The sequence below is a fragment of the Pinus tabuliformis genome, chromosome 3_1, assembly GCF_031772625.1.
Source record: "Pinus tabuliformis cultivar Carrire ecotype Pingquan chromosome 3_1, CPIR1, whole genome shotgun sequence".
In the NCBI taxonomy this organism is placed as follows: Eukaryota; Viridiplantae; Streptophyta; class Pinopsida; order Pinales; family Pinaceae; genus Pinus; species Pinus tabuliformis.
The window spans coordinates 359,779,578-359,851,666 of record NC_142301.1 but is presented as its reverse complement, the minus strand read 5'-3'; positions in this window follow the sequence as shown (position 1 = coordinate 359,851,666).

Sequence of the window (72,089 nt, the reverse complement as noted above, 5' to 3'; positions counted from 1 at the left end):
CCCATAGAAGCCCACTATTGTTATTGTTGTTCCCTTATATTATTATTGTTATGTCGGCTTGGATTATATTGTGACCCCTTAAACTCCTATATAGAGAAAGGAGGTTTAGTCATTTGTATCATCCAAGAATTGTTCATTTGTGTAATGTAAAGGAGGTTTCCTCCTCAAAGAGGCTGATTTTGAAGTCATTGATCTATCTTTTCTATCTTTTTGGGAGCCGGTTTCATAACATTTGGTATCAGAGCTTTGGATTCTAGGGTTTCACTGCTCCAAAACAAACCATAGTGGAATTTTCACTATAACTTTATTTATACGATCTTTTAGAAGCTAAAACAGAAACCCATTTGAGCCGAAATCACAATGATCCTTGGGTCCTAATTTCATATCTCGTCTCTCTATATTTTCAGATATATGATCCAAGGAAGTTAGCGTTTTTGTAGGCTCCTGAATTACATCCCAAACATGTGATCTTGAGAAAATCGCCATAACTTTCTCTCTGAGTATCAGATTGTAATTTCATAAGAATTTATAGAAAGAGGATGGACTGTAGTTTTCTATGTAGCATTTTCAGGTCTAAATATTGAAACAGTAACACGTGGAACTTCTTAAAAGTTTGTTGTACTAAAAAAGTGTATAATCAGGTCATCTAGGGAGATTAGGCATAAAACTTTCTTGGAGAATACAATTATGACCATACTAGCGGAGTTGGAAAGAGGACTTAGAGGGCTACCAAATTTTGCAATTTCATACCTTGGAGATACGAAATTATAGAGATACATCAAATTCAATATCGAGCTCCTACACACTGAAAAATAGTGTGTAGTTTTTATTTTTATTTTGCATTAGTTTGGTTTGAAAAATTAGTTTGAAGGAATTCAAAGGGCATAGTGAAGAATAATTATCATTAATTGAGGCCATGAAGAAAGAAAATGGAAACACCTAGTAAGCAACCTGAAAACCCTAACATGACTCCTGAAGAAGAGGAAGAAATGCAACATTATATATCAAAATTACAAGACTAAGTGCAACAAATTTGACTCTTACAAAAAGTAACGGAAGATAAGATGGATGGTTTAAAGAAAGGCGTGGAATATAATATGGATGGTTTAAATAAAGGTGTGGAAGCTAAGATGGATGGTATGAAAGACAACATTGAATATTTGAAGAAGGACATGGAAGGTTTGAATGAAAGTTTGAGAACGTTGCTACAAGAAAGGTTCCTAATGACAAAAAGGTAATAGAGAAAACTCATGATGAGAAAAAAATAAATGTTAATCATGATTTCATAGACTCTAATGGTGGATTGAAGACCCACCATGTTCCAAAGATCAATATGAGGAAGTTTGATGGCAGGGATCCCGTAACATGGATACTACAGATGGAGCAATATTTTGATCTCCATAATGTGCAAAACACACATAATGTGAAAAACACACAAAATGTACGTATTGAAACTCTATATTTGGAACCAAATCAGTTTGTATGGTTTCGATGGCTTTGATCTCGTAAACAAATTGTCACTTGGGAAAATTTACGGAAGAAATGATAGCACATTATGAGGATAGAAAAAGCAACACTTTTTTTAACCAATTGATAAATCTCAAACAAAAGGGTTCAATGATGAAGCACATTGAAGGCTTCCAAAAATTGAATATAAGGGTAAAAGATATTCCAGAGGAGCATATGATTGATGTGTTCATAGGGAATTTAAAGGATAACATCCAACATGAGGTTGGCCTTTGGGAACCTGATTCATTAGAGAAGGCATTCAGGTTTGCAAGAAAAATGGAACGCAAAATTATGGCAACAAGGAAGCCTACCACTCAAAACTATAAAGATGGAAGTGTTGCTGCCCCTAGCCTTCCACAACCTACAAGGTTGACACCACAAGAATTGGAAGAAGAAAGAGAAAAAGGGCTTTGTTACAGTTGTGATAGCAAATACACTGAAGGTCATAATTGCACTAAGAAAAAATTATTTTACATAGACAGGGAAGAGGAGGAAGAAAAGGAAGAAACATCAAAAGAAGAGGATATACACCAGGAACAAACCCTAGAGAAAGAAGAAATGAATTTGACCATATCTTGTAATGCATTGGCTGGAATTACCACTCCTCAAACTATCAAGATAGAAGGACATATCATGAAGAAAAAGGTAATAGTGTTGATTGATTCATGAAGTACCCATAATTTTATTCATTGTAAGATAGCCAAGGAATTGAATTGCTTCCTATATCTAGCACCAAAGTGTCAAGTGATGGTGGCAAGTGGATGCTATGGGGTAAAATGAACGGTGTATGGAGAATGAAAATACCCTCAAAGGTCTTCCCGGGACCTTCGACAGACTGTAAGATTATCTGCAGATGTTATGAAGTTATACACATGTTCATAGACAATTATCAACTATCAAAGTATAGAAAGAGGATTACCTCAAGTCTCCTTCTAGATTTGTTTGGAGATCACAATGCAGCCAAGTGGAACTCCCTCAAAGCCGGCTCCAAATCAAGTCCTGCACAAAGGAAAGACAAGCAGAATCACAGTATACAACCTTGAAAACTAATATATGAATACATGAAGAACATATAATTGCATACAACTAAACTACTCATGCAAACAAGTATCAAATGAACAACTTAATGAACGATAGTATCGACACCATAGAGTAGGCAACACAACTGTAGTTCTGTATTAATAATGGAAGAGTGATTACAACCATCTGTTGCATCAGTCTTCCTTTTCCCCTTCAGCTTCTCTCTCTCTCCCTTCTTGCCAACTTCTTTAGATATGAGATAGTTCTCAACAGTTAAGTAGGCTATCCTTTCAAATGCTCTAACCCCTTTCACAATGACCCTCACTTTGCTTATATAGCAATTGAGTTAGGGTTGCCAAGTTCCTCATGGAGTTCACTAGGGAAAAAGCAATGAACTTGCCCTGCTTTTCAACTCTTTCCCATTTGCCTCCTTCGTTCAGATTAGAATTTCTCCAAATAGGTTGATTTTGGACGTTTCCTTGTTTTTCTTGAGTAATTTTAGGAACAAATATCTAGATATTTGTGAGTCAATTCGTTCCTTTGACCCTTGGAACTGCATCTAGTTTCACTAACATTGTCCCCTACCTAACAACATGAGTTAGCAGGGTCACTAACGCACCCTTAGGCTTGGTAGCAAGCTTTATAAAGTAGGTTTTCTGTGTGCAACCAGTGTTAGTGTGGAATTAAGGCCTGTAATTGTGGTCTTTGCTTCAATCATCATGTCTTTCGCCTCTGAGTTGATGAGGAGGTCAATTTGTTGTATAACAGATGCCCCTTAAAGTATGAGATCAGAGGCTGCGATGATGGCCGAAATACTTTACTATAACTGTAATTTTCCTTTCAAAAAGAGAGAGAGGAGTGAAGCTTCGAGCAGCAATGGAAACCTGATACAACACATATATATAAAACTGCTAAAATCATGTCCTGAGTTGGGCATTCCCATGATCAGTAGCTATGTCAGAGTGATTTTTTCCAAAGAGATATGACGATACTAGCTGCCGATAAGCACAATGCAGATCCGGTGTCATAATAGAATCATCCTAAAACAACTGTCTCCAAAAAACAATATCCGCAACTTGGGAGAGGAAACAAGGCTGAATGATGCAAGCCTCTACCCAAGGTCTTGATTTCCGCTTCACCGAACAACATAGATCGATACATGTGAATATATGCGTTGACGTCGAACATGCATGAAATCATCTGATTACCAGTCAATAATGGAGACCGTTAACAGACGTGAGGAAGGTCACTGATAATGGTGATGGTCTCCAAGATGCACAGTACAAACTAGTGAGTGTGAAATATGTCTTTATCGTCGAACACGTAGAATCGCTTAACCAGGAGCCAATAATTAGAAGCCCTGATCAAACACAAAGCAACCTGCCACTAATGTCTGCAAGTACCAAGGCACTGAATGTGTCTTTGGGTTTTCCCAGATAGAGTGTTGAAGTTGACAGGAAGAAACCTATTGAAAGGTAGGCAATAATGTGTCCTACATCAGTCGACATGAAACAAGAGAAGAATGATTTTGTTTTTAGAGGAACCTTTTGAGAATTTGGGTGTAAAAAACAGAGGACATGATGGAAGAATATGCTTGATGGGTTGATGGAGGAAACAAAAGGTTAACCCTTGAACAATAGAAGGCATGACAACGGTTTTAACCATGCAGCACTAGACTCATGAACACTACAAAGTGTTAGGATACAGAGATGCAATTACATCATGGTATTTAGGCTAACTTCATAGGATGGTAGGATTCATATTCGAGAGGCCGTCACAAGGAAGGTTTATCTGAGGGAGTGCCATGTTCAAGGGAATGACTGCTTCCAAACCACGCTTTCTAATATGGAATACAGTTGTATTGTCCACTTTCCCCGTCTGATTAGTTTAGTGAGTCCAGACGGGTAAACTCATTGATCTTCTCATATTTAAAGAGTCTGAAAAGGACTGCAAAAAGAGCAACTCTCTACCCTATTTGATTAGTTTAATGGGTCCAGATAGGCAAACTCATCGATTTTTTCATGTTTTAAGAGTTTGAAAAGTATCATAAAAAGAGTGACTCTAAATCTTTTCTGTGTAATTTAAAGAGTCCAGACTAGACAACTCAGTGGTCTTTTCATATTTAGAGAGTCTGAAAAGATCGTAAAGAGAAACTCCATGGTGGTCCCTTCGTCATAGTTGTTAACCAAGTGTGACAAAAGGTTAATAGTATACCCGGATCAGTTACTTTTCTGTAAGTTCATCTATTGAATCCGGATAAAGAGAGACCTATGTTAAATAGATGTCGACCTCATTTTGTTACAAGTACAAGGAGATGGACTAAACTCGTTTTTCGTCGTGAATTTTTAATGAGTCATGTGACGACAAACTCGATATCGTTATCAAATTTTACTGAGTCAAATGAAGGAAACTCAGGGTATCTTTTTTAGTTTAGTGGGTGAGAAAAAGAGGTAAAAGAACTGTTCTTTCCTTCTTCGTAGATTTAACGAGCCTGAAGGAGGGGAGAAACTCGGGGATTTTTCGATTTAAGAGCGAGAAATGGTCCCAAAAATAAGAAAGTGCTTTGTTGCTGCCATATATTTTTAAAGAGCCCGGTGACAAAAACTTGGGATTTTTCAGTTTAACGAGCGAGAAAAAGCGCCTAAAAAGAATGCTCAATTGTTCTTTTTCAGTTTAATGAGCTAGAAAAATATCAAAAAAGAGTTGCTCAGACCATCGTCGTATATGTTTAACGATCTCAACGATGAAAACTCGGAGATGTTTCTATTTTTTAAAGAGCAATAAAATATCTCGAAAAGTGCTCTATTGAGAACTGCATGCAGCTTTTACTGCTTTTCATTCCTGAAGGTACTTTCATCAAAAGTGGTAAAAGGTATAAAAAGGCAGCAATTCCTATCATATGGGTTCATGCATGATAAAAAATCATGGAGAATGGACTACTTCCTCTTTAATGATTCTAGAAAATTATGTCTCCAAAATAAATATAAGGAAATGTTTTGAGCTTTCACATGCATTATTTTCACTATTTGGAGATTTGTGAGAGCATTTTGGAGCTAAAGAGGAGCAGATTTTCTGCGGACCATTGTAAGAGATCCAGGCGACCATTCGACGTGTCGTCAGTCCTAGGTGAAGGCTAAAACCTTGCTCTATGCATTGCTTAACCTTTCTTGATAGTTTTATGTGTGGAATTTTGCAGATCTGAGGTGCCCTAAAGCCCTGTTTGCGCACTAACTGTTGGGTCCCTATAATGCTAGTGATTATCCCATTACTATTGTAGTTATACCCCTTATTTATATTGTTGTGCCCCTATTACCCCCATGTTTTTATTTCTGTGCCCCATGGAATCCCTCTATTGTTATTTTTGTGGCTTTATATTATTATTGTTAGGTCGGCTGGATTATATTGTGACTCCTTAGACTCCTATATATAGAAAGGAGGTTTTGTCATTTGAATCATCGAAGAATTGTTCATTTATGTAATGTAAAGGAGGTTTCCCCCTCGAAGAGGCTGAATTATAAGGCGTTGATCTATCTTTTCTATCTTTTCTTGAGCTGGTTACATAACATTTGGTATCAGAGCTTTGGATTCTAGGGTTTCGCTGCTCCAAACAGGTCATCGTGGCATTTTCGCTATAATTTTTTTTTTGTGACGTTTCAGAAGTCGCAAAAAAAACCCATTTGAGAAGAAATCGCGCTGAACCTTGGGTGCGAATTTCAGATCTTTTCGCGCGATATTTGCGGAGATATGATCTGAGGAAGTTGGTCTTTTTGCAGACTCTTGAATTACATTCAAAACAGGTGACCTGGGGAAAATCGTCATAACTTTCTCTCTGGGGATCAGATTGAAATTTCGTAAGAAGGTACAAAAAGAGGACAGACTGTAGTTTCTTGTATGCATGTTTCAGATCCAAAGGTCGAAACAGTGACTCGTGGCACGTCGTACAATTCGATCTACTGAACTAGTCTATAAGCAAGTCACTGTGGGAGATTTCACATAACTCTTCCTTGGAGAATCCAATTTGGGTCAGACTTGTGGCATTGGAAAGAGGACACAGAGGGCTACTACAGCTCACAAATTTAGAAGTAGATGATTGGAAAGTACAGAGATACATCAGAGGCAATATCGAGCTCCTACAAAGTGAAAAAAGGTGTGTAGATTTTCTTAAATTTTTGCTTAAGCTTGGTTTGAAAATTTATTTTGAAGGAATTCAAAGGGCATAGTAGAGCATTATTATCGGTAACTGATGCCCCGAGGAAAGAAAATGCAAACACCTAGTAAGGAACCTGAAAGCTCTAGCATGACTCATGAAGAAGAGGAAGAAATGTAACATGATATATCAAAATTACAAGACCAAGTGCAACAACTATCCCTTGCACAAAAAGGAACATAATCTAAGATGGATGGTTTAAAGAAAGATGTAGAAGCTAAGATGGATGGTTTAAAGAAAGGTGTAGAATCTAAGATGGACTGTTTAAAGAAAGGCGTAGAAGCTAAGATGATTGACGTGGAAGTTAAGATGGATGATTTGAAGATAGATTTGAAGACAGACATGGACGAATTGAAGATAAATATGAATAAGTTGCTACAAGAAATGGTCCCTAAGGGTGAAAGGGTACTAAAGGAAACTCATGATGAGAACAAAAGAAATGTTAATCATGATTCCATAGACGCTAATGTTGGATCGAAGACTCACCATATTCCAAAAATCGATATGAGGAAGTTTGATGGCAAGGATCCCGCCACATGGATATTACAGATGGAGCAATTCTTCGATCTCAATAATGTGCAAAACACACAAAAGGTACGTATGGCAACTTTATATTTGGAACCAAATCAGTTTGTATGGTATCAATGGCTTTGCTCTCGTAAACAATTTATCACTTGGGCAATTTTTACGGAAGAATTGATAGCACATTATGAGGATACAAAAAGCAACACTTTTTTTAGCCAATTGATAAGTCTCAAACAAAAGGGTTCAATAATGGAGCACATTGAGGAGTTCCAAAAATTGAACATAAGGGTAAAAGATATTCCAGAGGAGCATAGGATTGATGTGTTCATAGGGTCTTTAAAGGATAATATCCAACATGATGTTCGCCTTTGGGAACCTGATTCATTAGAGAAGGCATTCAGGTTAGCAAGAAAAATGGAAAGCAAAATTATGGCAACCAGGAAGCATACCACTCACAACTATAAAGACGGAAGTGTTGTTGCCCCTAGTCTTCCACAACCTAAAGGTTGACACCACAACAATTGGAAGAAAAAAGAGCAAAAGGGCTTTGTTACAGTTGTGATAGCAAATACACTAAAGGTCATAAGTGTGCTGAGAAGAAATTATTCTACATAGATTGTGAAGAGGAAGAAGAAAAGGAGCAAGAAAGGTCAAAAGAAGAAGATATACTCCAGGAACAAAGCCTAGATGAAGAACAAATAAATCCGACCATATCTTGTAATGCATTGGCGGGAATTACCACTCCTCAAACCATCAAGATAGAAGGACAAATCAAGAAGAAAAAGGTAATAGTGTTGATTGATTCAGGAAGCACCCACAATTTTATTCATTGTAGGGTAGCAAAAGAATTGAATTGCTTCCTATATCCAGCACCAGAGTGTCAAGTGATGATTGCAAATGGAGGAACAATAAATTGCTCTGGAAAGTGCCATAATATCAAGCTATCCATGGGAGAATATGTATTGACTAGCCCAATGCTTTCCATTCCAATGGGAGGTGCTGATGTTGTACTAGGAGTCCAATGGCTACAATCCTTGGGTACAATAGCTTTTAATTTTCAAGAACTTTTCATCAAATTTTCTACGGAAGGAAAGGAAGTTGAATTAAGGGGTATTGCAGGGAAACCAGGAAAGATAATCAGCTCTAATGGTATGACAAAGCTTCTAAAAAAGGAGCAAAGAGGTGTAATTGCACAATTATGTTCGCTAGATGTTTCCACATTGGAATCATCTATTTCTCCAGATCTCCAAAAAGTCCTGGACAATCATTCCAAGGTATTTGAGACTCCCAAAGGTCTCCCACCTATGCGTGATCATGATCATGCTATTCATCTGATTCCAGGAAGTGTTCCTCCAAACATCAGGCCGTACAGATATCCCTATGTCCAAAAAAGTGAAATTGAACGTATGGTTGCAGAAATGCTAGAGGCTGGTATAATTCAACCGAGTCAAAGTTCTTTCTCTGCTCCAGTAGTATTGGTGCACAAGAAGGATGGATCATGGCGCATGTGTCCGGATTATAGGGAGCTCAACAAGCTCACTATTAAAGATAAGTTCCCCATTCCTGTCATTGATGAATTACTGGATGAATTGCATGGATCAATTTACTTCACCAAGTTGGATCTTCGTTCGGGATATCATCAAATCAGAATGAAGATTGAAGACATTCCGAAAACGACATTTAGAACTCATGAGGGTCATTATGAATTTTTGGTCATGCCTTTTGGCCTTACCAATGCACCTTCAACATTTCAAGGTTTGATGAATTCAATTTTCAAACCATTCCTTAGAAAATTTGTGTTAGTATTTTTTGATGATATACTAATCTACAGCAAGTCTTGGAAGGATCATGTTGAACATGTTGACAAGGTGCTACAACTATTGGAGGAGAAACAATTATATGCAAAAAGATCCAAATGTTTCTTTGGAGTCCAGGAGGTGGAATATTTGGGTCATATTGTATCTCATGAAGGAGTTAAGGTAGACCCTAGCAAAATTAAAGCCATTAAGGAATGGAAAATCCCCACATCCATAAAGCATCTGCGAGGATTTCTTGGGTTGACAGGGTATTATCGCAAGTTTGTTAAGAATTATGGGAGAATAGCAGCACCTCTAACAACATTATTGAAGAAAGATGCATTTTCATGGACTCCGGAAGCAACAAAGGCCTTTGAACATCTTAAAGAGGCAATGTGCCAAGCACCGGTCTTAGCTACACCGGACTTCACAAAAACCTTTATTGTGGAATGTGATGCTTCAGGAAATGGAATTGGTGTTGTTCTAATGCAAGATGAAAGACCCATTGCTTTTGAAAGTCGTCCAATCAAGGGAAAGTTTTTAAGCAAAGCTATTTATGAGAAGGAAATGTTGGCAATACTCCATGCACTTAAGAAATGGCGACCCTACCTAATGGGAAGACACTTCAAGGTAAAAACGGATCATGATAGCCTTAAATACTTTTTAGAACAAAGATTATCCTCTGAAGAGCAACAAAAGTGGGTCACAAAGATGTTGGGTTATGACTTTGAAATCATCTACAAAAAAGGGAAGCAAAATGTGGTGGCAGATGCACTCTCAAGAAAGGATGAGGATGTGGAAGCATTGTTGTGCGCCATTTCTATTATCCAACCAGATTGGATAAACGAAGCAAGGGAGGAATGGAAGAATGATGAAGAAGTGTGGGCACTTATTCGAAAGCTACAACAAGATTCCAGTACGTCTGATACATTTAGCTGGAAAAATGATTCGTTATGGTACAAAGATCGCTTATACCTCTGTAAGAATTCCCAGCTAAAACAAAAGATTCTTATGGAATTGCACACTTCTCCCTTAGGAGGGCACTCAGGATTTTTAAAAACTTACCACAGGGTTAAGAAGGAATTTTTTTGGGATGGCCTTAAATCAGATATTCAAAAGTTTGTGGCGGAATGTTTGGTTTGCCAACAAAATAAAGTTGAAACAATTAAGACACCGGGTCTATTACAACCTTTATCCATTCCAAGCCAACGTTGGGAGGAGGTTTCAATGGATTTTATCACAGGTTTACCCAAGTCTGAGGGAAAGAGTGTCATCATGGTGGTAGTTGACAGACTTACCAAGTATGCACACTTTTGTGCATTATCACATCCATTTAAAGCCAGTACAGTTTCTACTGCATTTATGGAAACAATTCAAAAGCTACATGGAAACCCAAAGATTATTGTAAGTGACAGAGATCCCATTTTCACTGGAAATTTTTGGACAGAATTATTTTCTTGTCTTGGTACTCAGTTAGCTCATAGCTCATCTTATCATCCTCAATCTGATGGGCAAACTGAGATAGTAAACAAATGTTTGGAAGGATATCTTCGTTGCTTTGTATCTGATAAACAGACACAATGGGTCAAATGGTTGCCTCTGGCTGAATGGTGGTATAACACTTCCTTCCATACAGCAACAAAAATGACCCCATTTATGGCACTTTATGGGTATCAACCACCATCCATCACATCATATTTAAGAGAAAATTCTAAGGTTCAGGCAGTGGAACATCACATCGAACATCAACAACAAGTCCTCCAACTCTTAAAGGATAACCTTGTGTTGGCACAAAATAGAATGAAACAACAGGCAGATCAACATCGCAGTGAAAGAAGTTTTGATGTAGGTGATTGGGTATTCCTACGGCTACAACCATATAAGCAAATGTCCCTAAAGCAAGCTAAGAAGGATAATAAATTATCACCAAAGTATTATGGTCCGTACAAGGTGTTGCAAAAGATTGGTACTATGGCATACAAATTGGAGCTTCCTGCAGCTTCTCGATTGCACCCAGTTTTCCATGTTTCATGTTTAAAGAAGGTTATAGGCGACAAGCTCCCAGTTCAAACAATATTGCCAGAACTTGACGAGGAAGGAAAAATTATATTGGAACCGGAAGCAGTCACAGAAACAAGAACTCGACAGCTACGAAATCGATCAATTTCAGAGTATCTTATCAAGTGGAAGAACTTATCCTCTGAAGATTCCACATGGGAGGATGAGAATTTTATGCAGAAGTATCCAGAACTACTCAAGCATTGAGGACAACACTTTTTGAAGGAGAGGGGCATGTTGGGTCCCTATAATACTAGTGATTACCCCATTACTATTGTAGTTATACCCCTTATTTATATTGTTGTGCCCCTATTACCTCCATGTTGTTATTTCTGTGCCCCATGGAATCCCTCTATTGTTATTTTTGTGGCTTTATATTATTATTGTTAGGTCAGCTTGATTATATTGTGACTCCTTAGACTCCTATATATAGAAAGGAGGTTTTGTCATTTGAATCATCGAAGAATTGTTCATTTATGTAATGTAAAGGAGGTTGCCCCCTCGAAGAGGCTGAATTCTAAGGCGTTGATATATCTTTTCTACCTTTTCTTGAGCTGGTTACATAACACTAACTCCCTCCAGATGGCCTGTAGGGAGCGTTAAACATGTTGTACGAGCCACTGGAGGGAATTAGTCCTCCTTGTGTAGCACTGGGGGTAGCGTTAGAGCTGAAGGGCACAGTTAAAACCCTCATGCATGGATTCTTGAAGTGTTTTTGCCTCATTTTGACTGTTTTTAGTGTTATTTTGTGCAGGTTTTAGGCTGAAATGACTCACCTATGGAGATAACGGGCCCATGATAGCCAGGAATTGCTGATGCGAAATGATCCAGCTTGAATACTTGCATTGCGCCGCTGCGGTTTACTAAAGTATGCAAAGCTGGAGTTGATGAAAGGCCGGGAGGATTTATTGAGATGGATTATCCAGCGCTGGGATGAACACGAGCAAGTGTTCAGGATTGGAGATCAAGAGTTGGCTATTGACTGTGACAACATATATCTTTTGACTAGTTTTTCGTGTCGTGGGGCATAGGCAAACCTCACCGGTGGTAGGCCAGATCCACGATCTACCTCAAAGCTGGTGCAATCCTACTGCATCCTTGAGAGTGGACTAGTCAGCAACAGAGTCCCCATACAGAGGATAAGGTCCAGGTCTATGAGGGAATTTTTATGGTTGATTGTGCATTTGGTGGGGTCAAAGAGTCCCCACATTGCAACAAAGGCCCAAATGTTGCTTGTAGTTGACTGTGTCCAGCCGCAAATGTTCAACTGGTGTGAAGCAGTGCTTCGCCAGTTGAAGGAAGAATTAACAACATGCAAGACTCGTACCCAACACAGTTTTGGGTATGGTACTATCATAGTCTCATTCTTCCTTGGGAGGGTACCTGTTATGTGCCCAAGGATGATCTTAGGTCCCCTTGATCCGAGGGAACCAAGGCAGGGTCACTGGTCATCACTTGATCCTCGCACAGGAGGAGGACCAATCCGGCATTTCTTCGATGAATATTTCTTCTAGTGGCTTCGTGGCCAAATTGTGATTATTGATGACTATGCTTATGAGGGCATGGACTTTACCAACGACCTGGACTTGATGCTACTGCCCAGGACCAACTAGGGTCTCTTTTAATGACACTAGTTTGGTTTTCAACTTTGGGCAGTTTACTCACACTGATTAGCCTAAGATCCTAGCCTGCACTAATGTTTGTTTGCTCAATAAAGAGTTACTGATTGATTTTAGGTAAATTTTATGTGTACTTGATTATTGTCTTCGGTAGGGGAGTTGATGTATGAAATGTGATGAGACTTTGACGCAATAAATCATGCACAAAACAATGCTTTGAAAAAATTTTCAATTCGATGAAAACAAGTTGTATTCTACATATTCATATTTTTCACATATTCATAGTTTTTTCCATGCATCTTTAGTCTTTTAACACATGCATAACCAAAAGATTTGTTTCCAATGTTTCTTAACAATTACTTGAAACAAAATAAAGCAACTAATAACCAGTTAAACAAAAGGATGAATCAAAATTGTGAGCCTTTCTTTCAGAAAAAATGCTTTTGAGAAAGAAAAACAAAACTTTTTTCCTAAAAATAAATTTCTAGGACACCTACTTTGCTGACAAAATGCAGTTACAGATCTTATTTTAGTTCATGAGAAGACTTCCTATCCCTTTTGGCTTCTAGACACAGCTAAAAATCAAACTTTTGGGAGACTATTTCTCTGTAACAGTGGTTACAAAGAGTTAATGGGTCCACTAACGCTCCCTATGAATAGGTACAACGCTTTATAAAGCTCTGTGTAGACTGCTAACTTGCGTTAGTGTGGGAAATTAGTCAAAAAGAGGGCTTTCAAGATCAGATTCAAAGATGAATGTATGTAAGCAAGATGCAGCAAGATTCTTGGTGGGTCAAAAAAGGATTGCAGAAGTACAGGGAGCTCTTAGAAGGAGGAGAGAACCAAGAAGAGTCTAGGTAAACCAGGAACTAGATGTATAGTCCCCAATGGAGTCGCCAATTTTGCTATGGGGTAAAATGCACAATGTATGGAGAATGAAAATACCCTCAAAGGTCTTCTCGGGACCTTCAACAGACTGTAAGATTATCTGCAGATGTTACGAAGTTATACACATGTTCATAGACAATTATCAACTATCAAAGTATAGAAAGAGGATTACCTCAAGTCTCCTTCTAGATTTGTTTGGAGATCACAATGCAGCCAAGCAGAACTCCCTCAAAGCCGGCTCCAAATCAAGTCCTGCACAAAGGAAAGACAAGAAGAATCATAGTATACAACCTTGAAAACTAATATATGAATACATGAAGAACATATAATTGCATACAACTAAACTACTCATGCAAACAGGTATCAAATGAACAACTTAATGAACGATAGTATCGACACCATAGAGTAGGCAGCACAACTACAGTTCTGTATTAATAATGGAAGAGTGATTACAACCATTTGTTGCATCAGTCTTCCTTTGCCCCTTCAGCTTCTCTCTCTCTCTCCCCCTTCTTGCCAACTTCTTTAGATATGAGACAGTTCTCAATAGTTAAGTAGGCTATCCTTTCAAATTCTCTGACCCCTTTCACAATGACCCTCACTTTGCTTATATAGCAATTGAGTTAGGGTTGCCAAGTTCCTCATGGAGTTAACTAGGGAAAAAGAAATGAACTTGCCCTGCTTTTCAGCTCTTTCCCATTTTCCTCCTTCGTTCAGATTAGAATTTCTCCAAATAGGTCGATTTTGGATGTTTCCTTGCTCTTCTTGAGTAATTTTAGGAACAAATATCTAGATATTTGTGAGTCAATTCATTCCTTTGACCCTTGGAACTGCATCTAGTTTCACTAACATTGTCCCCTGCCTAACAACTTGAGTTAGCAGGGTCACTAACGCACCCTTAGGCTTGGTAATAACCCTTATAAAGCAGGTTTTCAGTGTGCAACCAGCGTTAGTGTGGAATCAATGCCTGTAATTGTGGTCTTTGCTTCAGCCATCATGTCTTTCCCCTCTGAGTTGATGAGGAGGTCAATTTTTTGTATAATAGTGGAGGAACCATAAATTGCTCTGGAAAGTGCCATAATATCAAGCTATCCATGGGAGAATATGTATTGAATATCCCAATGCTTTCCATTCCAATGGGCGGTGCTGATGTTGTACTAGGAGTCCAATGGCTACAATACTTGGGTACAATAGCTTTTAATTTTCAAGAACTTTTCATAAAATTTTCCTCGAAAGGAAAGGAAGTTGAATTAAGGGGTATCACAAGGAAACCGGGAAATATAATAAACTCTAATGGAATGAAAAAACTTCTAAAGAAATAACAACAAGGTGTAATTGCACAATTATGTTCCCTAGAAGTTCCCACATCGAAATCATCTATTTCTCTAGATCTCCAAAAAGTCTTGGACAATCATTCCAAAGTATTTGAGACTCCCAAAGGCCTCCCACCTATTGATGATTGTGATCATGCTATTCATTTGATTCATAGAAGTGTTCCTCCAAACATCAAGCCTTACAGATATCCCTATGCCCAAAAGAGTGAAATTGAATGTATGGTTACAAAAATTATAGAGGTTGGTATAATTCAACCTATTCAAAGTTCTTTCTCTACTCCAGTAGTATTGGTGCACAAGGATGGGTCATGGCACATGTGTCCGAATTCTAGAGAGCTCAACAAGCTCACTATTAAAGATAAATTTCCCATTCCTGTCATTGATGAATTATTGGATGAATTGCAAGGATCAATTTACCTCACCAAGTTGGATCTTCATTGAGGATATCATCAAATAAGAATGAATATTGAAGACATTCCGAAAACATCATTTAGAACTCATGAGGGTCATTATGAATTTTTGGTCATGCCTTTTGGCCTTACCAATGCACCTTCTACATTTCAAGGTTTGATGAATTCCATTTTCAAACCCTTCCTTAGAAAATTTGTGTCAGTATTTTTTGATGATATACTAATCTATAGCAAGCCTTGGGAGGATAATGTTCAACATGTTGACAGGGTGCTCATACTGTTGGAGGACAAAATATTATATGCAAAAATCTCCAAAAGTTCCTTTGGAGTACAAGAGGTGGAATAACTAGGTCATATTGTATTTCATGAAGGTGTTAAGGTAGACCCTAGCAAAATTAAATCCATTAAGGAATGGAAAATCCCCATATCCGTAAAGAATCTGCGAGGATTTCTCGGCTTGATAGGATATTATCGCAAGTTTGTTAAGAATTATGGGAGAATAGTAGCACCTCTAACAACATTATTGAAGAAAGATGCATCTTCTCAGACTCCAGAAGCAATGAAAGCCTTTGAACATCTTAAAGAGGCAATGTGCCAAGCACCGGCCTTAGCTATGTCGGACTTCACAAAAACCTTTATTGTGGAATGTGATGCCTTAGGAAATGGAATTGGTGTTGTTTTAATGCAAGAAGAAAGACCCATTGCTTTCGAAAGTCATCCAATCAAAGGAAAGTATTTACACAAAGATATTTATGAGAAGGAAATGTTGGAAATACTACATGCACTTAAGAAATGGCGACCCTACCTAATGGGAAGACACTTCAAGGTAAAAATGGATCATGATAGTCTTAAATAATTTTTAGAACAAAGATTATCTTCAAAAGAGAAACAAAAATGGGTCACAAATATGTTGGGTTATGACTTTGAAATCATCTACAAAAAAGGGAAGCAAAATGTTGTGGCAGATGCACTCTCAAGAAAGGATGAGGATGTGGAAGCATTGCTTTGTGCCATTTCTATTATCCAACTAGATTGGATAAACAAAGCAAGGGATGAATGGAAGAATGACAAAGAAGTGTGGGCACTCATTCAAAAGTTGCAACAATATCCCACTACATCTAATACATTTAGCTGGAAAAATGATTCGTTATGGTACAAATATCGCTTATACCTGGGTAATAATTTCCAACTCAAATAAAATATTCTTATGGAATTGCAAACTTCTCCCTTAGGAGGGCAGTCAAGATTTTTAAAAGCTTACTACAAGGTTAAGAAGGAATTTTTTTGGGATGGACTTAAACCGGATATTCAAAAGTTTGTGGCGGAATGTTTGGTTTGCCAACAAAATAAAGTTGAAACAATTAAGACCCCACGTCTATTACAACCTTTATCCATTCCAAGCCAACGTTGGGAGGAGGTTTCAATGGATTTTATCACAGGTTTACCCAAGTCCGAAGGAAAGAGTGTCATCATGGTGGTAGTTGATAGACGTACCAAGTATGCACGTTTTTGTGCATTATCTCATCCATTGAAAGCCAGTACAATTTCTAATGAATTTATGGAAACAATTCAAAAGCTACATGGAAAGCCAAAGATTATTGTAAGGGACAGAGATCCCATTCTCACTGTAAATTTTTGGACATAATTATTTTCTTCTCTTCATACTCAGTTAACTCATAGCTAATTTTATCATCCTCAATCTGATGGGAAAAATGAGATAGTAAACAAATGTTTGGAAGGATATATGTGTTGTTTTGTCTCTGATAAACAGACACAATGGGTGAAATGGTTGCCTCTGGCTGAATGATGGTATAACACTTCCTTCCATACTGCAACAAAAATGACCCCATTTATGGAAATTTATGGATATCATCGACTATACATCACATCATATTTAAGAGAAAATTCTAAGTTTCAAGCAGTGGAAGATCACATCAAGCATCAACAACATGTTCTCCAACTCTTAAAGGATAAGATCACATTGGCACAGAATAGAATGAAACAACAGATCAACATCGCAACAAAAGAAGTTTTGATGAAGGTGACTGAGTATTCCTACAGCTAAAACCATATAAAAAAATGTCCCTCAAGCAAGCTAAGAAGGATAATAAATTATCACTAAAGTATTATGGTCCATACAAGGTGTTGCAAAAGATTGGTACTATGGCATACAAATTGGAGCTTCCTACAGCTTCCCGAGTTCACCCAGTTTTCAATGTTTCACATTTAAAGAAGGTTATAGGTGAAAAGATCCCAGTTCAAACAATATTTCTAGAACTTGACGAGGAAGGAAAAATCATATTGGAACCTGAAGTAGTCACAGAAACAAGAACTCGACAACTACGAAATTGATCAATTTCAGAGTATCTCATTAAGTGGAAGAACTTACCCGCTAAAAATTCCACATGGGAGGATGAGAATTTTATACAGAACCATCCAGAATTTCTCAAGCGTTGAGGACAACAATTTTTTGAAGAAGAGGGGCATGTTAGATCCCTATAATACTAGTGATTCCCCCATTACTATTATTAGTGTAGCCCTTATTATTATTATTGTGCCCCATAGAAGCCCACTATTGTTATTGTTGTTCCCTTATATTATTATTGTTATCTCAGCTTGGATTATATTGTGACCCCTTATATATAGAAAGGAGGTTTAGTCATTTGTATCATCCAAGAATTGTTCATATGTGATATGTAAAGGAGGCTGCCCCCTCGAAAAGTTTGATTTTGAAGTTGTTGATCTATCTTTTCTATATTTTTGTGAATTGGTTTCATAACACTAATTCTAGGCATTGATTGTTGTAATTTATTCATTCTTAGGAGTAGTACTTGTGAGATTCGCCTGATTTTCTCAATAAAAATGACCAGAGTTAATATAGTATTAGAGTTCATGAAGACTCTGATACTCTGTTCTACTGAAGACATAGTCAAGATCAACAAAACCACTCTTGCTGACATTCAAATTTGCCTAAAAGATGCACTAGAAAATATTTAGTTTTTGCAAATCGAATCACAACTACAACGAGATGAGTTACAACAATGTAGTCATCATTTTGAACTTGTTTTTGTTCAAAACAATCCTATGTCTGAGATTGGGACATAGTCTCATCAACATGCAAAAACTAATCAGATCAGTGAGGTTGAGGTTGGGTTAGTTACTAGTGCAAGAGAAGATTTACATGCACATGCATAAGTTCAGTTTGCACTTCCCAAGCCCATCATCAGACCTTGGGAAGATCTTGTCAGCAACAAGCACAAAATCTCTCTTGGATATGACAAGGAGGTGTCCTTTCATATTTCAGACTATTCCAAGCCCATCAAATTTCAAAGTGTTGGATTTTTTTTAGGACAACTCATCTTCACCTATCCTTTTCAAGATTCACCAAAGATTGCCAAATTCCAACATTGTGACAAATTTGGTCATGTGAAAGATCATTGTTTTGATCTTCACATTTTTAAGCATTATTGTAAGAATACTCATCATTCAAACAGATGCTTCGGAAAAAAAAGTCTCTTGCAAGAATACAAATTCTCATTGAATGGATCACTTCTTGGAAATGGGATTCAACAACCAAGAAGATATTTCGCTCATACCACAAAATTTATTCTAGAGTATTGAAAAGTCTTGTAGTTGAGTTTTCTTCATCTTCTCCCTTTGTATATGACGGGGGGGAGTTGATGGTCATCTACATGCTTCAAAGATAAATCAAGAAAGCTTGAGAGACAACCTAAACTTGTTGATTGACCCTAGATCCATAGTGATCCATACCCAAATTCAAAGTTGTAGCCAGAGATAGAGAAGCCCATCAACATTCCTTTCGTTGGTTCCCTTCCTTAAAACAACACAAGTTGAGACCTCAATGGTCTCCCTTTTGAAAACACTTCCTCTAGTAGAAGACTTTAGCTTCTAGCCATATTTGAAAGAGTTCCAAGTTGAGACTTTAATGGAACGCCTTTTTTAGAAAATTCCTCTAGGAATTGTTCGAGGAACTGAATCAAGTGTTCTGGGTTAATATCCCAAAATTATTCATTTTCACAACATTAGGGAGCACTTCCTCTAGCAGAAGACTTCAACTTCTAGCCAGATTTAGAATTGTTACATGAATTGTGCACTAAGCATTCTAGTGTTGGTGGTCATCCTTAAACCACCATTGATTGAGACCTCGAGTTCTCCCACCTTATACCATCATCCCAAAGAGCACATTCAACCTATTGTTGTCATGCACTATTATACACCCCTTCGGATTAAGGGGGGAATGTTGGACACCTAATTTGCTAAGAGTTATGGTGTGGAATTTGAACAATCATTGGAGTCTAAGAAACCACTTTGTATATGAAAACGAAGGGTTGTACAAATTATATAAATATATATCATTGTGAATAGTAAATGCATTCAATGTTTATCTTTCATATCTTGTCTATTATTTTGTGTTGTTTAATATAAATATTTTTGAAAATTATAAGGTTTAAAAATATTACTAATAGTTTTCTTCACTTATAATAAATTTATCTCTTTTTAAAGTTGATATGAAGTTATATTACATCATATATACATCGAAATATTTTATTGATCATTGAGAGCAAGTGAAATATTTTTATCACAATGGATTGTAACATGAATGACAAATCAATGACCATAGTGATTTTTTTTTTTAAAGAAAGATATATCAACTCCATGTTGAATATAGATGGAATATTTCTTAACACAATAACATGTATTTTCAATTTAAACATATAGAGTCACATAATTTTATACATAAATTCATTAAATTTGAAAATTCCATATTTAAATTCTCCATAATATTTTTTTAGGAAATACTTTACCAAAATAACATAAAAAGATATATATACATTTTAATAAATAATATATATATGTCAATCACAACAACCATCCACCGTGGTCATGCGTTAGAAAAAATTTGTTGCGGATGGTAAGGAACCTTTAACGTTGAAGTTATTTCCTGTTAGACACACATGAATGTGAACAATCATGAATGATAGAATAGTGAATTGTATTTCTTATTAACATATATGTACATTTATAATACATTTGTGTGACCGTTGGATTCATAGCTCAACTTATCTTGGAATCCCTTTGACCGTTCAACTCCCAAACCTTAACCCTTGGCAGATTAGGTGTCAAAAATTCCCCCCCTTAATCTGAAGGGGTATGTATGAGTCCAAGAAGAGAGTTGTAATACAAAATGTGAAAAACTGCATGGCAGCACTAGGCTGAATGTGCTCTCTGAAATGTTGGCATAAGGTGGTGGCTTAAGGATGACCAACAACACTATAATGCTTAATTCAATTCCTGGAACTCTTCCAAAACTATCAAGAAGTTGAAGTCTTCTGCTAGAGGAAGTGCTCCTAATGCTTTGAAGAGTAAGACCTTCAACCTGAAAAGGGGAGGTCTACAACCTATGTAAAAAGGGAGAACCTCAACCTAAAAAGGGAGGTATCAATCTGCGGTGATTTAAGGATGACCACCAACTTTGGAATGCTTAATGCAATTCCTAGAACTCTTCCAAAACTGGAAAGAAGCTGAAGTCCTCTGCTAGAGGAAGTGTCCCCAATTATTTGAAGAGGGAGAAGCTCAACTAGAAAAGGGAGGTCTCAACCCTGCATAGATGATTTAAGGTTGATCATTAGCCGAAGGAATGCTCATGGGCATATTTTTCTATGGATACAAATCTGAATCTGGTATGGCAAGTTGTGGCTCAGGCTCACTTGATGTGGCTTTGAAGCTTGTAGATGACCATCACTTCCCCCCCTATTAGATACAAGGTGAGATGATGGAGAAAATTCAACTACAATATTGTTCAATACTCTAGAACAAGTTTTGACATATGACTAAAATATCTTCTTGGTTTTTGAAGCCTATTTCCAGGAAGTGATACATCTAAGGCAAATCTTTGTTCTTCCAGGAGGCTTGTTTATGAAGCATATGCTTGAAGAATGAGTGGTTTTATGACAATTCTCACATGGATGAAGATAAAAACGTTGATCTTTCATATGGCCAACTTGGTCACAATGTTGGCATTTAATAATATGTTGTGGTTGTTGTGGAAGAGTAGCAGGATGTGGAACAACTGAAGGTGAACTATCATGAAGAAACCCAACACTATGGAACTGGATGGGCTTTGAGTAATCTTGAATATGAAAGGACACATCCTTGTCATATCCAAGACCATTTTTTTTCTTGTTATGGACAAGCTCTTCCCAAGGTCTGATAATTGGCTTGGGAAGTGCATACTGAATTTTTGCATTTTCATGTAAATCTGCTCTTGCACTAGGCATTAAATGTGAATCAAACTCAACTTTATATTCTTGTTGTTAATGGGAGTCTGTATCAATCTCAAATAGAGGTTTTTTTTTTTTTTTTTTTGAACGAAAACCAATTCAAAATGACAACTCTTCTATTTTAATTCATCTTGCTGGAACTGAGATTCTAACTACAAAAATTCAATCTTCTCATGTGCATTTCGCAGACAAATTTGAATATCAAAAAGAGTTTCTTTGCTGATGTTAACCATCCCATCAATAGTGAAATGTATTAGAGTATTCAACAACCCTAATACATCACCTATTCTATCCATTTCACAACAAATTATTCAAGAATAATGATATAAGTTCTCAATATTGAACAACACAAATAATATGCAAATATTGAAGTATAGACCAACTTAATTGGACCTCATATTAAATCACATTGAATATCACATGATAATGAGTTTTTATCAAGCTTTTATCAATGATGTCAAAGGTTCAAATGTGCTAATTAGTAACTCTAACAAACATCCTGTATTGCAGAAATATCCACAAATTCAATGCAAATATAATAGTGATGACAACATTCATTCCTACATAGAGCCACAAATGTTAAGCTCAAAAATGGAGTGCTAATTGTGATGGTGCCCAAGCAGTCACAACCAAAACCTTCAAAGGTTAAAGTTATCCAAATCTCAGATTAAAGACAAATGGCTGGGGTGCATTATAGACAACTAAATAAATTGTGCTCATAACGTTTGTCTACGACATCAAATAAAGAATTGTTTACAGTTGATTATTTACAGTCGCTCCATGTCAGGAGGATGATGCATGGTAGCGAACGGAAGGCACCCAAATCCCAATTCTAGCAAAATAACACTTCTCTACAGTTTAAGTGACATTTTGTGTTCAGCTTCCTGCCACCAAATATTAGTAAGATTTACGTTAACATGAAATTTTGCTAGAATGATTATTGTATAAGGAAAAAGGTTTTAGTGAAGAGGCGCCCTTCCTTCCTCCTTCATTTCTTCCTTCGTATCTATCTAAGTTGCTTTTTTGTTCTTTGGAAGAAAATTTAAACCATAGTAAAGACCAAAATATGACAGAATCCATGACATTCCAAATACATGCAACAATAATAAAAAAAAATTCCTATTGCGAGAAGCTCGACCTCGAGCTCCATGGAATTTGGAGGCATGTAAGGTAACGATGTGAATCAATAAATGTTTTTAGAGCTGCAGTGAGTCGAACTGTAGACTACCTTAAATATAGTGGAAAATGTAAATCCTGCTGCAGAAAGGAGGAAGGTTATGTCTGTAAGAAAATATTTGTGTTGTGTAGAGAGCACCAACGTAACATTTCAGGATTTGATGTTGGAAAATGTAACTCCTACTTGTCTTAGTTGTGATTCTTACTAAGTAAAGGAGTCTGTTCCTAGTAGTTAGGATTTATTTTCTAGATTGGTGCGTGGTTGAGATAATCTCTCAACCAACAGATTGTGTGTCTAAGATAGCGTACCTATCTTGAGACAACACTTCTTGTATATATGTAATTTCATTTGATTAATAAATAAATCTAGATTCTCATATTTTATCATGGTATCAGAGCTTTGAGGGCCTCGCTCCTTGTGGGCTTGGCCCCTCCTGGGCTGAGGAAATAAAGATCTGGGTTTGCCAATTCATTTTTTTGTGTTTGTCCATCATTTTTTTTTCGATTTGTTTAAATGCGGCTCAACACTACATCGTGACTGAAGTGGCAGATTGGCTGCAGATTCTTGTTTTTAAATCTGTGACAGGAGGCCGAATCCCTGAACATATCTTGATAGTGTGGATCGAACCTGTCTGAATTGGTCGAAGTTAGTGGAGTTGAAATCTGCTGGAGATGATTGGTGAATAGCTGCGAGCCTGTTTGATCGATAATGGAGGTCAAGCTTGCGGTTTGTAGGTGTAGATGGTTGGTCCGTGGAGGTTTGATCGATGTTTTTGAAGGCAACGAGTGTGTGTTGAGTTTGACCTGTTTGTGTGCCAAGCATCGCTGATTGGGGTTCAGATCACCGGATCTAGGTGTAAAGCTTGCAACAGGAGTCTGGTTCCTAAGTGCCAACGTGGGTGTCATTGTGGAGATCCGTGGAGGCTGTGCGAGGAAATTATTACAAGGGCTGAAAGCAAGGTACCTACCACTGGTCCACTTAGTTACAAGCTAGATCTCATGCACATAGACTCCCTTGCAAATCCATATTTTAATGCTCAGTACATTGAATACATTGACCGCCTCCACCAAGCCATTCAACAAAGCCACAACAGGCTGCACAGTTTTTTCTAAGATGTCGGTGTCTGCCATTCGCCCACTTACTTCAGTCCAGTTAACTATGACAACTATCAATTTCTTAAGCAGATAGGGATAGGTTTGCCGGATCCACTAAATTTTCATCTCATTCTCAACATTGGCAGCAATTTGATCTGAACCCAATGCATGCCATGTGCCAGCAACAATTCCTGCATTCCACAGGAGGATCCCTTCTACATCACCTTCCTCTCCACATCCTTCATGAACGAATCTTGTTCCAATTCTTTTTGTAAAGTTGTGCAGGGACAATGTGATGACCTCAGGCACTGCAATTATTTCTATATGTATGGAGATTTTTCACTCACTTCTGGAAACATGGGCCTTCAGAGTTAGCTGTCAAGGAAGCTACATGGGGACTTGCATGTTATGCCACTATCTCTCAGGACAATGGTCTTGTGCCCATTGTGGAGCCAGAGGTTCTTCTGGATGGAGACCATTCCATTGACAGAACCCTTGAAGTGGCGGAGAAAGTCTGGGCGGAGGTTTTCTTTTACTTGGAAAAGTGCTATGGAGGCCATCAGTTTGAAATGGGGCTGGTCAGCGTGGTGATGGGTGAGCCATAACACTCAGATCCCAGTTGGGTTTGAGTCTCTTTGGTAATATTCTGACATGGTGAAATGTGGCATTTATAAATGTTTTGGAATTAGAAGCATTGAGCCTAGCTAACTCAATGGAATGGTTTTGTTAGAATTAGCTATTCTAACAAATCATGTAGGTGAATCCAAGACAATTAAATCAGAAAAAGAAAGAAAAGACTAAAAGCGCTCATGGTCAAATTTGAAGTGTAATAAATATTGTTTTTGTGCAACAACGACACTCAAAATTAAATGATGATGGACAACTAGGTGAAAGTTTGTGTGAGTTTGTGTGAGTTTGTGGAATAGACTCACTAGCATGTTATTTTATGAGTCACATTTTATTAGTAAGCAAGTCTAGGGTGTTTTATAGTGGTCTTTGTAAACTGTGTACCTAGTAACTCCAGAGTTGGAGTGTGAAATGTAAGCCTTGTAAGGCATGTGTATCCCCATACAGTTCGTGGTAATCTAAAAACAACTTTTTATTTGCAGTGTCAGTTTGCGGAAAGGCATAAACCATGTGTAAGAGTGAAGTGGGACAGATATTCCTGTAAACATGGTTTAGGGTTCACTGACAAAACCCTTGGCCCATGGTGGCTAGAGTGCCTTACTGGTATCTCATTTTAACATGGTAGCATTTTAACATGAAGAGCCTTTGTGGCTGAATTGAGTGCCTTGGTGGCATTGTTGAGCCTTCGTGGTTGTGGTTAGCCTTGGTGGGTAAGAGCCCTTGGTGGCATGGTTGAGGGAGATCTGATAAAACCCATAGCATGGTTACGGGTAATCTGATAAAACCCATGATGATATTGGAGGGGTATTTACAGGTACAGGTACAGGTGTGCAGTTATAATGGTTGGAAGAACCATGTATACGAAGGACATCCTACAAGACTGGCAGTTGCAGCAGTTAGTACCCATGCATTTCGGTGGATCATTGCTCCTTTATATGGACATCAACATATTATTTTTGGTGTATTTGACCACAACTAGATTTTGAAGATTGATATTCAGACAAGTAGTCATTAAGGGGGAGTGTTGGAAAATGTAACTCCTACTTGTCTTAGTTGTGATTCTTACTAAGTAAAGGAGTTTGTTCCTATTAGTTAGGATCTATTTGCTAGATTGGTGTGTGGTTGAGATAATCTCTCAACCAACAAATTGTGTGTCCAAGATAGCATACCTATCTTGAGACAACACTTATTGTATATATGTAATTGCATTTGATTAATAAATCAATCTGGATTCTCATATTTTATCATTTGAGGGAGGCTTCTTGTTCTCACATCAAAATAAATATCATTTCAAAGCCAACGAACCAACCCATTGTTCTTATACATTGAAATTCTCATTTATTATTCGTTCCCTTATTCTCTTCTCGGTGTATTTATCTATTTAACCTGGTGCCAAGCTCCCTCTCTTTGAACCTCGCGAACCATAAGCTATTGAATTCTACTTTCGAGCCATGGGTTGCAAGCCTGAACGATTCTAAACCACAAGCTCTAATATATTTTTTAGGAAGATCAAACATCACCTGTACATCAAAACACCTTCATGCAGATATGCCCCCAACTTATTCTCATTCATGGGATGCTTCTTGACTCACTCAAATTTATTGCACCATATTATGTTCCAGAGGCTCCTCACTAGTATTCATAAGTATTTTCCACATTGCTACAACTATCTATGCACAACTCTATGTAGACAAAGAGAGAGAGACCAAGCCTTGGACTGCGCTCACTTGCCTATCAGTGTGTTATTTCTTCTTGAGACAGAAGTATCATGCACCCGCAAAACCTTATGTCTCATGGGTCTTGAGCATTAAAGCTCGACATACAAGGAGGGCCAATGTGCAATGTGGAAGGAGGTGATAACTGTAGAATTTTCATGTAGTTCCAGACCCTGTGATGGAGCTTCTCAATCACATTCAATACTCAGCCATGCATGTCCACCATCCACATACTCCAACATCAATCCATCGTTTTAAGTTCTGACATGAGTCTTATACATGTAACAACATCTTCCAAGGAAAATTACCATGCATTCAAGCATCAAACCAATGCACACAACATTCAACATAGCATACAACAAAATTTGACATTAATTCGCATAGAAATGAAACACAAATACTGATTTTGACACATCAAATTTCTCTTCTTCATTCATAAAAATAACCACTCAACGGTCGTGGTGAATCAAATTGTACAAATGATTTGCTTCTCAAACTCACATACCAGATTGTAGACTCCTCTCTATGGCGATGATTCGAAATTTTGATGAATCAATAAATGCTACATCGCATCTCCATCATGAGCTCATTGGAATGCATTGAAATTTGGACATATTTTTTATAGGGGTAATGGACAGATTTCAGAGTTAGGTCAGGGGCATAGAGAAAATAGGGAAAAATTGACAGGAGTTACTGTGGCAAAAAGATGCCAAATTTGGACCTACTACCATACCATGTTAGACACACATGAATGTGAAAAGTCATGAATGATAGAATAGTGAATTTCATTTATTATTAACGTAGATGTACATTTATAATACATTGGTGTGATTGTTGGATTCATATTCCAACGTCTATTGAACTCCCTTTGACCATTCAGCTCTCAAACCTTAACCCTTGGTGGATTAGGTGTCCAACATTTCCACTACATGCCATCGACATTACTGAATAAAATATGAATTAGTTAACTCATTGGGATTGCAAAGCTTTTCTTGTAACCCTAATGAAAATATTGATGAACAAAATGATGGAAGATCGTGTCGAGTACATGTTAATAAGATTTTCCATTTTATCCGTCAACATCAGTGTTAAGTAGTGACTCTATTTTTCACATCTTTCTAGATGATAACATTGTATGCATCAGTGCTGGAGTAGTAATAATAATGGAAAAATATCATTTTATTTGTGATGATTTTCTTCTCGTTATTCTCTGTTTGATCGAAACATACTGTAGACTTCTGCTTCCCTTTCATTCTAGAATATTTTATTTTGGAAGAATGGCGTTTGGTTGATGTCCAAAGGTGGTCTCACATTTAAAAGGATGTCATGCCTATGAGAATCTCAGATAGGATTTACCTTTTTAATGTCCTTTGGTCTCACGTTTAAAAGGATGCTATGCCTATAACTATGAAAGTATTTTTTTGTGGATCATATAGGTTTAAGTAGACCATGATGTTATGGAAATATTTTTGAGCCGAGAGGTTCATTCTACAGCCTAGTGTGAGGGATGTGTAAGTTTGTTCATCTGTCCATCTAGTTAACTACCTATTTAAAATAAAAATAAATGCTCTAAATAGAAAAGTAATGTCTGTTGTAATCAAAACAAAAATTATCCTCTAAAGTAATTAGAAGTAAAAAAAATGTGCGAGTATGATGTTTAAACCTTATACTTTTGAAAAATATGGCTCATTCTACATCTCAGTGTGAGTAGATGTGTAAGTATCTTTGTCTGTCTATCGATCTAGTTGACACATGCCCCTTTAAAAATAAATTATGATCTAAATAGAAAAATAATGTCGACTATAATAAAAAAAGATAGATTTCAGAACTCTGTGATACATATCATTATTCATAATATATTTCAGATTAATCGTATCATTGATTTTCAGTCAATGTTTTGAACCATCTACTATGGTTTATCCTTAGGACAAGCATGGAAAACCAGATCTCCCATAAAATATAAATAGCAAAAATGCATCATATCCGAAAAAATAACCGTTAAGAAATAAATTGATTTATTAAATAATTTAAATTTTAAGATGAACATTAGAAAAGAGTATGATCAAAATAATATTGGAATTAGTTACTTAGTTGCAAAAAAAATTAATTAGAAATGAATAATACAATTAGTATTATTAATACCAACCAAAAATCTAAGGCAAAGTAAATTTATATAACGGCTAGGAAAAAGACATATAAAGATATAAGGTATGTCATAAATTCTCAAACAAATGAATTGATTAAACCTCATAACTCAAATGGCTTTTTCATTAAATCAAAGATATTGACCCTCATCTAAAAGCAAATATCCAATCAGATAAATAAGTATAGTTCACCTATCGAGAAATTAGTTTTTTTCCACTATAGTAAAATCAACAAAATACTAGCAATCCATTGAACAATCGGAAAGCATAACCAAGTGGGGCACTCACAAAATAATCACTTAACCAGAAAATAAGATAGTCTCTTAATGTGGCCAATGAAGTCTTCGCATGTATTTAGATCATCATTCAATTGAGAGAGATCATAATCTCCAAATTATTAGTTAAATATAGTTGGATTGTACAAATATGAGTGTCATAATAAGTACTTTTTTGTATTTTGATGCTAGGGTTTTGTTTCAATTGAGAGAGATCACAATCTGCAAATTATTAGTTAAATATAGTTGGATTGTACAAATATGAGTGTCATAATAAGTACCTTTTTGTATTTTGATGTTAGGGTTTTGTTTTGAATTATATAAGAATTAGTATCATATTATGTGGGTTTTTCTTGTCATAGTTATATAATGGCACATATTATAAGATATTATTATATTGATATGTATGGTGTACTATTATTTGATATTTGTTAGTTCATTGTTTTTAGGGTTTTTGACAAAAATATATTATATATTAGATTATTTATTTAATTTGGATAGTATTTGTTTGTATTTTAGGTACAATATGCCCAAGTTCATTTAAATTAAGTATGTAGCTAACTTTATACCTAATTTATCATTTTTGAGAGTGAGTTAATTTTAAACCAATCAATTACCTATATCAACCTTTCCATTTAAAAGTAGGATATTCAAGTTCATTGTAAAGAATGTTGTTCAATGAATTATGATGTCATGTTTTTTTTAGTATTTGGATTATTATGAAAAGTTTATTTTTTATCACTGGTATTGACTAAAGATGGCATGTTGTTTTAGTATTTGAATTATTATGGAAAGTTTATGTTGAATGGCATATGAGTTGAGTTTTTTTGTTTATGGTATTTTTTTTTTTTTTGGGTCATTATACTAGTATAATGAATGGAATAAAAGGATATTTATGTTATACAAAAAAATTATATATATATATATATATATATAGAAAATTTGGTGGGTTCATTTTAGGGATCACATTTTGTTAGTTAAGTTAATCAAAGCTTACATGAGAGCGTCGAGAAGAATTAACCCCATAATTTTTTAATGATAAAGTGCTTTCAGCAACGAAAACTTGACCAATTGAATTAACCCTTGAAATTTTAGTTCACAATTAATTATTTTAAAAAACGACATTATTTCTATGTAGCTATTCTCATGAATATAAAAATAATGTTATATTGAGATTTATACGTTACCATAAACCAACTCTCAACCCATATAAATTTTAAAATTATAAAAATTTTAAATAAAAAAATTACCTGAACCATTACAATGTACACGAATATTGTGCATATTAATGGAAATTTTACTAAAACATGTAAACAAACAACTATGAAATATTGTAATATAATCAAAATAATGGATGATTGATAAAATTTACGTACGTGGGTTTCCTTCACAGGGAAGTTTCCTTGTTTTAGAGATTTTATGTGCAATTTTTTTTACGACTAACATGGTTAACATATTAACATATGAATATGTTTATGTGTCCATTGTCTAATATTCATTATACTTTTATAGTTTTAATTTTTTATAACACTTTTAAAAAATAGCACTTTTAATTTTTTTTTATAAATGTTGAATATAAATTTCACGTGATATATTTTTTTTGAAATGCTTAAATATATTAATATCTTGCAATTATATAAATGGTTTAGATTGGAAAATTAAGGTTTTATAAAAAAATTTGGTTTACATTTAGTGCCAATAAAATTAATAATTACTTTACTCTAAGCATTATTATTATTAATAATTTAGATGGTATATGTTTTCAATATATAAGTCTATGTTAAATTTTTGTTAGGCTATAATATAGTTCACCCAAGCCACAACAAGAATGTAAATAATTAAAAATCTTTGAATCAACAAATATTGAATAGTAATAGAGATGGAGCAAACTCAAAGACATAGAAACTATCTTAAGATGTCAACTAACATTGTTTATTATCATACAATATGTTGTTATTATTATTTCCACACAACATGTTTCACAAAAGAGAAGAAGGGGGTCAAGCAAATATTCATATTCATCTCACATAAAATCAACTATTATCAACTATTATGTAGTTATGAGGACCACTATTTCTTATTGAATTCTTATCTTTGACACCTTGTTATTAATATCTATGTATATGATTTGATTGTATTACAGATGTATAAAAAACATTATAGCAACATATGTGTTATCAATTAAATTGTGATTCAACTTAAACAAGTGATATTATTTTTAATTACTCCAAAATTCTAATCAATTTTTTTTTATATTATCAGTCAATTTAGAATTGTGCACAACCTTTAGGAGTGTTTATCCAACCACAAAACTTTAATGATTGTGAAAAATTAATCGTTCGTAAAATTTATACTAAAATTCATGTCAAAAATATCATTAAAACCCACAATCTTTTTATTACAAGATTCATTTATTCCAAAATTATTTTTGTTATTAACTTAAATTTATTTTGCAATGTTTTAATACTTGCATTATTTTTTAGTTTATCTACCTTGAAAAATTCACAACTGAACATACAATTAACTTTTTATTCTTTTTAAATAAATATTTACTTCATGTCTAGACAAAGAATAATCATGAAGTTATGGTGAAGCCATAATATTCTCGATTCAAAAATAAAATGACAAAATCATAATAAGTTAATATCATGGAGTTATGTTCTTCATGTCTAGACAAAGAATAATCATGAAGTTATGGTGAAGCCATAATATTCTCGATTCAAAAATAAAATTACAAAATCATAATAATTTAATATCATGGAGTTATGTTGAAGCCATAACATTCTCAATTCAAAAATAAAATTAAAAAATCATAGTAAGTTAATAATTGAATAAACTCAATTCTAAAGGAAAGTATTTTTATAAATTTAATTTAAAAATGAAAAATAAAAATAAAATTTAACTATTTAAATGATTTTAAAATTAATTAAATTTTACAAAATAAAATTATAAAATTGAAAGCCGAATTAAATAAATAAAATTAAAAATTTTAATAAAATTATTATAAATTTAAACTAATTTATTAAAAAAGAAAATTTACTGATTGAACTTGATTATTTTAATGTAATTTGTTATCATATTATAGAATGCTTGCTATATATTGTGATGTGAACATCTTGTAAACCTCATAAACACACAAATCTTTTTGGAAAGAAGTTGATAAAACATATGCAATTTTTTGTTTTTGATGTAGGCTTGTTGGAACACAAGCAAGCATTCAAGAACAAATGACATTGCAACCCAAATGATAAAAACACACGTATTAGGAAGATTAACCAACCAACTTTATACTCATTCTTCATATGTATTTATACAATAAAGAAATGGTTGGAGTGGATGTACCCACTCCAAGTAATGGTTCCAACTTATCATTCATTAAGTTGTAGCCTTTATCATATTATTTATTATATATTCATTATATATTCACTTATGCTAATGTCTAATGTCTGATGACTATTACATGAGCCTAAGAGGCCCATCAACATTTTCCCTACCTTCAGTTCCGTGTTCACCATGAACAATTTTGCAACAATGTCTTTAATATTTTCTCTTGTAGAAGTACTATCCATTAGTCATGCATATCGATATGCATGGGTAACTCAACTGTAATAGATGCAGATTGGATGGGAAGATACATGTATACAAGGTGTATTTAGACTTACAGTCTTCAACTGACTACATATTTCAAGTATTGAGACTTATAGTCTTCAGGTGTATTGAGACTTATATTCTTCAATCATTCTCTAGAGCCTTAAGGAACTTAGTTACTTCTACTATAGAGACTATTACTCTACCCAGAAACCGTCAAGTAAGTCCTTTCTAATATAGTTGGTCTTTTACCATACTTTGAATGAGCCCAATGCATGAAATGTCGCTCCTAGTAATTATTTATATATAAAATTAGTGAAGGTTTGCAACATCAACCAACATAGTATTTTTTCTTGTCACAACCCAAGTAACCATTCTACTACTCTCATACCTAGGAGTTTAATTAGTGCAATATTTTGTTCTCATCATCCTGTCTTTTAATCTCATTGTTTGTTTTCATGTCATGTAATGTCTCGTTCTCGAATGCCTTCTTTGCTCAATAACGTACTATCAATTACTTAATCAACTACTACAAAAACACTTTTGTATTCTTACTGCTCATTCATCTTGGATCCTCTACCAAATTCTATATGTTGTTGCAACGAAATATTCCTCTTTTACTTTATTAACTGTAGATGGTTGCACTACTAATGCTCCATTATTCTACCTTCCATTTCTTTGCTATTATCAATTAGAGTTTGAAATTTTTATCACATGAAGGATACAAGACTCAACTTAGACACAATGATTTTGCTGATAGTTGGCTTTTAAAAAAGGATTTGACTTGATATTTATGGGTGTCAACAAAGAGCCAATCTTGTCAACTAAAAATTGACTTACATTACAAGGATGGAAGGGATCACCTATCTTTTCAAAACTATTTTTTAATGCTTTAATTTTTACTCAATTTTATAGTTGAGCGAAAGACTTAGTCAATTTTTCTTCTGCATCCGAAATCTCCTCATCAGTTTAAGAAAAAAAAGAAAATAAAAAATTCTCTTGCAAGGAAGACATGCAACAGTAGAGACCAACCTGTGTGTGTAAATGCAAAGCTAACCTGAGCAAGAAAGAATTCTTCCTACTAGAGGAACAATTTTTAGAAGATAAGAATGGGGTCCAAAGAGCCAGCCTGCATCCTTTTTGGAGCAAAGTCAGCGTTCAGATCATGAAATACATTACCTGTGAGGGGTGGTTTAGTATTGTATATGGTTATCACTTCTGGTTGCTAACTGAACTCAGACATAAGATGGATTTACCCACAGAACAAAAGTTAAGCATCCCCTATTTCCTCCTACAATCATTAATTGAGTGTGGCACAAAATTGAAGGAAGGGACACTAGACCAACTGGCCCATCATGGGCTTATAAAGCTTCTAGTGGAAGATGCCCTCCATACCAATATTTTCCCTCTCTCCTGGGATATTTTTCGTAATATGTCCAAGGATGATGATATCCGAATTCTAGCCGAGGAACTCACTTCATCCAGCAGTGAGGAAAGGGAGCATATTGAGGTAGAAGAGAAAGCCAAGGGTAAGGAAACCCAGGACAGACCACCACAGAAAGAGCAAGAAGAGAAACAAGAGAAAGGCCAAGCTGCTGAGCCCAAAACTGTGGGTGGAATAAAGGCACAAACGTCAAGGGAGAAATGGTTTCAAATCAGGGCAGAGAGGACTGAAAAGGTCCAAGAAAGTGAGGGCACACCCAAGGAAACCACAACAAAATTAAAAGAGAAGGCACCCCCATCCAAGCAGGCCGAAACAATGAAAACAGTTTCTACAAGAAGCCAGAAGACTATTTCTACAGGAAGCCAGAAAGCAGTTTCTACAGGAAGACAAAAAACTGTCAACACAGGACTTTCTACAGGAAGTATGGAAACAGAGGAACAGAAGGAAAAATCACCTGAGATTTTAGCTAGGGAGGCAACAGCTGTGCTAGCCACCCTAAGCACATCTCCAAAGCAGAATGGGAAGCGAAAGAGGGAGCCTCCCATGTATTTTAAGGTAAGAAGGAGCGTGAGGATAAAGACTGGCAGACCCCAACCACTGTCAAAAGAGCCAATCACGATTTTAGACACCCCAGCTACACAAAAGGAGAGGTCTCCCTCAAAGGCATCCATCACCTATGAACGGGGAAGCCCAAAGACATCCACCTGGAGAGAAAGAATGAAAATATTGGACACAAAGGCCTCTCTACAGGATGCTGAGACAGTTCTACAGGAAGCTGAGAATTCTCTAGGAAAAGGAGCACAGGCAGTGGGAAGAAGCAGAGAGAAAAGCATGGTTTCATAACCGAGAAGAGGACATCACTTCAGAAGCTTGGCATGACAGGGAGGCCACCAAGGCGATCAAAGAGGAGGAGATAGATTAGTTGCTCGGAGGATGAGCAACACTTTCAGTAGGGGGGTGAAGATGAGCCCCAAAAATGGATAATTATATGGGCTCATTCAGCCTCCTAATTCGACTTAATCCACCATTCTCATTATTTTATTGCATGTTTTTTATTATATTTATGCTAATAGAGTGAATTGGGTTAGTCATTATGCCAACAAGTCTAATGGGTGCTTTGTGCAGATTTTTAGTCAATTTTGAGACAAAATCAAAGGTTTTAATGAGCACTTGGCAGCCAAATTTGTGGAAGAACAAGGGAGAGGATTTGTATGAAGGTGTCCCCTTCATTTATGGGCCCTTACCTTGAATTCTCCACCATCAGCTCGGAGTTCAAGGGCCACCAAATCGATTATCACAAGGGCAGCCGAGCAAGTGCTAGTAAAAGTGTTGTTAACTACAAGTTTTGGAAACCGAGTTCCTAAAGTTTAGGAGGGCTATTGGGGTCCTCAATTTGTATAAATAAGAGGGCTTAGGGCCTCATTTCAGTTAGTCACTTGGTAGGCAGAAGTTAGCTAGTTTGTAGTTCAATTTTTAGTCATTCTTTTAGTCATGTTTTTAGGCAGTAGGTTAGCTCTGCATTTCAACACATTTTCAAGTTTTCCTTGTGGACAGTTTTTGGAATGTAACTATTCTTTTGATCAATAAAGATGAATCCAGCTTTGCACCAGCTCTAAATCTCTTTTAGGAGGCTGTAACTCTTGGGGTTGGGCCCATCTCAAGTGCCCAGTACCTCCTTCATTTATCTTTATGTGTTTTTGCTGCATTCTTAGAATAAAATCTGCTATTTAGATTTAAATCTTGCTTTGTTATTTAGATTGATTTTGATGATTAAAAAGGATTTTTATGTTCAAATTGAGTGATAGGTTATTAATAGGGAAGAGCTTCAGAAAAAGGCCATCAAGCACCTCTGATTTCACCTCTCCCTCAGTGGGATCAGGAGCTGGGATCAAGGTGACCTTGCTGCCAACAAAAACACAGTCTTTGCTTCGCCATGCAAGTATTAGTGTTCGATTTTTATTTGCAGAAGTTGGTTACATGTTCAGAGTCTTGATTACTTCGCTGCATAGTTGGTATACATGGTTTCAGTGTAAATAAACTTCTGTTCCATTTCTTTGCTGTTATCTAGGTCAGATTAAGTCAAAGTAATTAGCTTCTTAATTTTCCAAGTCTTCATTTGTCTAATTCGAAAGATAACGTGTAGAGCGCCTGTAATACCTCTCCATCCACCTGTACTCCATCAATCCCATCTGCTCCATCCCCTAACTTAGATTCTTGCCTCTCATTTGGTACGTTTTCACACTCTGCCCTAGTTCCTATACTCTCACACAACATTGCTTCTCTTATCTTTGAACCAACCCAATCACCTTAGCCACTCTTCAGCCTCATTCACCAAGTCTTGGACATCCTCACACCCCTATCTCACCTCCATACCCACTCCTTCATCTTTCTTCCTCCATCCATCCTCCAAAATCCCATTTCTGAACATCCTGTAGAAAAATTACAGACATCCTATAGAAATTCCAGAACATCCTGTAGAACCCCTGCAGACTTCCTGTAGAAGCTCACGAATGAGGTTTCTTGATAGCCAAACTCTGTGAAACTCTCTGGAAGGGTGTTAGGGACCCCTTAGGCCCTCTATGAACCTTCCCGACCTCCTCCAAGCATTTTCTCTCGCCAATCCACCTCTGCATAGTCAAGAACAGTTAAATCACATGCATGATAACTCTGACAACTTATTCAAAAATACAAAAGATGTTTTTTTCATATTTTGCCAGAGAAGTAGCTTAGACACATGCATTTTACCTTCTTAGAAGACAATGGCATCTCTCCCAGTAGCTTGCATCCTCTTTCTTGCATCAGTAGGGCTAGCTGGTAAAATTAGGGTTTGCTAGGGTTTACGTTCCTTTCAGCTTTCTAGTTTCTTTCTGCAAGTAGGTTAGCCTTCTTTGAGTTAGCTTTCGTCCATCAATTAAAAAGCTTCTTCTCAAAGCTCATAGAAGTTGGCTTAAGCTCCTAGCAGACTTGTGCCAGCTGACCAAGTGATAGCTGCGGCAAGAGCTAGTATTTGTGCATACAGCACCGTCGCTTCCAAGTTTGTTACGAACTACTAGGTTGATAAAATTAAAGAAGGGAGTCCCAGGAGTTGCAGCATTATTGCTGCAATACTGGGGCCCACCAGTGTTGTGGTGAACTATTGAAGCATTCAAAAATGATGCTTCTATGTGCATTGATCAGTGTATGTCATATCCAATGTGTTCAAAACCTACATCATCACGTATTGATTAAATCCTAGTTGGTTTACATATGTGCATTGCAATGAACATATGTGTTAAATGAAGTGAACAGTGTGTACACATCTTATGAATTCAACTTGTGAAAGTCATTGAAACAGTTCGAGTATGCATGTTGGTATCTTATGTGTGTGATTTAATGTATTGAACTTCAAGTCAGAGTTGTTTTGAATATGCATTGGTTGGTTGGGCACATATTCATATGCCTTGGTTGAATTGATATGTGCATTGAATTGGCTTTGAATTGCATAGTGAATCATTCATATATATGCATTATTATATGGCAGTCATTCCAATTATATATGTGAGTTATATATTGAATGTCGTGAAGGTCATATATATTGTATTGTTATATGTGTTGATGATTCATATTCATATTCCGATATATATTAAATTGAATATTGATATATATGTTTTGAATCTCTTCATTGCATTCATTATATATATGTGCATTTTTAATAGGGTCATTCCATTGTTAAGAACTAGTTTTGCTATTTTATTACACTACTTTGTATTACATGATTGGAGAGCACAAATATGAGTTACATGGTTCATGTGAGGGTGCCCTTCATTTACATATTGTAATGCATTGTGAGCCTGAGGGCTCATTGTTAGATCTCGGTAATACTAGTGATTCCCCCATTACTATTGTCAATGTAGCCCTTATTGTTATTATTGTGCCCCTATTGTCCCCATATTGTTATTAGTGTGCCCCATAGAAGCCCACTATTGTTATTGTTGTTCCCTTATATTATTATTGTTATGTCGGCTTGGATTATATTGTGACCCCTTAAACTCCTATATAGAGAAAGGAGGTTTAGTCATTTGTATCATCCAAGAATTGTTCATTTGTGTAATGTAAAGGAGGTTTCCTCCTCAAAGAGGCTGATTTTGAAGTCATTGATCTATCTTTTCTATCTTTTTGGGAGCCGGTTTCATAACATTTGGTATCAGAGCTTTGGATTCTAGGGTTTCACTGCTCCAAAACAAACCATAGTGGAATTTTCACTATAACTTTATTTATACGATCTTTTAGAAGCTAAAACAGAAACCCATTTGAGCCGAAATCACAATGATCCTTGGGTCCTAATTTCATATCTCGTCTCTCTATATTTTCAGATATATGATCCAAGGAAGTTAGCGTTTTTGTAGGCTCCTGAATTACATCCCAAACATGTGATCTTGAGAAAATCGCCATAACTTTCTCTCTGAGTATCAGATTGTAATTTCATAAGAATTTATAGAAAGAGGATGGACTGTAGTTTTCTATGTAGCATTTTCAGGTCTAAATATTGAAACAGTTGTTGGCATTATGATTCAAGTGTTGTCCTTGATGGCAACTCACTCAGAGGTTGGTACAGATGCTCAGAAGTTGGTACAGGTAATGGCAACTTAATCAGAAGACAGATCCTAGTACAGCTTACCAAGGAAGTTCATACACGCAGGTTTGTTAAGCCCAAGTCGCGTGTACACGCATGTTGGCTTCAGAAAAAGCGCGTGTATGTGGAAAAGTACCTTTGGTCCATGGCGGTTAGTCCTTGGAAGTTGTGCCTATGGTTTCGGACCATTGTGTCTCGACGGGCGTGTCGATCCCTAGTTTTGAAGTTGATGGTATTGTGTTTCTATGGTTTTGGCTCTTGGTATTGAACAAGGCCTAAGGCTATATAAGGAGAAGATCACTAGGCAAAGATAGGGATGTGGGTGTCTGACGCAGTGAGAGGATCTGGTATTGCTGGTTATCTGTTCGGGACGCTTGGCAAGGGTCGGATCTGACAGCAAAGGCAGAAGTAATCATTTCTAGATCTGCACGCGGGTTGCCTTTGGAGAAAGCGCGTATACACGCGGTTTTGGTACAGTGAAGTAGCGTATGCATGATAAGGGTTGATATTTCAGGTTGTTGCTGATTCTGGTGGTTGTTGCAGAGTTCTAGATTCTGGTTTGGGTTCTGTGTTCTTGATGACAGGGTTTCAGTGATTCGGTATTGGGTTGTTTAATGAATTATGATGCAAGTATAAGTTGATGATTGTATTGCGGTAATGTTTGCTTTGTACTCTTGGATCCAGTCTGAAAATTGATGAAACGTGGTCCCTGAAGGTTGTAGGGTCAGCACCTACGTACTAGTAAATGGATCAGCTAGTACAAGAGCTGAGGGAGTTGTAGCTCCCTTCCAGAAGTAGTTGGAAAACGAAAGAGAGGGTTGTAGCCCTCTGCAGGTTGTAGCCTGCATACTGGTAAAGGACTGCACCAGTATATTGTAAAAGAAGTTTCTCATTAAAGAAGAAAGAGACGAATTGCAGCAGGTGGTTTTCACCCACATTGGGTTTCCACCTTATATCATGGTGTTCATGTGTGTGGCTCTTGTGTGATGTTCTGTTCTGTTATACTGCACCTGTTTACTGTTAAATTGCTTAATAATGTTCTGATGCATTTACTGAAGATAAGATTAACTGAATCATAAGATATCTGCATATACGCTAGTTGCTTTAGACACAGTCGCGTGTACACGCGGATTCACTTAACTGAAGTCGCGTATATGTTTCTGAGTATGAAATTGAAAATGTTTTATTGATCTGATAATACTGATTCACCCCCCCTCTCAGTATTATTTCCAACAATTGGTATCAGAGCAGGTCCTTCAGAGGAAGCTTGATCGCTTGAAGGAAAAGATCCATCAAAATGGCTAATCCAGAAAGAGAGGCACACATCAGGCCACCAGTCTTTGACGGGAACAATTTTACTCACTGGAAGATAAGAACCACTGCATATCTACAGTCTCTTGGAGCAGAAGTTTGGGGACTCGTAGAAGGAGGATACAAATTCCCATCAGCAACTCCTACAGATCCAGCAGAGAAAAAGCAATATGAGCTCAATGCCAAAGTAGTTAATGTCCTATTGAGTACTTTGACTCAATCAGAATTTATGAAGATCATGCATCTCAAATCAGCTAAGGAAATATGGGACAAAATCGTTACAAGCTACGAAGGAGATGATCAGGTAAAAATAGCGAAGCTTCAAACTCTCAGAATCCGGTATGAAACTCTTAAGATGCGAAGTAATGAAAGCGTAGCTAATTATTTCCTGCGTATGGATGAGATTGTGAATTGTATGAGGGATCTGGGTGAAGAATTTGAGGAAGTTGTCTTAGTTCAAAAGGTTTTGAGATCTCTGTCTACTAAATTTGATTCTAAAGTATCTGCCATAGAAGAAAAGGAGAATGTGCGGAAAATTACCATGTCACAGCTTCACGGGATCTTAACTGCTTTTGAAATGCGACAAGAGGTACCACCAGAGGCCGCATTCGAAGTGTCAGAGGAAGAAGATGAGGTAAATTTTGTCAAGAATCTTGAACGGGGAACTGGACGGTTCAAAGATAAGCTGCCTTTCAAATGTTTTCTATGTGGTAGAGTTGGTCACTATGCTGCTAGATGTCCTCATAACAAAGAAAGGATATATGAAGAAGATGGTAGAAGCTATTATTCCCATATTAAAAGTTCATTAAATGATAGTGAAGATATTAGAAGTCTCATGGCGCACAAGAAGAAGAATGCTTCATCCAATAATAGCGAGGATATTAAAAGTCTCATGGCACATGAAGAGAAGAATGCAGAAACTGAAGAAGCTGCCAAATTAAAAGAACTATTGGAAACAGAAACCAGGGTAAGGGAGAGATTGCAGGATATAGCAAAAGATCAGAGCACAACTATTCAGAGACTTGAATCAAAGATCCTCTCTCTAAAAGAAGATCTTGAAGATCAAGAACATGAAGTGATCAAACTAAAGCGACAAGTGGAAGAAGGGAGAAAAGTTGAAGAAGACCTAAGGAAACAGTATCTGAAAAAGGAAGAACAACATCAGGTTGAGGTAAATATCTTGAAAGGTAAACTAGAAGAAAAGGATAAGCTCTTACGATTTCAAGATAGTTCTAAAGTCTTGGATGATATTCTTAATAGTCAAAGATCTCCTGCTATCAAGACTGGTCTTGGTTTTCATGAATATGGTGAAGGTGAATCTAGTTCACAAGGTGAGGCAAGAAACTCTAATGAGAAATCTGAAATGCTCAAGGAACAACCAAGGAAAGAAATTCCTCAAGGAAGATCCTTTACTCCTAACTATGGACGTGATAGACGATTATTTCCTCCGCTGAATAATGTTGAATGTTATGTATGTCATAATCTTGGACATGTTGCAGCCAGATGCAGAAGTAGAATGGTTCAAGAAAGATCATCGCATCCCAAGTATTTCAGAGGGTATTGCTTTGCCTGCAATGCATATGGACACAAAGCAATTGATTGTGATAGAAGGAACATGAAAAATATAAGGTGTTATACATGCAACAACTATGGGCATAAAGCAAGGGAATGCAGGAGCAGATTTCAAAATTCAAGACAAGGGGACCATACATCATCACAGTTGCAGGAATTGAAGAAGACAGAGACAGAAAGGTGTGGGACAACTCAGTCAGCTGACATAACAGACACAGGGGAATCTGAAAGTGATGAGATTCAGTATTCCATCCTGCATACACTGAAATAATGAAGACAAGTCGCGTATATACGCGAGTTACAGGCTGCAAAGTCGCGTATATGGAGAAAGGGCAGCAGAACAGACCCAGGTTCAGTCATGGTTGGCTCAGGCTCAGGGGGAGCAGAACAGACTCAGGAAATGGTTCAGACATGGTTGGCTCACACTCAGGGGGAGAATATTCTTCAAATAATGCATTGTTGGCATTATGGTTAGAAGTTGTTGATAAAGTCTATGAAGCTAAATGATACATCTTACTGTTTAGGAATGGGATTGCAGGCTGATGCTTATGGTACAGATCATGATGCTGTTGGTGGCTTTCATAAGTCTTGGTCTAGATATTTCGTCTCTATGTCATGTATCTCTTGTGATATCTCTTTTTATGGTGTCAAGGTCATGTAACGGCCTATGTTGGTTTCCCCACTATGCCTGGGATGAATGATGAATGTATGTTGAGTCTTTTGGTGATAGGAAGGTCTTCTATGATGTATAAGTCCTTGTTCTTCTTAAAGAACATCTTTTGCAGATCTTGCCTACAGTCAAGGGGAGCATGAACAGCACAATTCAGCAAGAGCAGGATGGATAGATTGGTACACTTTGGCATACACAAAGGGGGAGCACAGTTGGAGATTTCAGCAAGTACTCAGGGGGAGTATGGATAGCAGAAGGTATACCAAAGAAGAGAATATCTTGGTCCGCCCTTTGCCCTTGATGTCAAAGGGGGAGAGTGACTTGCTGTAGTGGTTGCCATCAAGTCCAAAGGGGGAGATTGTTGGCATTATGATTCAAGTGTTGTCCTTGATGGCAACTCACTCAGAGGTTGGTACAGATGCTCAGAAGTTGGTACAGGTAATGGCAACTTAATCAGAAGACAGATCCTAGTACAGCTTACCAAGGAAGTTCATACACGCAGGTTTGTTAAGCCCAAGTCGCGTGTACACGCAGGTTGGCTTCAGAAAAAGCGCGTGTATGTGGAAAAGTACCTTTGGTCCATGGCGGTTAGTCCTTGGAAGTTGTGCCTATGGTTTCGGACCATTGTGTCTCGACGGGCGTGTCGATCCCTAGTTTTGAAGTTGATGGTATTGTGTTTCTATGGTTTTGGCTCTTGGTATTGAACAAGGCCTAAGGCTATATAAGGAGAAGATCACTAGGCAAAGATAGGGATGTGGGTGTCTGACGCAGTGAGAGGATCTGGTATTGCTGGTTATCTGTTCGGGACGCTTGGCAAGGGTCGGATCTGACAGCAAAGGCATAAGTAATCATTTCTAGATCTGCACGCGGGTTGCCTTTGGAGAAAGCGCGTATACACGCGGTTTTGGTACAGTGAAGTAGCGTATGCATGATAAGGGTTGATATTTCAGGTTGTTGCTGATTCTGGTGGTTGTTGCAGAGTTCTAGATTCTGGTTTGGGTTCTGTGTTCTTGATGACAGGGTTTCAGTGATTCGGTATTGGGTTGTTTAATGAATTATGATGCAAGTATAAGTTGATGATTGTATTGCGGTAATGTTTGCTTTGTACTCTTGGATCCAGTCTGAAGATTGATGAAACGTGGTCCCTGAAGGTTGTAGGGTCAGCACCTACGTACTAGTAAATGGATCAGCTAGTACAAGAGCTGAGGGAGTTGTAGCTCCCTTCCAGAAGTAGTTGGAAAACGAAAGAGAGGGTTGTAGCCCTCTGCAGGTTGTAGCCTGCATACTGGTAAAGGACTGCACCAGTATATTGTAAAAGAAGTTTCTCATTAAAGAAGAAAGAGACGAATTGCAGCAGGTGGTTTTCACCCACATTGGGTTTCCACCTTATATCATGGTGTTCATGTGTGTGGCTCTTGTGTGATGTTCTGTTCTGTTATACTGCACCTGTTTACTGTTAAATTGCTTAATAATGTTCTGATGCATTTACTGAAGATAAGATTAACTGAATCATAAGATATCTGCATATACGCTAGTTGCTTTAGACACAGTCGCGTGTACACGCGGATTCACTTAACTGAAGTCGCGTATATGTTTCTGAGTATGAAATTGAAAAGGTTTTATTGATCTGATAATACTGATTCACCCCCCCTCTCAGTATTATTTCCAACAACAGTAACACGTGGAACTTCTTAAAAGTTTGTTGTACTAAAAAAGTGTATAATCAGGTCATCTAGGGAGATTAGGCATAAAACTTTCTTGGAGAATACAATTATGACCATACTAGCGGAGTTGGAAAGAGGACTTAGAGGGCTACCAAATTTTGCAATTTCATACCTTGGAGATACGAAATTATAGAGATACATCAAATTCAATATCGAGCTCCTACACACTGAAAAATAGTGTGTAGTTTTTATTTTTATTTTGCATTAGTTTGGTTTGAAAAATTAGTTTGAAGGAATTCAAAGGGCATAGTGAAGAATAATTATCATTAATTGAGGCCATGAAGAAAGAAAATGGAAACACCTAGTAAGCAACCTGAAAACCCTAACATGACTCCTGAAGAAGAGGAAGAAATGCAACATGATATATCAAAATTACAAGACTAAGTGCAACAAATTTGACTCTTACAAAAAGTAACGGAAGATAAGATGGATGGTTTAAAGAAAGGCGTGGAATATAATATGGATGGTTTAAATAAAGGTGTGGAAGCTAAGATGGATGGTATGAAAGACAACATTGAATATTTGAAGAAGGACATGGAAGGTTTGAATGAAAGTTTGAGAACGTTGCTACAAGAAAGGTTCCTAATGACAAAAAGGTAATAGAGAAAACTCATGATGAGAAAAAAATAAATGTTAATCATGATTTCATAGACTCTAATGGTGGATTGAAGACCCACCATGTTCCAAAGATCAATATGAGGAAGTTTGATGGCAGGGATCCCGTAACATGGATACTACAGATGGAGCAATATTTTGATCTCCATAATGTGCAAAACACACATAATGTGAAAAACACACAAAATGTACGTATTGAAACTCTATATTTGGAACCAAATCAGTTTGTATGGTTTCGATGGCTTTGATCTCGTAAACAAATTGTCACTTGGGAAAATTTACGGAAGAAATGATAGCACATTATGAGGATAGAAAAAGCAACACTTTTTTTAACCAATTGATAAATCTCAAACAAAAGGGTTCAATGATGAAGCACATTGAAGGCTTCCAAAAATTGAATATAAGGGTAAAAGATATTCCAGAGGAGCATATGATTGATGTGTTCATAGGGAATTTAAAGGATAACATCCAACATGAGGTTGGCCTTTGGGAACCTGATTCATTAGAGAAGGCATTCAGGTTTGCAAGAAAAATGGAACGCAAAATTATGGCAACAAGGAAGCCTACCACTCAAAACTATAAAGATGGAAGTGTTGCTGCCCCTAGCCTTCCACAACCTACAAGGTTGACACCACAAGAATTGGAAGAAGAAAGAGAAAAAGGGCTTTGTTACAGTTGTGATAGCAAATACACTGAAGGTCATAATTGCACTAAGAAAAAATTATTTTACATAGACAGGGAAGAGGAGGAAGAAAAGGAAGAAACATCAAAAGAAGAGGATATACACCAGGAACAAACCCTAGAGAAAGAAGAAATGAATTTGACCATATCTTGTAATGCATTGGATGGAATTACCACTCCTCAAACTATCAAGATAGAAGGACATATCATGAAGAAAAAGGTAATAGTGTTGATTGATTCATGAAGTACCCATAATTTTATTCATTGTAAGATAGCCAAGGAATTGAATTGCTTCCTATATCTAGCACCAAAGTGTCAAGTGATGGTGGCAAGTGGATGTTATGGGGTAAAATGAACGGTGTATGGAGAATGAAAATACCCTCAAAGGTCTTCCCGGGACCTTCGACAGACTGTAAGATTATCTGCAGATGTTATGAAGTTATACACATGTTCATAGACAATTACCAACTATCAAAGTATAGAAAGAGGATTACCTCAAGTCTCCTTCTAGATTTGTTTGGAGATCACAATGCAGCCAAGTGGAACTCCCTCAAAGCCAGCTCCAAATCAAGTCCTGCACAAGGGAAAGACAAGCAGAATCACAGTATACAACCTTGAAAACTAATATATGAATACATGAAGAAAATATAATTGCATACAACTAAACTACTCATGTAAACAAGTATCAAATGAACAACTTAATGAACGATAGTATCAACACCATAGAGTAGGCAACACAACTGTAGTTCTGTATTAATAATGGAAGAGTGATTACAACCATCTGTTGCATCAGTCTTCCTTTTCCCCTTTAGCTTCTCTCTCTCTCCCTTCTTGCCAACTTCTTTAGATATGAGATAGTTCTCAACAGTTAAGTAGGCTATCCTTTCAAATGCTCTAACCCCTTTCACAATGACCCTCACTTTGCTTATATAGCAATTGAGTTAGGGTTGCCAAGTTCCTCATGGAGTTCACTAGGGAAAAAGCAATGAACTTCCCCTGCTTTTCAACTCTTTCCCATTTGCCTCCTTCGTTCAGATTAGAATTTCTCCAAATAGGTTGATTTTGGACGTTTCCTTGTTTTTCTTGAGTAATTTTAGGAACAAATATCTAGATATTTGTGAGTCAATTCGTTCCTTTGACCCTTGGAACTGCATCTAGTTTCACTAACATTGTCCCCTACCTAACAACATGAGTTAGCAGGGTCACTAACGCACCCTTAGGCTTGGTAGCAAGCTTTATAAAGTAGGTTTTCAGTGTGCAACCAGTGTTAGTGTGGAATCAAGGCCTGTAATTGTGGTCTTTGCTTCAATCATCATGTCTTTCCCCTCTGAGTTGATGAGGAGGTCAATTTGTTGTATAACAGATGCCCCCTAAAGTATGAGATCAGAGGCTGCGATGATGGCCGAAATACTTTACTATAACTGTAATTTTCCTTTCAAAAAGAGAGAGAGGATTGAAGCTTCGGGCAGCAATGGAAACCTGATACAACACATATATATAAAACTGCTAAAATCATGTCCTGAGTTGGGCATTCCCATGCTCAGTAGCTATGTCAGAGTGATTTTCTCCAAAGAGATATGACGATACTAGCTGCCGATAAGCACAATGCAGATCCGGTGTCATAATAGAATCATCCTAAAACAACTGTCTCCAAAAAACAATATCCGCAGCTTGGGAGAGGAAACAAGGCTGAATGATGCAAGCCTCTACCCAAGGTCTTGATTTCCGCTTCACCGAACAACATAGATCGATACATGTGAATATATGCGTTGACGTCGAACATGCATGAAATCATCTGATTACCAGTCAATAATGGAGACCGTTAACAGACGCGAGGAAGGCCACTGATAATGGTGATGGTCTCCAAGATGCACAGTACAAACTAGTGAGTGTGAAATATGTCTTTATCGTCGAACACGTAGAATCGCTTAACCAGGAGCCAATAATTAGAAGCCCTGATCAAACACAAAGCAACCTGCCACTAATGTCTGCAAGTACCAAGGCACTGAATGTGTCTTTGGGTTTTCCCAGATAGAGTGTTGAAGTTGACAGGAAGAAACCTATTGAAAGGTAGGCAATAATGTGTCCTACATCAGTCGACATGAAACAAGAGAAGAATGATTTTGTTTTTAGAGGAACCTTTTGAGAATTTGGGTGTAAAAAACAGAGGACATGATGGAAGAATATGCTTGATGGGTTGATGGAGGAAACAAAAGGTTAACCCTTGAACAATAGAAGGCATGACAACGGTTTTAACCATGCAGCACTAGACTCATGAACACTACAAAGTGTTAGGATACAGAGATGCAATTACATCATGGTATTTAGGCTAACTTCATAGGATGGTAGGATTCATATTCGAGAGGCCGTCACAAGGAAGGTTTATCTGAGGGAGTGCCATGTTCAAGGGAATGACTGCTTCCAAACCACGCTTTCTAATATGGAATACAGTTGTATTGTCCACTTTCCCCGTCTGATTAGTTTAGTGAGTCCAGACGGGTAAACTCATTGATCTTCTCATATTTAAAGAGTCTGAAAAGGACTGCAAAAAGAGCAACTCTCTACCCTATTTGATTAGTTTAATGGGTCCAGATAGGCAAACTCATCGATTTTTTCATGTTTTAAGAGTTTGAAAAGTATCATAAAAAGAGTGACTCTAAATCTTTTCTGTGTAATTTAAAGAGTCCAGACTAGACAACTCAGTGGTCTTTTCATATTTAGAGAGTCTGAAAAGATCGTAAAGAGAAACTCCATGGTGGTCCCTTCGTCATAGTTGTTAACCAGGTGTGACAAAAGGTTAATAGTATACCCGGATCAGTTACTTTTCTGTAAGTTCATCTATTGAATCCGGATAAAGAGAGACCTATGTTAAATAGATGTCGACCTCATTTTGTTACGAGTACAAGGAGATGGACTAAACTCGTTTTTCGTCGTGAATTTTTAATGAGTCATGTGATGACAAACTCGATACCTTCATCAAATTTTACCGAGTCAAATGAAGGAAACTCAGGGTATCTTTTTTAGTTTAGTGGGTGAGAAAAAGAGGTAAAAGAACTGTTCTTTCCTTCTTCGTAGATTTAACGAGCCTGAAGGAGGGGAGAAACTCGGGGATTTTTCGATTTAAGAGCGAGAAATGGTCCCAAAAATAAGAAAGTGCTTTGTTGCTGCCATATATTTTTAAAGAGCCCGGTGACAAAAACTTGGGATTTTTCAGTTTAACGAGCGAGAAAAAGCGCCTAAAAAGAATGCTCAATTGTTCTTTTTCAGTTTAATGAGCTAGAAAAATATCAAAAAAGAGTTGCTCAGACCATCGTCGTATATGTTTAACGAGCTCAACGATGAAAACTCGGAGATGTTTCTATTTTTTAAAGAGCAATAAAATATCTCGAAAAGTGCTCTATTGAGAATTGCATGCAGCTTTTACTGCTTTTCATTCCTGAAGGTACTTTCATCAAAAGTGGTAAAAAGTATAAAAAGGCAGCAATTCCTATCATATGGGTTCATGCATGATAAAAAATCATGGAGAATGGACTACTTCCTCTTTAATGATTCTAGAAAATTATGTCTCCAAAATAAATATAAGGAAATGTTTTGAGCTTTCACATGCATTATTTTCACTATTTGGAGATTTGTGAGAGCATTTTGGAGCTAAAGAGGAGCAGATTTTCTGCGGACCATTGTAGGAGATCCAGGCGACCATTCGACGTGTCGTCAGTCCTAGGTGAAGGCTAAAACCTTGCTCTATGCATTGCTTAACCTTTCTTGATAGTTTTATGGGTGGAATTTTGCAGATCTGAGGTGCCCTAAAGCCCTGTTTGCGCACTAACTGTTGGGTCCCTATAATGCTAGTGATTATCCCATTACTATTGTAGTTATACCCCTTATTTATATTGTTGTGCCCCTATTACCCCCATGTTTTTATTTCTGTGCCCCATGGAATCCCTCTATTGTTATTTTTGTGGCTTTATGTTATTATTGTTAGGTCGGCTTGATTATATTGTGACTCCTTAGACTCCTATATATAGAAAGGAGGTTTTGTCATTTGAATCATCGAAGAATTGTTCATTTATGTAATGTAAAGGAGGTTTCCCCCTCGAAGAGGCTGAATTATAAGGCGTTGATCTATCTTTTCTATCTTTTCTTGAGCTGGTTACATAACATTTGGTATCAGAGCTTTGGATTCTAGGGTTTCGATGCTCCAAACAGGTCATCGTGGCATTTTCGCTATAATTTTTTTTTTGTGACGTTTCAGAAGTCGCAAAAAACACCCATTTGAGAAGAAATCGCGCTGAACCTTGGGTGCGAATTTCAGATCTTTTCGCGCGATATTTGCGGAGATATGATCTGAGGAAGTTGGTCTTTTTGCAGACTCTTGAATTACATTCAAAACAGGTGACCTGGGGAAAATCGTCATAACTTTCTCTTTGGGGATCGGATTGAAATTTCGTAAGAAGGTAAAAAAAGAGGACAGACTGTAGTTTCTTGTATGCATGTTTCAGATCCAAAGGTCGAAACAGTGACTGGTGGCACGTCGTACAATTCGATCTACTGAACTAGTCTATAAGCAAGTCACTGTGGGAGATTTCACATAACTCTTCCTTGGAGAATCCAATTTGGGTCAGACTTGTGGCATTGGAAAGAGGACACAGAGGGCTACTACAGCTCACAAATTGAGAAGTAGATGATTGGAAAGTACAGAGATACATCAGAGGCAATATCGAGCTCCTACAAAGTGAAAAAAGGTTTGTAGATTTTCTTAAATTTTTGCTTAAGCTTGGTTTGAAAATTTATTTTGAAGGAATTCAAAGGGCATAGTAGAGCATTATTATCGGTAACTAATGCCCTGAGGAAAGAAAATGCAAACACCTAGTAGGGAACTTGAAAGCTCTAGCATGACTCATGAAGAAGAGGAAGAAATGCAACATGATATATCAAAATTGCAAGACCAAGTGCAACAACTATCCCTTGCACAAAAAGGAACATAATCTAAGATGGATGGTTTAAAGAAAGATGTAGAAGCTAAGATGGATGGTTTAAAGAAAGGTGTAGAATCTAAGATGGACTGTTTAAAGAAAGGCGTAGAAGCTAAGATGATTGACGTGGAAGTTAAGATGGATGATTTGAAGATAGATTTGAAGACAGACATGGACGAATTGAAGATAAATATGAATAAGTTGCTACAAGAAATGGTCCCTAAGGGTGAAAGGGTACTAAAGGAAACTCATGATGAGAACAAAATAAATGTTAATCATGATTCCATAGACGCTAATGTTGGATTGAAGACTCACCATATTCCAAAAATCGATATGAGGAAGTTTGATGGCAAGGATCCCGCCACATGGATATTACAGATGGAGCAATTCTTCGATCTCAATAATGTGCAAAACACACAAAAGGTATGTATGGCAACTATATATTTGGAACCAAATCAGTTTGTATGGTATCAATGGCTTTGCTCTCGTAAACAATTTATCACTTGGGCAATTTTTACGGAAGAATTGATAGCACATTATGAAGATACAAAAAGCAACACTTTTTTTAGCCAATTGATAAGTCTCAAACAAAAGGGTTCAGTAATGGAGCACATTGAGGAGTTCCAAAAATTGAACATAAGGGTAAAAGATATTCCAGAGGAGCATAGGATTGATGTGTTCATAGGGTCTTTAAAGGATAATATCCAACATGATGTTCGCCTTTGGGAACCTGATTCATTAGAGAAGGCATTCAGGTTAGCAAGAAAAATGGAAAGCAAAATTATGGCAACCAGGAAGCATACCACTCACAACTATAAAGACGGAAGTGTTGTTGCCCCTAGTCTTCCACAACCTAAAGGTTGACACCACAACAATTGGAAGAAAAAAGAGCAAAAGGGCTTTGTTACAGTTGTGATAGCAAATACACTAAAGGTCATAAGTGTGCTGAGAAGAAATTATTCTACATAGATTGTGAAGAGGAAGAAGAAAAGGAGCAAGAAAGGTCAAAAGAAGAAGATATACTCCAGGAACAAAGCCTAGATGAAGAACAAATAAATCCGACCATATCTTGTAATGCATTGGCGGGAATTACCACTCCTCAAACCATCAAGATAGAAGGACAAATCAAGAAGAAAAAGGTAATAGTGTTGATTGATTCAGGAAGCACCCACAATTTTATTCATTGTAGGGTAGCAAAAGAATTGAATTGCTTCCTATATCCAGCACCAGAGTGTCAAGTGATGATTGCAAATGGAGGAACAATAAATTGCTCTGGAAAGTGCCATAATATCAAGCTATCCATGGGAGAATATGTATTGACTAGCCCAATGCTTTCCATTCCAATGGGAGGTGCTGATGTTGTACTAGGAGTCCAATGGCTACAATCCTTGGGTACAATAGCTTTTAATTTTCAAGAACTTTTCATCAAATTTTCTACAGAAGGAAAGGAAGTTGAATTAAGGGGTATTGCAGGGAAACCAGGAAAGATAATCAGCTCTAATGGTATGACAAAGCTTCTAAAAAAGGAGCAAAGAGGTGTAATTGCACAATTATGTTCGCTAGATGTTTCCACATCGGAATCATCTATTTCTCCAGATCTCCAAAAAGTCCTGGACAATCATTCCAAGGTATTTGAGACTCCCAAAGGTCTCCCACCTATGCGTGATCATGATCATGCTATTCATCTGATTCCAGGAAGTGTTCCTCCAAACATCAGGCCGTACAGATATCCCTATGTCCAAAAAAGTGAAATTGAACGTATGGTTGCAGAAATGCTAGAGGCTGGTATAATTCAACCAAGTCAAAGTTCTTTCTCTACTCCAGTAGTATTGGTGCACAAGAAGGATGGATCATGGCGCATGTGTCCGGATTATAGGGAGCTCAACAAGCTCACTATTAAAGATAAGTTCCCCATTCCTGTCATTGATGAATTACTGGATGAATTGCATGGATCAATTTACTTCACCAAGTTGGATCTTCGTTCGGGATATCATCAAATCAGAATGAAGATTGAAGACATTCCGAAAACGACATTTAGAACTCATGAGGGTCATTATGAATTTTTGGTCATGCCTTTTGGCCTTACCAATGCACCTTCAACATTTCAAGGTTTGATGAATTCAATTTTCAAACCATTCCTTAGAAAATTTGTGTTAGTATTTTTTGATGATATACTAATCTACAGCAAGTCTTGGAAGGATCATGTTGAACATGTTGACAAGGTGCTACAACTATTGGAGGAGAAACAATTATATGCAAAAAGATCCAAATGTTTCTTTGGAGTCCAGGAGGTGGAATATTTGGGTCATATTGTATCTCATGAAGGAGTTAAGGTAGACCCTAGCAAAATTAAAGCCATTAAGGAATGGAAAATCCCCACATCCATAAAGCATCTGCGAGGATTTCTTGGGTTGACAGGGTATTATCGCAAGTTTGTTAAGAATTATGGGAGAATAGCAGCACCTCTAACAACATTATTGAAGAAAGATGCATTTTCATGGACTCCGGAAGCAACAAAGGCCTTTGAACATCTTAAAGAGGCAATGTGCCAAGCACCGGTCTTAGCTACACCGGACTTCACAAAAACCTTTATTGTGGAATGTGATGCTTCAGGAAATGGAATTGGTGTTGTTCTAATGCAAGATGAAAGACCCATTGCTTTTGAAAGTCGTCCAATCAAGGGAAAGTTTTTAAGCAAAGCTATTTATGAGAAGGAAATGTTGGCAATACTCCATGCACTTAAGAAATGGCGACCCTACCTAATGGGAAGACACTTCAAGGTAAAAACGGATCATGATAGCCTTAAATACTTTTTAGAACAAAGATTATCCTCTGAAGAGCAACAAAAGTGGGTCACAAAGATGTTGGGTTATGACTTTGAAATCATCTACAAAAAAGGGAAGCAAAATGTGGTGGCAGATGCACTCTCAAGAAAGGATGAGGATGTGGAAGCATTGTTGTGCGCCATTTCTATTATCCAACCAGATTGGATAAACGAAGCAAGGGAGGAATGGAAGAATGATGAAGAAGTGTGGGCACTTATTCGAAAGCTACAACAAGATTCCAGTACGTCTGATACATTTAGCTGGAAAAATGATTCGTTATGGTACAAAGATCGCTTATACCTCTGTAAGAATTCCCAGCTAAAACAAAAGATTCTTATGGAATTGCACACTTCTCCCTTAGGAGGGCACTCAGGATTTTTAAAAACTTACCACAGGGTTAAGAAGGAATTTTTTTGGGATGGCCTTAAATCAGATATTCAAAAGTTTGTGGCGGAATGTTTGGTTTGCCAACAAAATAAAGTTGAAACAATTAAGACACCGGGTCTATTACAACCTTTATCCATTCCAAGCCAACGTTGGGAGGAGGTTTCAATGGATTTTATCACAGGTTTACCCAAGTCTGAGGGAAAGAGTGTCATCATGGTGGTAGTTGACAGACTTACCAAGTATGCACACTTTTGTGCATTATCACATCCATTTAAAGCCAGTACAGTTTCTACTGCATTTATGGAAACAATTCAAAAGCTACATGGAAACCCAAAGATTATTGTAAGTGACAGAGATCCCATTTTCACTGGAAATTTTTGGACAGAATTATTTTCTTGTCTTGGTACTCAGTTAGCTCATAGCTCATCTTATCATCCTCAATCTGATGGGCAAACTGAGATAGTAAACAAATGTTTGGAAGGATATCTTCGTTGCTTTGTATCTGATAAACAGACACAATGGGTCAAATGGTTGCCTCTGGCTGAATGGTGGTATAACACTTCCTTCCATACAGCAACAAAAATGACCCCATTTATGGCACTTTATGGGTATCAACCACCATCCATCACATCATATTTAAGAGAAAATTCTAAGGTTCAGGCAGTGGAACATCACATCGAACATCAACAACAAGTCCTCCAACTCTTAAAGGATAACCTTGTGTTGGCACAAAATAGAATGAAACAACAGGCAGATCAACATCGCAGTGAAAGAAGTTTTGATGTAGGTGATTGGGTATTCCTACGGCTACAACCATATAAGCAAATGTCCCTAAAGCAAGCTAAGAAGGATAATAAATTATCACCAAAGTATTATGGTCCGTACAAGGTGTTGCAAAAGATTGGTACTATGGCATACAAATTGGAGCTTCCTGCAGCTTCTCGATTGCACCCAGTTTTCCATGTTTCATGTTTAAAGAAGGTTATAGGCGACAAGCTCCCAGTTCAAACAATATTGCCAGAACTTGACGAGGAAGGAAAAATTATATTGGAACCGGAAGCAGTCACAGAAACAAGAACTCGACAGCTACGAAATCGATCAATTTCAGAGTATCTTATCAAGTGGAAGAACTTATCCTCTGAAGATTCCACATGGGAGGATGAGAATTTTATGCAGAAGTATCCAGAACTACTCAAGCATTGAGGACAACACTTTTTGAAGGAGAGGGGCATGTTGGGTCCCTATAATACTAGTGATTACCCCATTACTATTGTAGTTATACCCCTTATTTATATTGTTGTGCCCCTATTACCTCCATGTTGTTATTTCTGTGCCCCATAGAATCCCTCTATTGTTATTTTTGTGGCTTTATATTATTATTGTTAGGTCAGCTTGATTATATTGTGACTCCTTAGACTCCTATATATAGAAAGGAGGTTTTGTCATTTGAATCATCGAAGAATTGTTCATTTATGTAATGTAAAGGAGGTTGCCCCCTCGAAGAGGCTGAATTCTAAGGCGTTGATATATCTTTTCTACCTTTTCTTGAGCTGGTTACATAACACTAACTCCCTCCAGATGGCCTGTAGGGAGCGTTAAACATGTTGTACGAGCCACTGGAGGGAATTAGTCCTCCTTGTGTAGCACTGGGGGTAGCGTTAGAGCTGAAGGGCACAGTTAAAACCCTCATGCATGGATTCTTGAAGTGTTTTTGCCTCATTTTGACTGTTTTTAGTGTTATTTTGTGCAGGTTTTAGGCTGAAATGACTCACCTATGGAGATAACGGGCCCATGATAGCCAGGAATTGCTGATGCGAAATGATCCAGCATGCATACTTGCATTGCGCCGCTGCGGTTTACTAAAGTATGCAAAGCTGGAGTTGATGAAAGGGCAGGAGGATTTATTGAGATGGATTATCCAGCGCTGGGATGAACACGAGCAAGTGTTCAGGATTGGAGATCAGGAGTTGGCTATTGACCGTGATGACATATATTTTTTGACTGGTTTTTCGTGTCGTGGGGCATAGGCAAACCTCACCGGTGGTAGGCCAGATCCACGATCTACCTCAGAGCTGGTGCAATCCTACTGCATCCTTGAGAGTGGACTAGTCAGCAACAGAGTCCCCATAGAGAGGATAAGGTCCAGGTCTATGAGGGAATTTTTATGGTTGATTGTGCATTTGGTGGGGTCAAAGAGTCCCCACATTGCAACAAAGGCCCAACTGTTGCTTGTAGTTGACTGTGTCCAGCCACAAATGTTCAACTGGTGTGAAGCAGTGCTTCGCCAGTTGAAGGAAGAATTAACAACATGCAAGACTCGTACCCAACACAGTTTTGGGTATGGTACTATCATAGTCTCATTCTTCCTTGAGAGGGTACCTGTTATGTGCCCAAGGATGATCTTAGGTCCCCTTGATCCGAGGGAGCCAAGGCAGGGTCACTGGTCATCACTCGATCCTCGCACAGGAGGAGGACCAATCCGGCATTTCTTCGATGAATATTTCTTCTAGTGGCTTCGTGGCCAAATTGTGATTATTGATGACTATGCTTATGAGGGCATGGACTTTACCAACGACCTGGACTTGATGCTACTGCCCAGGACCAACTAGGGTCTCTTTTAATGACACTAGTTTGGTTTTCAACTTTGGGCAGTTTACTCACACTGATTAGCCTAAGATCCTAGCCTGCACTAATGTTTGTTTGCTCAATAAAGAGTTACTGATTGATTTTAGGTAAATTTTATGTGTACTTGATTATTGTCTTCGGTAGGGGAGTTGATGTATGAAATGTGATGAGACTTTGACGCAATAAATCATGCACAAAACAATGCTTTGAAAAAATTTTCAATTCGATGAAAACAAGTTGTATTCTACATATTCATATTTTTCACATATTCATAGTTTTTTCCATGCATCTTTAGTCTTTTAACACATGCATAACCAAAAGATTTGTTTCCAATGTTTCTTAACAATTACTTGAAACAAAATAAAGCAACTAATAACCAGTTAAACAAAAGGATGAATCAAAATTGTGAGCCTTTCTTTCAGAAAAAATGCTTTTGAGAAAGAAAAACAAAACTTTTTTCCTAAAAATAAATTTCTAGGACACCTACTTTGCTGACAAAATGCAGTTACAGATCTTATTTTAGTTCATGAGAAGACTTCCTATCCCTTTTGGCTTCTAGACACAGCTAAAAATCAAACTTTTGGGAGACTATTTCTCTGTAACAGTGGTTACAAAGAGTTAATGGGTCCACTAACGCTCCCTATGAATAGGTACAACGCTTTATAAAGCTCTGTGTAGACTGCTAACTTGCGTTAGTGTGGGAAATTAGTCAAAAAGAGGGCTTTCAAGATCAGATTCAAAGATGAATGTATGTAAGCAAGATGCAGCAAGATTCTTGGTGGGTCAAAAAAGGATTGCAGAAGTACAGGGAGCTCTTAGAAGGAGGAGAGAACCAAGAAGAGTCTAGGTAAACCAGGAACTAGATGTATAGTCCCCAATGGAGTCGCCAATTTTGCTATGGGGTAAAATGCACAATGTATGGAGAATGAAAATACCCTCAAAGGTCTTCTCGGGACCTTCAACAGACTGTAAGATTATTTGCAGATGTTACGAAGTTATACACATGTTCATAGACAATTATCAACTATCAAAGTATAGAAAGAGGATTACCTCAAGTCTCCTTCTAGATTTGTTTGGAGCTCACAATGCAGCCAAGCAGAACTCCCTCAAAGCCGGCTCCAAATCAAGTCCCGCACAAAGGAAAGACAAGAAAAATCATAGTATACAACCTTGAAAACTAATATATGAATACATGAAGAACATATAATTGCATACAACTAAACTACTCATGCAAACAGGTATCAAATGAACAACTTAATGAACAATAGTATCAACACCATAGAGTAGGCAGCATAACTACAGTTCTGTATCAATAATGGAAGAGTGATTACAACCATTTGTTGCATCAGTCTTCCTTTGCCCCTTCAGCTTCTCTCTCTCTCTCCCCCTTCTTGCCAACTTCTTTAGATATGAGACAGTTCTCAATAGTTAAGTAGGCTATCCTTTCAAATTCTCTAACCCCTTTCACAATGACTCTCACTTTGCTTATATAGCAATTGAGTTAGGGTTGCCAAGTTCCTCATGGAGTTAACTAGGGAAAAAGTAATGAACTTGCCCTGCTTTTCAGCTCTTTCCCATTTTCCTCCTTCGTTCAGATTAGAATTTCTCCAAATAGGTCGATTTTGGATGTTTCTTTGCTCTTCTTGAGTAATTTTAGGAACAAATATCTAGATATTTGTGAGTCAATTCATTCCTTTGACCCTTGGAACTGCATCTAGTTTCACTAACATTGTCCCCTGTCTAACAACTTGAGTTAGCAGGGTCACTAACGCACCCTTAGGCTTGGTAATAACCCTTATAAAGCAGGTTTTCAGTGTGCAACCAGCGTTAGTGTGGAATCAATGCCTGTAATTGTGGTCTTTGCTTCAGCCATCATGTCTTTCCCCTCTGAGTTGATGAGGAGGTCAATTTTTTGTATAATAGTGGAGGAACCATAAATTGCTCTGGAAAGTGCCATAATATCAAGCTATCCATGGGAGAATATGTATTGAATATCCCAATGCTTTCCATTCCAATGGGCGGTGCTGATGTTGTACTAGGAGTCCAATGGCTACAATACTTGGGTACAATAGCTTTTAATTTTCAAGAACTTTTCATAAAATTTTCCTCGAAAGGAAAGGAAGTTGAATTAAGGGGTATCACAAGGAAACCGGGAAATATAATAAACTCTAATGGAATGAAAAAACTTCTAAAGAAATAACAACAAGGTGTAATTGCACAATTATGTTCCCTAGAAGTTCCCACATCGAAATCATCTATTTCTCTAGATCTCCAAAAAGTCTTGGACAATCATTCCAAAGTATTTGAGACTCCCAAAGGCCTCCCACCTATTGATGATTGTGATCATGCTATTCATTTGATTCATAGAAGTGTTCCTCCAAACATCAAGCCTTACAGATATCCCTATGCCCAAAAGAGTGAAATTGAATGTATGGTTACAAAAATTATAGAGGTTGGTATAATTCAACCTATTCAAAGTTCTTTCTCTACTCCAGTAGTATTGGTGCACAAGGATGGGTCATGGCACATGTGTCCGAATTCTAGAGAGCTCAACAAGCTCACTATTAAAGATAAATTTCCCATTCCTGTCATTGATGAATTATTGGATGAATTGCAAGGATCAATTTACCTCACCAAGTTGGATCTTCATTGAGGATATCATCAAATAAGAATGAATATTGAAGACATTCCGAAAACATCATTTAGAACTCATGAGGGTCATTATGAATTTTTGGTCATGCCTTTTGGCCTTACCAATGCACCTTCTACATTTCAAGGTTTGATGAATTCCATTTTCAAACCCTTCCTTAGAAAATTTGTGTCAGTATTTTTTGATGATATACTAATCTATAGCAAGCCTTGGGAGGATAATGTTCAACATGTTGACAGGGTGCTCATACTGTTGGAGGACAAAATATTATATGCAAAAATCTCCAAAAGTTCCTTTGGAGTACAAGAGGTGGAATAACTAGGTCATATTGTATTTCATGAAGGTGTTAAGGTAGACCCTAGCAAAATTAAATCCATTAAGGAATGGAAAATCCCCATATCCGTAAAGAATCTGCGAGGATTTCTCGGCTTGATAGGATATTATCGCAAGTTTGTTAAGAATTATGGGAGAATAGTAGCACCTCTAACAACATTATTGAAGAAAGATGCATCTTCTCAGACTCCAGAAGCAATGAAAGCCTTTGAACATCTTAAAGAGGCAATGTGCCAAGCACCGGCCTTAGCTATGTCGGACTTCACAAAAACCTTTATTGTGGAATGTGATGCCTTAGGAAATGGAATTGGTGTTGTTTTAATGCAAGAAGAAAGACCCATTGCTTTCGAAAGTCATCCAATCAAAGGAAAGTATTTACACAAAGATATTTATGAGAAGGAAATGTTGGAAATACTACATGCACTTAAGAAATGGCGACCCTACCTAATGGGAAGACACTTCAAGGTAAAAATGGATCATGATAGTCTTAAATAATTTTTAGAACAAAGATTATCTTCAAAAGAGAAACAAAAATGGGTCACAAATATGTTGGGTTATGACTTTGAAATCATCTACAAAAAAGGGAAGCAAAATGTTGTGGCAGATGCACTCTCAAGAAAGGATGAGGATGTGGAAGCATTGCTTTGTGCCATTTCTATTATCCAACTAGATTGGATAAACAAAGCAAGGGATGAATGGAAGAATGACAAAGAAGTGTGGGCACTCATTCAAAAGTTGCAACAATATCCCAGTACATCTAATACATTTAGCTGGAAAAATGATTCGTTATGGTACAAATATCGCTTATACCTGGGTAATAATTCCCAACTCAAAAAAAATATTCTTATGGAATTGCAAACTTCTCCCTTAGGAGGGCAGTCAAGATTTTTAAAAGCTTACTACAAGGTTAAGAAGGAATTTTTTTGGGATGGACTTAAACCGGATATTCAAAAGTTTGTGGCGGAATGTTTGGTTTGCCAACAAAATAAAGTTGAAACAATTAAGACCCCAGGTCTATTACAACCTTTATCCATTCCAAGCCAACGTTGGGAGGAGGTTTCAATGGATTTTATCGCAGGTTTACCCAAGTCCGAAGGAAAGAGTGTCATCATGGTGGTAGTTGATAGACGTACCAAGTATGCACGTTTTTGTGCATTATCTCATCCATTGAAAGCCAGTACAATTTCTAATGAATTTATGGAAACAATTCAAAAGCTACATGGAAAGCCAAAGATTATTGTAAGGGACAGAGATCCCATTCTCACTGTAAATTTTTGGACATAATTATTTTCTTCTCTTCATACTCAGTTAACTCATAGCTAATTTTATCATCCTCAATCTGATGGGAAAAATGAGATAGTAAACAAATGTTTGGAAGGATATATGTGTTGTTTTGTCTCTGATAAACAGACACAATGGGTGAAATGGTTGCCTCTGGCTGAATGATGGTATAACACTTCCTTCCATACTGCAACAAAAATGACCCCATTTATGGAAATTTATGGATATCATCGACTATACATCACATCATATTTAAGAGAAAATTCTAAGTTTCAAGCAGTGGAAGATCACATCAAGCATCAACAACATGTTCTCCAACTCTTAAAGGATAAGATCACATTGGCACAGAATAGAATGAAACAACAGATCAACATCGCAACAAAAGAAGTTTTGATGAAGGTGACTGAGTATTCCTACAGCTAAAACCATATAAAAAAATGTCCCTCAAGCAAGCTAAGAAGGATAATAAATTATCACTAAAGTATTATGGTCCATACAAGGTGTTGCAAAAGATTGGTACTATGGCATACAAATTGGAGCTTCCTACAGCTTCCCGAGTTCACCCAGTTTTCAATGTTTCACATTTAAAGAAGGTTATAGGTGAAAAGATCCCAGTTCAAACAATATTTCTAGAACTTGACGAGGAAGGAAAAATCATATTGGAACCTGAAGTAGTCACAGAAACAAGAACTCGACAACTACGAAATTGATCAATTTCAGAGTATCTCATTAAGTGGAAGAACTTACCCGCTAAAAATTCCACATGGGAGGATGAGAATTTTATACAGAACCATCCAGAATTTCTCAAGCGTTGAGGACAACAATTTTTTGAAGAAGAGGGGCATGTTAGATCCCTATAATACTAGTGATTCCCCCATTACTATTATTAGTGTAGCCCTTATTATTATTATTGTGCCCCATAGAAGCCCACTATTGTTATTGTTGTTCCCTTATATTATTATTGTTATCTCAGCTTGGATTATATTGTGACCCCTTATATATAGAAAGGAGGTTTAGTCATTTGTATCATCCAAGAATTGTTCATATGTGATATGTAAAGGAGGCTGCCCCCTCGAAAAGTTTGATTTTGAAGTTGTTGATCTATCTTTTCTATATTTTTGTGAATTGGTTTCATAACACTAATTCTAGGCATTGATTGTTGTAATTTATTCATTCTTAGGAGTAGTACTTGTGAGATTCGCCTGATTTTCTCAATAAAAATGACCAGAGTTAATATAGTATTAGAGTTCATGAAGACTCTGATACTCTGTTCTACTGAAGACATAGTCAAGATCAACAAAACCACTCTTGCTGACATTCAAATTTGCCTAAAAGATGCACTAGAAAATATTTAGTTTTTGCAAATCGAATCACAACTACAACGAGATGAGTTACAACAATGTAGTCATCATTTTGAACTTGTTTTTGTTCAAAACAATCCTATGTCTGAGATTGGGACATAGTCTCATCAACATGCAAAAACTAATCAGATCAGTGAGGTTGAGGTTGGGTTAGTTACTAGTGCAAGAGAAGATTTACATGCACATGCATAAGTTCAGTTTGCACTTCCCAAGCCCATCATCAGACCTTGGGAAGATCTTGTCAGCAACAAGCACAAAATCTCTCTTGGATATGACAAGGAGGTGTCCTTTCATATTTCAGACTATTCCAAGCCCATCAAATTTCAAAGTGTTGGATTTTTTTTAGGACAACTCATCTTCACCTATCCTTTTCAAGATTCACCAAAGATTGCCAAATTCCAACATTGTGACAAATTTGGTCATGTGAAAGATCATTGTTTTGATCTTCACATTTTTAAGCATTATTGTAAGAATACTCATCATTCAAACAGATGCTTCGGAAAAAAAAGTCTCTTGCAAGAATACAAATTCTCATTGAATGGATCACTTCTTGGAAATGGGATTCAACAACCAAGAAGATATTTCGCTCATACCACAAAATTTATTCTAGAGTATTGAAAAGTCTTGTAGTTGAGTTTTCTTCATCTTCTCCCTTTGTATATGACGGGGGGGAGTTGATGGTCATCTACATGCTTCAAAGATAAATCAAGAAAGCTTGAGAGACAACCTAAACTTGTTGATTGACCCTAGATCCATAGTGATCCATACCCAAATTCAAAGTTGTAGCCAGAGATAGAGAAGCCCATCAACATTCCTTTCGTTGGTTCCCTTCCTTAAAACAACACAAGTTGAGACCTCAATGGTCTCCCTTTTGAAAACACTTCCTCTAGTAGAAGACTTTAGCTTCTAGCCATATTTGAAAGAGTTCCAAGTTGAGACTTTAATGGAACGCCTTTTTTAGAAAATTCCTCTAGGAATTGTTCGAGGAACTGAATCAAGTGTTCTGGGTTAATATCCCAAAATTATTCATTTTCACAACATTAGGGAGCACTTCCTCTAGCAGAAGACTTCAACTTCTAGCCAGATTTAGAATTGTTACATGAATTGTGCACTAAGCATTCTAGTGTTGGTGGTCATCCTTAAACCACCATTGATTGAGACCTCGAGTTCTCCCACCTTATACCATCATCCCAAAGAGCACATTCAACCTATTGTTGTCATGCACTATTATACACCCCTTCGGATTAAGGGGGGAATGTTGGACACCTAATTTGCTAAGAGTTATGGTGTGGAATTTGAACAATCATTGGAGTCTAAGAAACCACTTTGTATATGAAAACGAAGGGTTGTACAAATTATATAAATATATATCATTGTGAATAGTAAATGCATTCAATGTTTATCTTTCATATCTTGTCTATTATTTTGTGTTGTTTAATATAAATATTTTTGAAAATTATAAGGTTTAAAAATATTACTAATAGTTTTCTTCACTTATAATAAATTTATCTCTTTTTAAAGTTGATATGAAGTTATATTACATCATATATACATCGAAATATTTTATTGATCATTGAGAGCAAGTGAAATATTTTTATCACAATGGATTGTAACATGAATGACAAATCAATGACCATAGTGATTTTTTTTTTTAAAGAAAGATATATCAACTCCATGTTGAATATAGATGGAATATTTCTTAACACAATAACATGTATTTTCAATTTAAACATATAGAGTCACATAATTTTATACATAAATTCATTAAATTTGAAAATTCCATATTTAAATTCTCCATAATATTTTTTTAGGAAATACTTTACCAAAATAACATAAAAAGATATATATACATTTTAATAAATAATATATATATGTCAATCACAACAACCATCCACCGTGGTCATGCGTTAGAAAAAATTTGTTGCGGATGGTAAGGAACCTTTAACGTTGAAGTTATTTCCTGTTAGACACACATGAATGTGAACAATCATGAATGATAGAATAGTGAATTGTATTTCTTATTAACATATATGTACATTTATAATACATTTGTGTGACCGTTGGATTCATAGCTCAACTTATCTTGGAATCCCTTTGACCGTTCAACTCCCAAACCTTAACCCTTGGCAGATTAGGTGTCAAAAATTCCCCCCCTTAATCTGAAGGGGTATGTATGAGTCCAAGAAGAGAGTTGTAATACAAAATGTGAAAAACTGCATGGCAGCACTAGGCTGAATGTGCTCTCTGAAATGTTGGCATAAGGTGGTGGCTTAAGGATGACCAACAACACTATAATGCTTAATTCAATTCCTGGAACTCTTCCAAAACTATCAAGAAGTTGAAGTCTTCTGCTAGAGGAAGTGCTCCTAATGCTTTGAAGAGTAAGACCTTCAACCTGAAAAGGGGAGGTCTACAACCTATGTAAAAAGGGAGAACCTCAACCTAAAAAGGGAGGTATCAATCTGCGGTGATTTAAGGATGACCACCAACTTTGGAATGCTTAATGCAATTCCTAGAACTCTTCCAAAACTGGAAAGAAGCTGAAGTCCTCTGCTAGAGGAAGTGTCCCCAATTATTTGAAGAGGGAGAAGCTCAACTAGAAAAGGGAGGTCTCAACCCTGCATAGATGATTTAAGGTTGATCATTAGCCGAAGGAATGCTCATGGGCATATTTTTCTATGGATACAAATCTGAATCTGGTATGGCAAGTTGTGGCTCAGGCTCACTTGATGTGGCTTTGAAGCTTGTAGATGACCATCACTTCCCCCCCTATTAGATACAAGGTGAGATGATGGAGAAAATTCAACTACAATATTGTTCAATACTCTAGAACAAGTTTTGACATATGACTAAAATATCTTCTTGGTTTTTGAAGCCTATTTCCAGGAAGTGATACATCTAAGGCAAATCTTTGTTCTTCCAGGAGGCTTGTTTATGAAGCATATGCTTGAAGAATGAGTGGTTTTATGACAATTCTCACATGGATGAAGATAAAAACGTTGATCTTTCATATGGCCAACTTGGTCACAATGTTGGCATTTAATAATATGTTGTGGTTGTTGTGGAAGAGTAGCAGGATGTGGAACAACTGAAGGTGAACTATCATGAAGAAACCCAACACTATGGAACTGGATGGGCTTTGAGTAATCTTGAATATGAAAGGACACATCCTTGTCATATCCAAGACCATTTTTTTTCTTGTTATGGACAAGCTCTTCCCAAGGTCTGATAATTGGCTTGGGAAGTGCATACTGAATTTTTGCATTTTCATGTAAATCTGCTCTTGCACTAGGCATTAAATGTGAATCAAACTCAACTTTATATTCTTGTTGTTAATGGGAGTCTGTATCAATCTCAAATAGAGGTTTTTTTTTTTTTTTTTTTGAACGAAAACCAATTCAAAATGACAACTCTTCTATTTTAATTCATCTTGCTGGAACTGAGATTCTAACTACAAAAATTCAATCTTCTCATGTGCATTTCGCAGACAAATTTGAATATCAAAAAGAGTTTCTTTGCTGATGTTAACCATCCCATCAATAGTGAAATGTATTAGAGTATTCAACAACCCTAATACATCACCTATTCTATCCATTTCACAACAAATTATTCAAGAATAATGATATAAGTTCTCAATATTGAACAACACAAATAATATGCAAATATTGAAGTATAGACCAACTTAATTGGACCTCATATTAAATCACATTGAATATCACATGATAATGAGTTTTTATCAAGCTTTTATCAATGATGTCAAAGGTTCAAATGTGCTAATTAGTAACTCTAACAAACATCCTGTATTGCAGAAATATCCACAAATTCAATGCAAATATAATAGTGATGACAACATTCATTCCTACATAGAGCCACAAATGTTAAGCTCAAAAATGGAGTGCTAATTGTGATGGTGCCCAAGCAGTCACAACCAAAACCTTCAAAGGTTAAAGTTATCCAAATCTCAGATTAAAGACAAATGGCTGGGGTGCATTATAGACAACTAAATAAATTGTGCTCATAACGTTTGTCTACGACATCAAATAAAGAATTGTTTACAGTTGATTATTTACAGTCGCTCCATGTCAGGAGGATGATGCATGGTAGCGAACGGAAGGCACCCAAATCCCAATTCTAGCAAAATAACACTTCTCTACAGTTTAAGTGACATTTTGTGTTCAGCTTCCTGCCACCAAATATTAGTAAGATTTACGTTAACATGAAATTTTGCTAGAATGATTATTGTATAAGGAAAAAGGTTTTAGTGAAGAGGCGCCCTTCCTTCCTCCTTCATTTCTTCCTTCGTATCTATCTAAGTTGCTTTTTTGTTCTTTGGAAGAAAATTTAAACCATAGTAAAGACCAAAATATGACAGAATCCATGACATTCCAAATACATGCAACAATAATAAAAAAAAATTCCTATTGCGAGAAGCTCGACCTCGAGCTCCATGGAATTTGGAGGCATGTAAGGTAACGATGTGAATCAATAAATGTTTTTAGAGCTGCAGTGAGTCGAACTGTAGACTACCTTAAATATAGTGGAAAATGTAAATCCTGCTGCAGAAAGGAGGAAGGTTATGTCTGTAAGAAAATATTTGTGTTGTGTAGAGAGCACCAACGTAACATTTCAGGATTTGATGTTGGAAAATGTAACTCCTACTTGTCTTAGTTGTGATTCTTACTAAGTAAAGGAGTCTGTTCCTAGTAGTTAGGATTTATTTTCTAGATTGGTGCGTGGTTGAGATAATCTCTCAACCAACAGATTGTGTGTCTAAGATAGCGTACCTATCTTGAGACAACACTTCTTGTATATATGTAATTTCATTTGATTAATAAATAAATCTAGATTCTCATATTTTATCATGGTATCAGAGCTTTGAGGGCCTCGCTCCTTGTGGGCTTGGCCCCTCCTGGGCTGAGGAAATAAAGATCTGGGTTTGCCAATTCATTTTTTTGTGTTTGTCCATCATTTTTTTTTCGATTTGTTTAAATGCGACTCAACACTACATCGTGACTGAAGTGGCAGATTGGCTGCAGATTCTTGTTTTTAAATCTGTGACAGGAGGCCGAATCCCTGAACATATCTTGATAGCATGGATCGAACCTGTCTGAATTGGTCGAAGTTAGTGGAGTTGAAATCTGCTGGAGATGATTGGTGAATAGCTGCGGGCCTGTTTGATCGATAATGGAGGTCAAGCTTGCGGTTTGTAGGTGCAGATGGTTGGTCCGTGGAGGTTCGATCGATGTTTTTGAAGGCAACGAGTGTGTGTTGAGTTTGACCTGTTTGTGTGCCAAGCATCGCCGATTGGGGTTCAGATCATCGGATCTAGGTGCAAAGCCTGCAGCAGGAGTCTGGTTCCTAAGCACCAACGTGGGTGTCATTGTGGAGATCTGTGGAGGCTATGCGAGGTAATTATTACAAGGGCTGAAAGCAAGGTACCTACCACTGGTCCACTTAGTTACAGGCTAGATCTCATGCACAGAGACTCCCCTGCAAATCCATATTTGAATGCTCAGAACATTGAATACGTTGACCGCCTCCGCCAAGCCATTCAACGAAGCCACAACAGGCTGCGCAGTTTTTTCCAAGATGTCGGTGTCCGCCATTCGCCGAGTTACTTCAGTCCAGTTAACTATGACAACTATGAATTTCTTATGCAGATAGGGATAGGTTTGCCGGATCCATTAAATTTGCATCTCATTCTCGACACTGGCAGCGATTTGATCTGAACCCAATGCATGCCATGTGCCAGCAACAACTCCTGCATTCCACAGGAGGATCCCTTCTACAGCCCCTTCCTCTCCACGTCCTTCATGAACGAATCTTGTTCCAATTCTTTCTGTAAAGTTGTGCAGGGACAATGTGATGACCTCAGGCACTGCAATTATTTCTATATGTATGGAGATTTTTCACTCACTTCTGGAAACATGGGCCTTCAGAGTTAGATGTCAAGGAAGCTGCATGGGGACTTGTACGTTATGCCACTATCTCTCAGGACAATGGTCTTGTGCCCATTGTGGAGCCAGAGGTTCTTCTGGATGGAGACCATTCCATTGACAGAACCCTTGAAGTGGCGGAGAAAGTCTGGGCGGAGGTTTTCTTTTACTTGGAAAAGTGCTATGGAGGCCATCAGTTTGAAATGGGGCTGGTCAGCGTGGTGATGGGTGAGCCATAACACTCGGATCGCAGTTGGGTTCGAGTCTCTTTGGTAATATTCTGCCATGGTGAAATGTGGCATTTATAAATGTTTTGGAATAAGAAGCATTGAGCCTAGCTAACTCAATGGAATGGTTTTGTTAGAATTAGCTACTCTAACAAATCATGCAGGTGAATCCAAGACAATTAAATCAGAAAAAGAAAGAAAAGACTAAAAGCGCTCATGGTCAAAGTTGAAGTGCAATAAATATTGTTTTTGTGCAACAACGACACTCGAAATTAAATGATGATGGACAACTAGGTGAAAGTTTGTGTGAGTTTGTGTGAGTTTGTGGAATAGACTCACTAGCATGTTATTTTATGAGTCACATTTTATTAGTAAGCAAGTCTAGGGTGTTTTATAGTGGTCTTTGTAAACTGTGTACCTGGTAACTCCAGAGTTGGAGTGTGAAATGTAAGCCTTGTAAGGCATGTGTATCCCCATACAGTTCGTGGTAATCTAAAAACAACTTTTTATTTGCAGTGTCAGTTTGCGGAAAGGCAGAAACCATGTGTAAGAGTGAAGTGGGACAGATATTCCTGTAAACATGGTTTAGGGTTCACTGACAAAACCCTTGGCCCATGGTGGCTAGAGTGCCTTACTGGTATCTCATTTTAACATGGTAGCATTTTAACATGAAGAGCCTTTGTGGCTGAATTGAGTGCCTTGGTGGCATTGTTGAGCCTTCGTGGTTGTGGTTAGCCTTGGTGGCTAAGAGCCCTTGGTGGCATGGTTGAGGGTGATCTGATAAAACCCATAGCATGGTTACGGGTAATCTGATAAAACCCATGATGATATTGGAGGGGGATTTACAGGTACATGTACAGGTGTGCAGTTATAATGGTTGGAAAAACCATGTATGCGAAGGACATCCTACAAGACTGGCGGTTGCAGCAGTTAGCACCCATGCATTCCAATAGATAGTTGTTCCGTTATATGGACATCAACATATTATTTTATGTTTGACCACAACTAGATTTTGTAGATTGATATTCAGAGAAGTAGTCATTAAGGGGGAGTGTTGGAAAATGTAACTCCTACTTGTCTTAATTGTGATTCTTACTAAGTTAAGGAGTTTGTTATTAGTAGTAGGGATCTATTTCCTACATTGGTGTGTGGTTGAGATATTCTCTCAACCAACAAATTGTGTGTCCAAGATAGCTTACCTATCTTGAGACAACACTTATTGTATATATGTAATTGCATTTGATTAATAAATCAATCTGGATTCTCATATTTTATCATTTGATGGAGGCTTCTTGTTCTCACATCAAAATAAATATCATTTCAAAGCCAACGAACCAACCCATTGTTCTTATACATTGAAATTCTCATTTATTATTCGTTCCCTTATTCTCTTCTCGGTGTATTTATCTATTTAACCTGGTGCCAAGCTCCCTCTCTTTGAACCTCGCGAACCATAAGCTATTGAATTCTACTTTCGAGCCATGGGTTGCAAGCCTGAACGATTCTAAACCACAAGCTCTAATATATTTTTTAGGAAGATCAAACATCACCTGTACATCAAAACACCTTCATGCAGATATGCCCCCAACTTATTCTCATTCATGGGATGCTTCTTGACTCACTCAAATTTATTGCACCATATTATGTTCCAGAGGCTCCTCACTAGTATTCATAAGTATTTTCCACATTGCTACAACTATCTATGCACAACTCTATGTAGACAAAGAGAGAGAGACCAAGCCTTGGACTGCGCTCACTTGCCTATCAGTGTGTTATTTCTTCTTGAGACAGAAGTATCATGCACCCGCAAAACCTTATGTCTCATGGGTCTTGAGCATTAAAGCTCGACATACAAGGAGGGCCAATGTGCAATGTGGAAGGAGGTGATAACTGTAGAATTTTCATGTAGTTCCAGACCCTGTGATGGAGCTTCTCAATCACATTCAATACTCAGCCATGCATGTCCACCATCCACATACTCCAACATCAATCCATCGTTTTAAGTTCTGACATGAGTCTTATACATGTAACAACATCTTCCAAGGAAAACTACCATGCATTCAAGCATCAAACCAATGCACACAACATTCAACATAGCATACAACAAAATTTGACATTAATTCGCATAGAAATGAAACACAAATACTGATTTTGACACATCAAATTTCTCTTCTTCATTCATAAAAATAACCACTCAACGGTCGTGGTGAATCAAATTGTACAAATGATTTGCTTCTCAAACTCACATACCAGATTGTAGACTCCTCTCTATGGCGATGATTCGAAATTTTGATGAATCAATAAATGCTACATCGCATCTCCATCATGAGCTCATTGGAATGCATTGAAATTTGGACATATTTTTTATAGGGGTAATGGACAGATTTCAGAGTTAGGTCAGGGGCATAGAGAAAATAGGGAAAAATTGACAGGAGTTACTGTGGCAAAAAGATGCCAAATTTGGACCTACTACCATACCATGTTAGACACACATGAATGTGAAAAGTCATGAATGATAGAATAGTGAATTTCATTTATTATTAACGTAGATGTACATTTATAATACATTGGTGTGATTGTTGGATTCATATTCCAACGTCTATTGAACTCCCTTTGACCATTCAGCTCTCAAACCTTAACCCTTGGTGGATTAGGTGTCCAACATTTCCACTACATGCCATCGACATTACTGAATAAAATATGAATTAGTTAACTCATTGGGATTGCAAAGCTTTTCTTGTAACCCTAATGAAAATATTGATGAACAAAATGATGGAAGATCGTGTCGAGTACATGTTAATAAGATTTTCCATTTTATCCGTCAACATCAGTGTTAAGTAGTGACTCTATTTTTCACATCTTTCTAGATGATAACATTGTATGCATCAGTGCTGGAGTAGTAATAATAATGGAAAAATATCATTTTATTTGTGATGATTTTCTTCTCGTTATTCTCTGTTTGATCGAAACATACTGTAGACTTCTGCTTCCCTTTCATTCTAGAATATTTTATTTTGGAAGAATGGCGTTTGGTTGATGTCCAAAGGTGGTCTCACATTTAAAAGGATGTCATGCCTATGAGAATCTCAGATAGGATTTACCTTTTTAATGTCCTTTGGTCTCACGTTTAAAAGGATGCTATGCCTATAACTATGAAAGTATTTTTTTGTGGATCATATAGGTTTAAGTAGACCATGATGTTATGGAAATATTTTTGAGCCGAGAGGTTCATTCTACAGCCTAGTGTGAGGGATGTGTAAGTTTGTTCATCTGTCCATCTAGTTAACTACCTATTTAAAATAAAAATAAATGCTCTAAATAGAAAAGTAATGTCTGTTGTAATCAAAACAAAAATTATCCTCTAAAGTAATTAGAAGTAAAAAAAATGTGCGAGTATGATGTTTAAACCTTATACTTTTGAAAAATATGGCTCATTCTACATCTCAGTGTGAGTAGATGTGTAAGTATCTTTGTCTGTCTATCGATCTAGTTGACACATGCCCCTTTAAAAATAAATTATGATCTAAATAGAAAAATAATGTCGACTATAATAAAAAAAGATAGATTTCAGAACTCTGTGATACATATCATTATTCATAATATATTTCAGATTAATCGTATCATTGATTTTCAGTCAATGTTTTGAACCATCTACTATGGTTTATCCTTAGGACAAGCATGGAAAACCAGATCTCCCATAAAATATAAATAGCAAAAATGCATCATATCCGAAAAAATAACCGTTAAGAAATAAATTGATTTATTAAATAATTTAAATTTTAAGATGAACATTAGAAAAGAGTATGATCAAAATAATATTGGAATTAGTTACTTAGTTGCAAAAAAAAAATTAATTAGAAATGAATAATACAATTAGTATTATTAATACCAACCAAAAATCTAAGGCAAAGTAAATTTATATAACGGCTAGGAAAAAGACATATAAAGATATAAGGTATGTCATAAATTCTCAAACAAATGAATTGATTAAACCTCATAACTCAAATGGCTTTTTCATTAAATCAAAGATATTGACCCTCATCTAAAAGCAAATATCCAATCAGATAAATAAGTATAGTTCACCTATCGAGAAATTAGTTTTTTTCCACTATAGTAAAATCAACAAAATACTAGCAATCCATTGAACAATCGGAAAGCATAACCAAGTGGGGCACTCACAAAATAATCACTTAACCAGAAAATAAGATAGTCTCTTAATGTGGCCAATGAAGTCTTCGCATGTATTTAGATCATCATTCAATTGAGAGAGATCATAATCTCCAAATTATTAGTTAAATATAGTTGGATTGTACAAATATGAGTGTCATAATAAGTACTTTTTTGTATTTTGATGCTAGGGTTTTGTTTCAATTGAGAGAGATCACAATCTGCAAATTATTAGTTAAATATAGTTGGATTGTACAAATATGAGTGTCATAATAAGTACCTTTTTGTATTTTGATGTTAGGGTTTTGTTTTGAATTATATAAGAATTAGTATCATATTATGTGGGTTTTTCTTGTCATAGTTATATAATGGCACATATTATAAGATATTATTATATTGATATGTAT